General features: G+C 41.3%; 3 protein-coding genes across 11 annotated transcripts in view; 2 read left to right on the top strand and 1 right to left on the bottom strand.

Annotated features, from left to right (window-relative positions):
• The first annotated feature begins 22,941 nt into the window (after positions 1-22,941).
• LOC131221440 (uncharacterized) lies at positions 22,942-29,243 on the top strand. Of its 7 annotated transcripts, none has more exons than XM_058216700.1 (6): positions 22,982-23,089; positions 23,171-23,197; positions 23,310-23,492; positions 25,109-25,193; positions 26,835-27,033; positions 28,784-29,243. In XM_058216700.1, the coding sequence occupies exons 3-6, from the start codon at positions 23,376-23,378 to the stop codon at positions 28,863-28,865; spliced, it is 483 nt and encodes a 160-aa protein (XP_058072683.1). In that variant the 5' UTR covers positions 22,982-23,089; positions 23,171-23,197; positions 23,310-23,375; the 3' UTR covers positions 28,866-29,243. The 7 variants fall into 7 exon arrangements, with proteins under 7 accessions (XP_058072681.1, XP_058072679.1, XP_058072680.1 ...); XM_058216699.1 differs by having other exon boundaries at positions 22,995-23,089; positions 23,171-23,215; XM_058216698.1 differs by lacking the exon at positions 23,171-23,197 and having other exon boundaries at positions 22,942-23,089.
• Positions 29,244-42,268: 13,025 nt separating this feature from the next.
• On the bottom strand, positions 42,269-44,421 carry LOC131220544 (glutamyl-tRNA(Gln) amidotransferase subunit B, chloroplastic/mitochondrial-like). Its single transcript, XM_058215393.1, has 4 exons — positions 43,817-44,421; positions 43,383-43,523; positions 43,040-43,243; positions 42,269-42,568 (listed from the first exon to the last, which is right to left on the bottom strand). Exons 2-4 carry the CDS (start codon positions 43,506-43,508, stop codon positions 42,323-42,325), a joined length of 576 nt encoding a protein of 191 aa, XP_058071376.1. The 5' UTR covers positions 43,509-43,523; positions 43,817-44,421; the 3' UTR covers positions 42,269-42,322.
• A 17,575-nt stretch (positions 44,422-61,996) lies between these two features.
• Positions 61,997-72,089, top strand: part of LOC131221438 (uncharacterized) — a 19,993-nt gene continuing 9,900 nt past the window's right edge. For 2 of the 3 annotated variants that reach the window (XM_058216690.1, XM_058216689.1), the window contains exons 1-2: positions 61,997-62,417; positions 62,509-62,591. The gene's annotated coding sequence lies outside the window, so the exon portion shown is untranslated. The remainder of the gene's footprint in view (positions 62,418-62,508; positions 62,592-72,089) is intronic. The other variant, XM_058216691.1, reaches the window with a different exon arrangement.

Raw genomic sequence — 72,089 nt, 5'->3', positions numbered from 1 at the left:
GTTTCACTTATCGTTATCCGTATGTCTTCTTCTATTCTTTTTATTTTATTTGGGTTAGTGGAGTCTGAAGGGTTCTGAAAAGAGAAAAGGCTTTCGGTCCACGTGAGGACACCCCCTTTGAATGTGAGATCATTTCATCATCTGAGTTTAAAGATGCAAAGTGGGGGCACAGCTGCCAACTATGCACACGTCTGTAATGGGCTGTATATGAACATGCAATGTCCCATGAGCTATAGGCAGAGCCATCTCTCTTCATGTGCCAATTGGGTCCATACATCTAATGGACCCTAGCATGGATGCCTTATGTTTTAGAAATCACACCTTTAATGAATCATATTCATATGACGATCGGAAAACGAGATGGTGCGAAACATGGTAACTATGAAATTAAAATTTCAGTATAGATGCAAGGAATGCTCGGTGAAAGAATTGTACCAATATGCAATCATTTTATTTTATTTAATTTATACATTTTTATAATATTTTTTGGACGATAAATTTATGAGATTTTATCTGTGTGGTGGGTAGAATTTTAAAATTCTTTAGACAATAGTCACATTTTATCTTGTATTGGACAATTGCAACTTTAAATAAAGCTAATGTTTACTGGGTAGATTGTATGATTTTCTTTGTAATTCAAACAAAGGTGGAAGTGAAATTATTGTGGAAAGCATTTCTTTTACATCAGAGTGCTTATTCAAACTCACCTTAAAAGATTAATTTTTTATTTTTATTTTTATTTTTTTCTAGGAAACCAATTTTCTTAAAAAGAGATTTTTTCCATTTGTGTTAGTGTGCTAGAATGTAATTCTATGGAATTTAAAAACTATGCTTGGATATTGAGAAAGAAGAAATCAGTTTCCAAATTCCACCCTTTTACTAGAATTGATTTCTTACTGGAAACCATTTACAACCTTTTTCACAGGGTCCCAAACATAGGAAACAATTTGGTAAACGCCATCCATTGCCAAACCTATAATCTCTTAAGCTGCCACGTGGCCCTAGATTTTAATTGGATGATAGTGATATAGATAGGATTGTTTAATATATATATATATATATATATATATATATATAAACCCATCAATGCTCGGGCCTACATGAATGGACAAAGTTAATACATCACTAATGTTGCTATGGAGTGATGGATTTTCTTTTTCGGTCAAGAGAGTGATGGCTTTAGTATGTGTTCTAGTTCTTCAAATTAATTACACTTTCAATGACATTGGTGCATTGGTAATTGTTCCTCACCTAATGATTTGTTTGGATGTTATATTTTTTGTTGGACATGGCCTAGGGGGGCTTATTTGTGGACAAGTGCTAGTGGGTGGGTCCCATATAGGTACCCCTTGAAACATTCTGATTAGATATCTCTTTTACCAACTCGTTTCTATTGAAATTCAAATTTAATCAAGAGTGGATTCAGATAAAGGAGAGATCAATGTGATAGGAATAAACCTTACGGTGTCCAAACTCCTCCCAATCTTCTTGATTCCTTCATTTTATAAAGAGAGATTCATCCATGAGTCTTCTCTGTTGGGATAAACGGCAGAATCATACAGAGATGAATCTAGGATTGCAATCCAAAATCACCCAGCAAACACAAAGAAAATACAACAATTTAACGTGGAAAACCCTTTCGGGAAAAAACCACGGCACAAAGCAACAGAAATCTACAATGAAAGTATAAATTACAAAGAGAATAAACTTACACAATTTGAACAACCTCAAATCTCACATTTTGCTATACCCTTTGAAACCCTAGAACTATTTAGAAACCCTCTGGAATAGTTTAGAAAACCTTGAAATATCTTAAAATGACTCTAGGAGCACCCTATGAACTCCTATTTATAGTTGGGGAACCCCAACTTTCATACCAACTTGGAATAATTCAAAAATTGCCTCAAATTTACGCATGTGCACAATCTGCGTAACCTTTGAGTAGTCGAACCAGAGCTCAGGCTAGTCAAAGGGCACTTCGATTAGTCAAACCTGTCCTTCGACTAGTCAAATTTCTCGGAAGTTCCAAAATACATTGTTGCTGGACTTTCACCCGAACTTTCTCGGGCTAGTCAAATTTTCTCAAATTTCAGACATCTATTAACAACAATCTCTACCATGTATTCAATCTTCAAACGTGTAGCTTCTTGATATATTCTCTTATCTCTTCATCACATCATAGCTTCAATAAATACTTCTCATGCACACTCCATCTTCCTTTTACGCCATCGCCAAGCCCAAAGAAGTTACACAGAACTTAAACTTCTCTGTAGGAACGACCTTGGTGAGTACATCTGCTGGATTCATACTAGTGTGAATCTTCTCCAGAGTTACACCTCATTCTTCAAGTGCCCATCAGATAAAGTATTGACAAATATCATTGTGTTTAATACGAGAGTGATAAACGAAATTTTTAGTCAAATTTATAGCGCTTTCGCTGTCACAATTAACCAGTACGACTTCCTGCTGAAACCCCATTTGATTTATCACGCCTCTCAACTAAACATCTTCTTTAAATGCTTCTATCACTGCCTATACCCTGCTTCAGTCGTAGAAAGAGCCACTACGAACTGAAACTTCTACATCCAACTAATTGTTCAACCCGCTAGTACAAACAAGTAACCAGAAGTTGACTTCCTAGAGTCTACACTACTTGCGTAGTCTAAATCCATATAACCTACCAACTTTGTCCATCTTTCTAAAAGTTAAGACGTAATGTTTTGTACCTCGAATGTATCGAATTAGTCATTTCACCGTTTCCCAATGTTGCTTGCTAGAGTTTGATATGTATCTGCTCACAATACTGACTGTTTATGAAATATCCAGTCTTGTACAGACCATGACATACATTAAACTGCCAACTACATTTGAATAAGGTACATGAGACATAACCTATTTTTTCTAATTTGATTTAGAACATTGTTCTGAGGAAAGCTTGAAGTGAGTTGCGTGGGGAACGATCACTAGTTTTGCCTTCTCAAGATCGTATTGGACAACCAGCGCCAAGACGAATATGATGGATACTTGCTTAACCATCTACGCGAATATCTCTGTGAAGTTGATTCCTTCTCTTTGAGCATACATCTTGGCTACCAGCCTTGCTTTGTATCTATCATGTTTCCTTTTTAATAACTACTTACATCCAATCGCTTTTCAGTCCACTGGAAGTTCCACTAGCTCCCATGTGTGGTTTTTGTGCAATAAGTCCATCTCATCATCCATAACCCCCTTTCACTTTTCTGCATCAGGCTCATCAAGAGCCTCTTGAATAGTTGACGAGCCCCCTTATCTGTAATGAGGGCATATGTGAGATTAGAGTCATCCTTGTATCTTGTCGGTAACCTGCGATCACATGGTGAGTTTCTTCTCATAGGTGGCTGCTCCACCTACTCTTGTACCTCTATCTTCGCATCCATCTCTGCCTGAGTATTATCTGTGTCAATCTGGACATTTACGATCAACCTTTCTAGTTCCTCTTGCTCGTCTTCATCATTCCTTTAGAATAGAGAGCTTTCATCGAATCTGACGTCACGACTAGTGATGACATTATGTGTGACCTTGTCGAATAACTTATAACCTTTCACACTAATACCATAGCCAACAAAGATGTACTTTTTGACTCTATGGTCTAGCATATTTCTCTCAACTGATGGTACATGAGAGTAAGTCTCACAACTAAATATGCACAAATCTAAGTAGTCTAGCTTATGATCACTCCATACTTCCTCTGGGATTTTACATTCAATTGCTATAGATGGGGATCGGTTCACCAAGTATCAAGTCGTGTTAACGACCTCAGTTTATAATTCTTTGCCCAACACAGCATTACTTAACATGCATCAGGTCCTCTCCAAGAAAGTCTGATTCATCCATTGAGCAACACCGCTTTGTTCGGGCGTGTATATAAGGCCCCGGTTTTTAGAACCTGAGTATACAACTCGCTTCCTAAAAATCCGGGAGTTAATAGATCATTAAGTGGCAATCGATATAGAATCAAAGTGCAAATAGCAAAAACCAAGCGTAGTATAAGCTCCAACCAATTAATAACAATATCCTGATCCACTCAGCTAGGGATCTAAAAAATAAAACCTCAAGTTTTAAATGTACTAAATAAACAACAGCATCTATATCTACTAGTTCAGTCCAAAGTATTCTGCCACTTCCTGATGTGGCTCCTCCTTGTGCAGCTCCTCATCTGCTCCAGCTACAATAGTCCCGAGATTTGTGTCATAATCGCTCATACCTGCACCTGCATCCTCTGTATGGTTGAATATTGATGAATGAGTGACCAACTCAGTGTGAATTTCCCTCAAGATTACACACCGCCGCCTTAGACAGGTATAACATAAAGATAACAAGGCATACAAAACATAACAAGGTGAAATCTTATTATATGCATGGATGTATGAGTGCACATCAACTGGAGATGCTCATCCAGTTGGCTTTTAGGCAAAACCCATGCATGTGGCCGGTTACCAGTGAAAGTACATAGTACATGCGTAGTGCCAAACTCACCAAAAGTGGGTCGATAGTTGATGGTATGGGAGTTAGAGAAACGATACCACGACTAAGGGCACGTGCTACATCATCTAGAATTACACATTTGTCATCGCCCGAATGCTATGTATGCATGATTAATCTAACCAATATTAATCCATTTATAATCAGCAGGTTTAATGAAGCCCAAGGTCACTACGGAGAGCTCATCGCCTAGTGTAGGCCAACGGCTCGGTCATAGTGTCTCATTCCACCATCCTTGGCCCATGAGTCTACCGACTTAGGGTGTTGATAAAACCTATCAACACGGCCAATCAATTCTCAGTATATGGGAAACCACCATCGTATGCTGAGTAGGAATGAAATGTCGAAGGTATTAACACAATGATTAAAATGAGTCGGTATGTATGATCCAAATACGAATAAACAATGACGGTAAAAGTGTTGAATGGTTCATTCTATAGTCAGGTATGTGAAATCATCCGTAGATGGTAAATCTCATGAATTAACTGCCACTAACATAACCTCCATGTTGATGGTCTAATCTTATCATAATCAATCTCATTTCACCCTAAGTACGGACTCTCTTTAAATAGAGGTTTCTCTAGAGAGATTTCGATTCATATGTGTCTTGCAAACAATACAATAGTGTGAGAGGATGCCATAGAAATCAAGTAGCGAACTATCTTAAGTGACTAAGGCATGATTCAATAATCAAAGTAAAAACTTAAGTATTTATGTAAGTATAATTCAAGAGTCACTTAAGTAATCAAGTTCTAACGTTTGTATTAGATATGTATGATCATAGCTTATCAATTCTAAGACATGCATCCAAGTGATTTAATCAATTCTAGGACATGTATTCAAGTAAACTAACCAAGTGATTTAATCAATTATAAGACATATTCAAGTAACCAACCAAGTGATTTAATTAATGTATTCAAGTAAACTAACCAAGTGATTAACCAATTCTAGGATATCATTCGTAGTTATTATAAAAACTCGTCTAATTTAGAGATGGAAAGCTCGAGGAGAGAAATCATCACTTAAAGGTCATATTTCCATCCTCGATCCAAGTTCCCGTGAGTACCTTGCGGCCCAAAATCACACAAGTAATCTCCTAAGGTCATAGTTTATATTAGTCAAGTGTTTCCAAGGTTTTATCTAACTAACATATTGAAGTTGTATGGGGGTTTGAAAGGTCCCATGAATAAGGTTATTTGGGCTTGCATTAGAGTGACCAGGCCCACCAACCATGGCCCGATCAATGTGGCCTAGGTTAGGCCTGAAATGGACCAAAACTAAGGCCCAAACTGGGCCTGGTTTGGCCCAGCAACGACCATACTCAGAAACCCCAAGAGGTAGTAGGGCTGGGCCCGTCCAAGCCCAGCTGCAATACGAGTCAGGGCTCTGATTGGCTGGGCCGTTTTTGGCCCAACAGCAGTATAAATCTGAGGTGGGCTGACTGGTTGTCGGCCCGCCAGTGACGATCTTTATAGTATTTCAACGGGCTTATGCTGACTAAGGAACAGTTGCTGGGATCGGCCATCCCGGCCTAGCATCAGTACCAGCCACGAAATGGGCCGGACGAACAGCCCCTGGCATTGCATTCGCTGGCCAGAAGATCCTTATAGGCTGGGCCGTTTTCTAGCCTAGCAGCAAGTCAATTACAGGAAGGGTTGGCTAGGGCATTTCTGGCCTAACAGCACCCATCATAGGTCAGCCCAAAGGCTGGACTAGGTTTACTGGTCCAACTGTGTGGTTTAAAAGGGGGCTGGCCCACTACCCGGTTGTAAAGGGACTGGCCCACTACAAGGTTTCAAAGGGGCTTGGGTATGGTTCCTAAGGGGCTGGGCCCACTACACCCATCAGCGGGTACTTTTCACTGGCCCATATCAGGCTTTAAGTGCTGCCCACCTGCATCATGCAAGGTGCGGCTCACTTAGCCTTTGGCTCAGGCGAGGCTTAGAGTATATGTAACGTGGCCCACTGAGATATGCCTCAGGTGGGCCCACTGTGATTTACGGTGTGGCCCACTGAGTGTGTAACTTGGTGGGGCCCGCTGTGATTCATGGTGTGGCCCACCGAGGTATTCCTCAAGTGCAGCCCACTGTGATTTGTGTGGTGCAGCCCACTGAGATGTTTCTCAGGCGCGACCCACTGTGATGTTTGCGGTGTGGCCCACTGAGATGTTTCTCAGGTGCGGCCCATGTGATGTGTGTGGTGTGGCCCACAAAGATCTCGACTCAGTGAGGCCCACGGTGCTTTGAGGTGTGGCTCTGAGATTTTGACTTAGTGACGCCCATTGAGATTTGCCTCCATCATCCGGTTTCGAAGCACCAACTCCCCGCAGCGTTCCTGATCAACACAAACCATCGAATTGCAAGCAAGATAGCCTGTTCACTAGCGTCCTCACAATGTGCTCCCAGAAATGGTGTGGTCCACTGAGTTTCTGACTCAGTACGGTGGTGTGCCCAACTAAGTTGGGCGAGCATCAGGTGGGTCGGAATGGGGCTCGGCCCAGCATCACCAGTAGAGTCTGGCCCACTACATGGTTTCCGATCGTAACCGACAATAACTCCAACATCCATGTGCTATTGGATGAAAAGAAAGCAAGGAGAGATTGAGTGTTACCTAGCCTGCTTCGATGTTGGCTGAGTCGGCTCAAGCACAACACAACTACATCTATAACTACAGTAACGGACACCCGTGGACACTCCTTCCAAGCTAGTAACATTTCACGGCCGACAGGAGCTAACCGAGATATCTAGGGACCATAGCTGATGAAAGACCCTGGTCCCAGGTTGCTGAGAATGGACTGAGTCAAGGTGACTCGGAGCTTGGTGCAGCCCCCTGCTGCCTCTCTCCCACTCTCTCTTATTTCCTCTCCTTCTCTCTCTCTCTCTCTCTCTCTCTCTCTCTCCTATTCTCTCTTCTTTCCCTTCTCTGGTGTGGATCCTGAGGCAAGCTAACGACTCTTATAGCTGAGGGAAACCCACCTGCACAAGTCAGCCAACGGCTGAGAGAAAAACGCCCCTTGTCACAGCCATCCCTGACAAACCATTATGCATGGGGTCCATCTGACCCTGGGGATGGACTCCTACTAAGATGGCCCACCAGAAAAGCATTCTTTCATCCATAGTGGGGTCCATCTCGTTATCATGGGTCGAACGCTCCAATGGGGAAGATGAAAGGGTCGTTAATGACAACCTTGCATATACAGTATTTTCTTGAAATCTGGTCTGTTTGAACGGACCAGATGGAGCTTCTAATCACTGCGGGGCCCACTTTTTGGGTCATTCATGTGCATTTCGGAATATCCCACGAGATACTCCATATCTTGCCATTTTCTCGTGAGACGAGATGTCCCACGCTTCCAACTCATGTCGCCCTAGCAGGAGTGGTTGAGATCGATCCACGTGGCCTAGGGAAAGGCCCGATCGTGCCAGCACTCATTTCCCAAAAGGGAAATATCTCCTTTTCCTTTTCTTGGTGCAGGCTGCTACTCGACCATTTTTGGCAACGGAAGAGTGCGATTTCAAATGGGTAGATGGATGGCTGGGATTGCACGATCAGGCCAATCGTGGGTCACCCATGTGGCCACAGGTTGGCACACCATCCATGGTCCTAGCCAATCTCATGTGTTTGATAGGTGCTGATATGGAATTCACGTCTCTTTGCATGGGTCTGATCAGACCACTAGGTTTTGGTTGTTTGGGCCCCACAAGTCCGATGGACGGTTTGGATTGGCCAGATAGTGGCCAAGGTGGGCCACCATGGGAGCTAATGACCGTCAGTTTAAAAAATGAGCTTTGGCGGGAGGATTTTTCAATTTTTCTCATGGGGCACGGGTCAATGCTGGTCAAACCAGTTGTATTGTCCCATGCATGATTATGGTGCAATCGCACGTTGTGGGGTCCACCGTGATGTTTGTGATAAATCCACTCCGTCCATTCTTCTTAGGAGCCCCATCTAGGGGCCCTGGCCAAGTACGGGGTGGATGTGAGGCCCAGGTGGGCCGTATTGCCCATCTCAGGCCGTATTTAGCTAATGTACATTGATCCAATGACTGGATTGGTTTGATAATTGGTTTCGGTGGTTAAAAGGGGGTTTAGGAGACAAGGGTTGCTTGGTTGGCTACTTGCTAGCCCTTGAAGGTTGATCACCATTGCATTGCCCCATTATTCTTCGATCAGATGACTTGGGAACTATTCTAACTTAAGGTGTTTAGTTAGTGCTTACCCTCCTGGCTGGTGTAGAGTCTTTCTTCGCTCTTAGAGTTTCTGATGGACGACTTCAATGATGAGTGGAGGCCCCATCCTGTATTCGTTGAATTTAAGTTGTTGTTAGTCGAATCTTGAAATTCCATTGATACGAGGTTTAAATGGTAACACCCGCGTACCAGAAGTGTTGGGTGTTACAGTGTGGTACACTATGTTGTGCCTAATGATCCCTTCATCTTTGTAATATTTATTAAATTTAGTAGAAGTGAATTCTCTACCATTGTCAAACCTTAAAACCTTTATTTTTTGCCCTATCTATTTTTCCACCATTGCTTTCCATTATTTGAATATGGTGAAAATTTCATGAAGTAAACCCAAACTTTCTTGGAGTAGTCGTCAATAAATGAAACAAACCATGACAACCCCTAAATGGAAACCTCTGACGATGACTCTCATACATCAGAGTGCACATAATTAAGCACTTCCTTACATTCATGTTTTTCAGATTTAAATGATAATCTAGATTATTTACCATATATACAATGCTCACATATATATAAATCAAAATTCTTAAAAGCCGGAATCAAACAACGATCAGATAGTACCTTCATACCCCACTTGCTTATGTGGCCCAGACGCGCATGCCACATATGAACAAATGTGGAATCTACAACAATCGTTGTCGCTCCACCTGCTGAAGTGCTTCCGATCAACCTATAAAGGTTTTCATACCTTTGTGCTCTTATAACCATGAATGCCCCTTTTGAAACTTTAAGGAACCATCAATACCAGTGAACTTGCACCCTATAACTTCAAGTGCACTGAAAGAAATCAGACTTTTCTTCATATCAGGAACGTGCCTGACATAAGTTAAGGTACGCTCCATCCCATCAAACATCTTAATGCTCACCGTACCAATAACCACAATATTACAGGCATTATCATTACCCATAAAGACTTGTCCACCATCGCTTTTCTTGTAACTGGCGAACCAACTCCGATGAGGAGTCATGTGATATAATGCTCTTGTGTCAAGGATCCACTCATCTCTAAGATTGTCATGCAAGTGTCCAATCATAGACATAGATAGAACATCACCTCCACTTGTTTCTTCATCAGATGTGACAACATTGGCCTCTTTGGAAGAAGCCTCTAAGTTTTCTTTCTTTACTTTAGGATTTGTGCAATCATTCTTCATGTGTTCATTCATCCTACAGTTTGAGCACTTTAGTTTTCCTTTGCCCTTGGATTTGGATCTAGGTCTTGAAGATCCTGTAGCTCACTCAGTATTTCTTCCCCTTGCAAACAGTGCATCAAAAGATAACCCCAAGTTATCATTCATCTTTCTCATGACCTTTCCTTGAAGGGCTGAGATAACGGTGTCCACACTTAAGGTTTTATTTCTGGTGCACAATGAGTCTATGAATGACTCATACGATGGCGGTAGAGTAATTAACAATATACATGCCTGATCTTCATCTTTGACCACTTCCTCCATGTCCAACAATTTGCAAATTAGTTTATTAAAATTACTGATGTGGGCCTCCACATCTCCACTCTCTGCTAATCTGAAGGTGAACAACTGTAGCTTCAAGTGTAGGCAATTCTTAGTGAATTTTTTAGCATAAATATCCTCTAACTTCGCCCATAAACCAGCTGCAGTTTTCTCCCTTAAAACATTATAAAGGACCTCATCTGTGAGACATAAAAGGATTGAGGATAAGACTTCTTATTAAAAGTATTCCACTCATCATCAGTCATAGTAGACTTTTTCTCCTCAAGAGCACCATCCTCACTTTGCTTGGTTAAGGAACTAATCATCTTGATCTACCATAACTTAAAATTATTTTTCCCTGAGTACTTCTCAATATCATATATAGTGCAGCCCATTGATGTTAATCCTGTGGATTCAAATCTGTATCCCAACAATTGCTCTGATACCACTTGCTGGGATAAACGGTGGAATCACACTGAGATGAATCTAGGATTGCAATCCAAAAGCACCAAGTAAGTACAAAGAGAACACAACAATTTAACATGGAAAACCCTTTCGGGAAAAAACCACCGCACAAAGCAACAAAAATCTACTATGAAACCATAAATTATAAATAGAAAGGACTTACCCGATTTAAACAACCTCGAATCTCACCCTTTTTGCTATACCATTTGAAACCCTAACACTATTTAGAAACCCTTTGGAATAGTTTAGGAAGCCTTGAAATATCTTAGAATGGCTCTACGAGCACCTTAGGAACTCCTATTTATAGTTAGGGAACTCCAACTTTCGCACCGACTTGGAATAATACGAAATCGCCTCAAATTTACGCAGTCTGTACACAATCTGAGTAACCTCTGACTAGTCGAACCAAAGATCATGCTAGTCGAAGGGCACTCCTATTAGTTGAACCTGTCCTTCGACTGGTCGAAAGTTCCAAAATACATTGTTGGTGGACTTTCACCCAAACTTTCTCGGGCTAGTCAAATTTCCTCAGATTTAAGACAGCCATTAACAACAACCCTCTAAATGATTTAAACCATTGATGATGTCTGATGATCATCCTAACCATAAGATCAGAGGAGCTATAAGCTCTTTCTTGCTCCCATAGTAGTTAGGTGGATTACTTGACATGGGTTGTCCATCTTTAGCATTGTATGAAGGTCCTTAAGATCTTATATGTACCATCAGATCCTATGGACCCACTCAAAAAGTATCTTCAGGCCCCGCTCACTCATGTGGCCCAAGCCTGCATGCCATATATGTGCAGACGTGGAATCTGCTACAGTCGCTACAACTCCACCCGATGAAGTGCTCTCAATCAACCTATAAAGGTTTCTATTCCTCGGTGCCTTTATAACTATGAGTGCCCCCTTTAAAACTTTAAAGACACGATTAAATCTAGTGAACTTGTACTCAATCATCTTAAGTGCTCCAAGAGATATTAACTTCTTCCTTATATCGGGAACGTGTCTCACCTTGGTTAAAGTACGCTTCATGACATCAAACATCTTGATGCACACCGATCCAACACCCATCCTATTAAAGGCATTATCATTGGACATAAATGCCTGGCCACTATTGCATTATCTGTAACTGTTGAACCAACTCTGATGAGGAGTCATGTGATATGATACCCTAATATCTAAAATCTACTCATCCTTACGATCACTGTATAAGTGTTCGATCATGGACACCGACAACACATCACTTCCACTTGTACCTTCATAAGACTTTGCAGTGTTAGCCTCCTTGGAAGAAGCATCTGTTTACTCTTTTTTTGCCTTAAGATTTGTACAATCCTTTTTTATGTGTTTAGACTTCCCACAATTCTATCACTTCAACTTACCTTTGCCCTTGCCCTTGGATTTGGACCTCAATCAAGAAGATCCATTGTCCCGCTCAGAATTCCGTCCCCTTATAACTAGTGCGTCAGTAGAGGCGCCCCATGTCACCACTTTTCTTTCTTATCACCTTTCCACGAAGGGTTAAGATAATGATATCAACGATAATGGTTGATTTATCAGTACACAATGATTCATTGAACGACTCATATGAAGCAAGGAGAGAATTCAATATGATGCATGTCTGATCCTCATCTTTCATCGTTTCCTTCACATTCAACAATTTACAAATTATCTTGTTAAAGTTACTAATGTGAACCTCAACATCAGCTCCCCCTGCTATCTTCAGATTGAACAACTGAAGCTTCAAGTACAAGTGATTCTCAAGAGATTTCTTCACGTAAATGTCCTCTATTTTGCCCGTGTACTTGCTACAGTTTTCTTACTTATAACATTGTAGAGGACCTCATCTGTTAGATACAATTGGATAGATGTTCTCACTTTATTATCCATCTCGTTCCATTCTTTATCTGTCATAGTTTCCGACTGCTTTTTAAGGAGTAGATCATCAAATCCTTGCTGAACTAGGAGACCAGTCGTCTTGACTTTCCACAGTTCAAAATTATTTTTTTTCTTGACTTTCTACAGTTCAAAATTATTTTTTTTAAGAATATTTCTCAACATCAAACTTAGGATTAAAAGCCATTAATATTATGCTTTCAGATTCAAACTGCGTTCCCACATTAATATTTAATACACTTGTTGAGGAACCGCGGAAGCACACAGAGATAACTAAACAAAGTATTTCAATTGCACAATCAAGTATAATCACAAACACTCAGAATTTAACATGGAAAAAACCCTCATAGGAAAAACCACGACACAAAGGGACATTAATGCACTATAAAAGTAGAAAATTACAAGAGAGATATTCCGATTCGAACAAACCTCGAATCTCCCTAAGTTATGCCCTTGAAACCCTAAAATGAATTAGAAAGCTCTCTTAATTCTATGATCTCTCCCAAATCCCAATTACACCCATATAAATAGCCTCTATGAGAATCACAATCGAAATCAGAAACAAATCCTGTATTTGCACAATTGCACTTACTCACTTGAGGATACCTTCGATGGTACTTCGATGGCGTTGACAAACTGTTGATGGCATTGAACAGCTTCAATGTTATCGAGGAAACACCAAAATGTTCTAGCAAGAAAACATGAATTTTTCAAAAAATTTCGATGGCATCGACGACTCATCGATGGCATTGAGCAGGACACCACAAAGTATCCACTAACCAACATGGTATTTTTGAATTTTCTCGATGGTATCGAGCAGCTATCGATGGCATCGAATAATTGTCAATGGCATCGAATGATCTGCCGATGGCAGCGACAGACTATGTTGCTGAAAGATTTGAGACATCAACAACAGAAATAACATAATTACTCAATTGTTCTTTTATGTGATTAATGTTATGGTCCATTTAAAAACCTAGGGCATGAGAATATGAGATGAGTCATACCTCATATATGATTATCTACATATTATAGAGTCAACATATGCCCAATATTATCTACTTTATAGTGTAGATTGTAGCCATGCGCATAGACCTATTACCTACACGATGCTTTGATTCGATCTAATCATTACGTCTTGCGATTAGCCATTCCCGTAGGTAACTCTTTTTTACTTCAGTTATCCTCATCTTGTGTATAGGAAGATGTAATTGGGTGTTGCTACTTTAATAAACAATGACGGAGGTGTTTAGATTGGTTGGACTTGGTTATGTAAAAAAGTTACTTGATCAATTCTAATTTACAGACCTATTTGGAGATGATCCTTTGATAATTATATCAATTTGTAAAACTATTAACACATACTTGAAGAATTATTTACTTGGAAGTGTCGAGTTTTGATAATATTTTATAGACAATATTCTTTAAAAAAAAAAAAAAAAGTATAATGTTTGTGAAAAACTTAGTTCTCTAAATAAATTTAATAAGTTGGAAAAGTTAGCATGTTGTCCAAGTACTTTAGATTTGAATTTAACTTCATTTGATGTGGTTATATGGACTAGGACAAGCATATGAGTTATTGAGAGCTAGCTAAGTGGTCACTTAATTATTTAAATACCTATGAGAAGACAACAATGTTCAACCTAATCCTATTCCTCCAATTATTTTTATCATGGTGTTTCTAATTTAGTTGTTATCAAATGAACTAAATGGACAATTTATATTATCCCCACCCACAATGTTAAAGAATGGGAGATGTTCGACATGGGCTCATGTGGCTCATTTGTGGGTAATTACTAATGTGTGGGTTTTATACAATTAATCTTCAACAATGTTCTGGTTGAATATTCTTATTTAAAAATAAAAATAAAAATTGTTCTCTCGAAATTCAAATTCAAACAAGGGAATATTATGATAACAGACAGATATCAAATGCAATAGGCATAAGTCCTATACAATGTTATAATGTAAACTTCACTTCACCTCTTCCATATCTCAACTTCATCACGCCAAGCACCCTCTAGTTGGATGTTAATTTTGGCTAGTTACTTGATGCTCCATCCAATTCGATGGATTTTTATGCTGACCCACCTGTATTTTTTATGGGCGGCATGTGAGCATGTTAGCTACATTTCACCTCTTCCATATCTCAATTTCATCACGCCAAGCATCCTCTCATTCAATGTTAGTTACTTGATGCTTCAGCACATGATGGATATTGATGGGCCGACTCACACATAGTCCATCTTTCCGTCTATTCATCCGTGGAAACCATGATGGATGATCCATGGCCCAAAATTCTACTCCATCATATGATCTCAATGGTCTGATCAATGGCCAGTGGATGACTGGCTGGTCAACAGTCCACACAGAAAAAAGCAATGATATGATGGATGTGATTTTCCCATCAAATGAATATTATATATGGATCATAGAAAAGTGCACCCCAAATGTTACTTTGATGGGTGCATGTCTGGATCAAGTGGGCCCACTTCACACCACCAGTTTCAATCAGACGTGCGTGATTCTAGGGATTGTGATGTGTTGATGTTGGTGTCCAACACTAGCTTAGCAAAGATCAGGTGTAAAACACCAATGACAGACTGGCAGTGCATGAATCTTATAAATGCCGAACTCCAATCAGACGGTTATTGTGGTCGGACTATTCCACATTCCATCATTTCCTTTATTGACATTGGCGAATGAGAAGCACGCCTTCATGTGAGAAATAACATTCTTTTGGGAAATCTCATCCGTATGATCTTGGGAGTTTTCTCTTATTGGATAAACTATAGATATGGTTTGTTTATATATATTTAGGATCATCAGATCATTTTGATTTTTGGCCTATATTTCATCCACAGTAAGGCCCACGATTTAGGCAGTCTGGATTGATTTGCATGTATGCGGGTGTACGGTAGATGAGCTACCATATTTTATTACTTAGTGACAGAGGCACATTAGGTGTCCAACTTTGGGAGCGTGGATTTGGAACCCGCTGGATTCAGAACCCCTGGGATTGTAGATTCTCCCAGTATGTTTGGCGCCCTGGAGTGTGAATCAACTTTAATTCAAAAATAAGTGTGCATAGTATATTTACAAGGGTTTGAATTTAATTACTAAATCAACTTTAATATCCCTAATTAGTGAGATATATAATTTTTGACACTATGGTTGTGATAAGCCCGCTGAAATATGTGCTTTGCCTGAAAATGATGAAATTCCAAGTCTCGGATGGACAGCAAGCACAAGATCATGTCTGAGTAACTAACTAACGATTTTTAATCGTTGATTAATATGGACGATGTTTGGATGATGCTGGACAATGGTTGGACGGTGCTGATTTACATTGACAATGTTTAGATGGTGCTGATCATCATTAGTGGGGTATGTGCCTAATAGAATAATGGTGTACAGTGACACACATGTTACACCTGCAACTATTGAAATGATTTTAGGTGTAATCCAAGCTCTCGCCATGGATTGTAAACCCCTCACGGCCTGTTTGGCCGGCTGGATTAGAAGGGCTTAGGTGGAATGGAATTGCATCTGGTCCTGTGCCAATTCCACTCCATGTTTGGGAAGAGTGGAAAAGCTTGGAAGTAGGCTAGATGGAATCGTATTGGGTCCCATGCTAATATCACTCAATGTTAGCAAGTTGTGTAGGTCCTACCATAATGTGTGGGCTATATCCACACCGTCCACCCATTTTTCGATATCATTTTAGAGCATGGGCCAAAAAATCAGGTAGATCTAAAGCTCATGTGAACCCCACCATAGAAAGTAATGGGGATTGAATACTTACCGTTGAAAACTTCTTTGGGGCCACATAAGTTTTGGATCTGCCTCATTTTTAGGCCCATGCCATAAAATGAGGTTACAAAACAAATAAACAGTTTAGATATAACACATGTGTGTTATTGTCAATAGTTTCAAATGATGGTGGGTACATCCTTTCAATATACCATCGTATTACAAACAAAAAAAAGGGAATTACGCTTATCCCATGGTAACCGGGAACAGTCCCTGCCATGGGTAATGATTATGTTTTTTGAATCCCATCCCACCAAATACCTTGGGATCGGTCCGGCCAAACAGGCCCTCAAAGACTCCGAAACCCCCTGGATTTGCAACCTCCATTTACTTTATGCTGCCAAAGGGGATTGCCAATCCCCTCCAACCCCCTCCAATCCACGGTGCCAAACGACCCCTAAGCTTGATGAAATAATTCAGTAGAGCGGTTTCCACAAAAAGGCCCACACATCCTAAGTAACTTATACTCTATGGGTTGGACTGGGCTAGATCAGTACCGTTCATCTACTAACCTTTATTATTGGTTGCCTACAGTCTGTGTAGATGATCCAACAGATCAAAGTAATGGTCTTCAAATGTATGGTGATGAAATAAAAAGAGTAAATGGTTGAAATCCTATGACTGTGATTATTGAACTGTGGGTCATCCATGGTGGGGCCCAACAGATAAACAGAACCATCCATTCATGAGAGTGTTTCTCTGGAGACAGAAGGACCTTCATAAATCTATGCACCCTTTTCTTCTTCCTCTAACTTCGGTGATTCGGTATCATAACTTCGTAATAAATTTTTTATGCGAAGGTGTGAAGTCCAAACGGTTGGACCTCAAATTGCGGTCCACTAACTTCCAACCTGTTAAATGCATGTGAAATCCAACCCATCCAATAGCTTTTCTCCATCACAAGGATCAAATGGTGAAAAAACCATCCATATCCATTCATAGAGTAGGCCACATTTACAATTTTCTATTTATCAATGGTTAAACATTATTTTCTGTAGTGTACCCCACTTAATGAGTGGATACAGCTGATTCATGTTTGACAAAGCTATCGAATGTGTAGGATTAGGCATCAAGTTAACGGATTGGAAGTTATCCGTTTGGTGAACTTTGACTTGCAGTCCAATCCGTTGGAATTTTGCCCTGTTCTTTTTTTATTGGGAGTGGATTCCAGGCTGGAGGCAGGCACCGCATTTTCTACGGTTCTATGTCATTCTGAACATGTGCCCCACATGGATGGAATCAAAAGCATTGATTTCGTACCTTCATTGGAAGCTGGCTGTGAATAATCAATTCATGTTTATAACTAAACTGGCTTACTCGACTTGATACACTGACTGAGTCAATTTGATTGGGCTATGAAATTCACTCCTAAAATTGACCTGCCATGACCCAAACTGACTTGGGCTGAGTCAAGTGGTCAAACTGATTTTTCCAAGTAACCCGTGACCCCTACCATGAAAGCAAGTAGCTCTACTTGCACTGTGCACTTTCTTGTGAAGATTTTAGCCGCTCTATTTTATGTATCCATAAAATATTTTAAATATCTGTATATTCTTGTATTAAATAGCATTTTTTATTTTGTCAAAGTCATATTATAACTAATAGTTATATACATAAGTACTTGTTTATGGTTTGGTAACAACTTGTTTGTAGAAACCTGTATATTAATATTTGATAGTTAAATAAGGGATTATTCATTTTGGTGGACCACATGTAAATGATACTTTGTGATTTCAGTGTAAAAAGGTTACTAGCTTTCTTCTTCTTCTTTTTTATTTTTTATTTTTTTATTTTTTTATTTTTTAATTAAGGTTAGCTTGTTAGTACACACCCCACAATGTCAGTTCACACTCCACTGTTAGCCACCTCACTAGGACCCCACTAGGGAATCGACATGACGCAAGGGAGGACGTGAGGTCGAGCACCGTCTTCCTCAAGAGGATAACTATTCCGAATCTATGGAACTTCTCTAGACTCCTCACAGAGACTTCTCGAATCAACGAGGAAAGAAAGCAGAAAATAGAAATAAATTCTAATAAATTCAAATTTGATTGATGAATTAATAAAAATGAGTTCACAACCCTTTAAATAAGGGTACCAAGCAATGGGAAAGAAATTAGAATCAAACTACAACTCAAACTCCTAGAATCCGCGACTTACTATAAATAGTAAACTTACTATTTATAGATGGTCGTGATGTCTACTAGTGCGCAAGGTATTCGGCCAAAATTAGTAAGTGTCCTATTTGGCTTTACCAAATCGTTCTCCTAATTATTCTAAGCTCTTTTCACGTTGGGCACAACTCCTAACGCTCGACGGATGAAGAGTTATAATCAAACTAAAACTTACTATTTATAGTAAAAACGAAATTAAAATAGGGAAACGACCATCGATCAAGGGGTTTTTCGCAATTCCGGGCTGCGCAACCCGGCATAGCAGGATTGGTTGGCTAAAGTAGCTCATTCTACCCCAAAATCATATATTTTACGTCAGATAACTCATCCCGGATTGCAAGATACGCCCAATCTAAGGTCCGATGGTCCGGATCACTTCTGTCGTCGACCGGGCCTTTTCTGATCCATCTTGGCCATGAAACTGTCCACGACCCGCTCTACATCACGACACCAAGACCTCAGTGTTGAAACGAGGTTTTCTTCACTCAGTCTACCACTAGCTTTCATATGTATACATGTGTGACATGTTCAAATATACTGTGTATAGCTACTCAAGTTCAAGCATCTTATAAGTGCATGCGTTATACCATTAACTTGCTAACTATTAAAAATGTGACACATGTGCCGGTTCACCACAAACCAATCATTACATGTGATACTGTCTATCATGCCCTTGCTCCAAAGTGTTTGACAAATAAGAATGAAATAATTAATTTACAATGGCATATGTTTATGAGCAGCTTACTCGCATATCATGCTGTAAGGAATGATAGTTGTGGTCTTTTCTTGAATCCAAACAGGCCCTGGTCAGGCCAACCGATGAAGGTGCTGTCTCAAGCCGGCTAAGGATTGAGACAAGGCCAGAGATTTTGGGATTTTTAACTATGGATCTTACCCAACCCATAGATGGGTTAGGCCAATTAAACACTGAGGTGAGCCAACCCATTGCCACTCCCATTCAAGAGGGAGTCTCACCATGAATGGCCACAAGTATGAATTGGATTTTTATTGCCTATACATGTTGGGGCCCACCCAAAGTGGGTCTTAAACTGATCACATGGTCCAGCTGGCAGTCTACTACTTGAGTAGACTACTAGGAGTGTCTCTTCAACCGGAGCAGATTAGGTGTTAAGTGGGGTGTTATCCTTACCGTGGAGCCCACGTTGATGATCTATTGAATATCCATGCTGTCCATTGGTTTCTCCAGACCATTTTATTATGGGATCCCAAAAATTAAGCGGATCCAAATCTCAGGTGGACCACACGACAGGAAACATTAGTGATTGAGTGCCTCACCTGTAAGGTTTTCATAATGTTTATTTGCCATCCAACCTCTTGATAATATCAAGAAGAACATGATGAAGGGAAATATACAAAGATCAGCTTGATCTAAAACTCTTGTGGCCCACAAAAAGTTTTTAATGGTCATTCATGAAACATCTGAGATTTGGATCTTCTTAAGGATGGTGTTCTCTTCCTAAAATGAGATATAAAAACAGATGGACGGTGTGGATATACAATAAATACATGAATGTGGGCGTCACACGGTTAGGGTAACACCCACCAAAGGTACGTGTTACCCGGGTAAGAACTAATCCGCACCCCCTTCAACGATAGAAGTCATCTCCCACGTCACAAAATACAATAGCCCTTCTTTCTATTTGCACAAAAGTCGCATTTTCAAGGAGCAGATGGGGAGTAGTTGAAGCGTCGTTCCCTTTCACCAAAAATGTAATTGAATATTTATTAGCTTTGTTACTTTAAAAATGCGGCCAATTGACTATCTATCATGCATGCCACATGCATGTGGATGAATCAAGACCTTCAAAATCATGGGCCCTTATGAATAGATCATAGACCGGAATTGGCATGTATCATACGATAGTAGCCATCCAATTCGTGGCCATCAGAAAATTAGTCACTACCCTGAATTGAATTGGCAGGATCTGATGGCTGAGATAGCCGGATCAGTAATTATGGCCAGGATATGGGTGATCAGGATGATAGAAGTTATACAACGTGTGCTTGAATCTGGAAAGTTACGTGATCAAACAGAAAAAATCCTGTTGAGCCATTTGAAAATATCGGCGGGTCAACGTTCTTTGCTGAATTGTAAATAGTGGTGACTCATGCGCAGTATTCTTAGATCATATGATAACTGAAAACCACACCGATCAGATGATCTTGACGATTTCGTTTTGTCCGTTGAATTTATCCGCTGACCAACTTCTGATTTACTGTGTCCATCTGATGTATGGTTGAAAATGTTCAATCACTGTAATTTTAGAGTACTGGAACAAAAATAAGGATATCCACCAATGAAATCTTTTTGGGATCCACCGCGTTGTTTATTTTCCATCCACCCTGTTTATATGGTCATATACACCTGTATGAAGTGAAAAAAATAAATATCATCTTGATCCAAAACTTCTGTGGCCCCCAAGAATATTTCAACGGTGAGAATTATTTCCCCACTTGTGATCCATTTGAGCCTTTAATCTTCTCTATTTTTTGCTTTCTAATCTAAAATGATATTTAAAAATAGATGAACAGTGTAATACCTAACCCGCGTTGACAATTTAGATGGTCTAGCATTCATAAACGTGTGCCACGTGGACAGAAGAAGTTATGGCCGTTTCTTGGGGGATAAGCTGAAGGCACAAAAATCGATTTGTGAGGCCCACTAGAAAATTTTACTGAAATCCAGTACATGTATTGTGTGCTGCACTTGTTCTATCCAAAGATAGCTAATCGAAAAATCAGGTGGGCCACACCACAGTGAACAGTTGAGATGAGGACGCAAATCATTAAAAACTTTTCTGATTTTAAGTGGGGCCCACCATGTTTTGTATGCGCCATCATCCATTCAGAAAATGCATCCGACCGAGACAACAAACAAGTTAGGCCATTCAAGGCGTAGGTATGCCAGATCACGTGCTTCTCAAGGGTTTTAAGCATGATCTTACACGGTGCAGCCGTCTGAGGAGAATAGGATTTGGATCCTACCATGGATAGATTGGATGTCATTAAAACATCATAGAGCCTTTAAGGAAAAAAAATTAAAAATACCTTCCGAACAATTTCCTTCCATAAAAATGCCTTGTAAAATAATAATAACAATAATAATAAAGAAAGAGTCTTATTAAAAAAAATACTCTGAAAAAAAAAAGCCTTTCAAAAACATTTCCTTCTAAAATAATTGCCTTCCAATATGAAAAAAAAAAAAAAGAAGAAGAAGAAGAAGAAGAAGAAGAAAGACACCTCATTGTGCCCTATTCGCTCCTTTTAAGGTTATAACCTACTAGGACTCGGTTTTTTTTTAAAAAAAAAAAAAAAAAAAAAACTTTTCTTTTTGGCAATTTCGATCCTAAAATTTACTTTTAGGAGCTTTTGTATTTGGTTTGTGCTTTTTTTTCTGAGACGCGTGCGGGGTTTTCTACAGTTGTTTTGGTTTTCGCTTCTACAAAATTGCATAAAGCACTTGTAAAAATGGAAGATCTCTCTCTTATTAAAAGGTTGGTAGAGTGTATATTCAAGATGAAATGTATGCCCCAGTTGGTACGATGATATTTTCCCTAAAATTAAATTGGCATACTAATTAGGAGGAGGCCCAATATTAGAAACAGATGGGATGGGTGAGAAATGCTTTTCTGAGTGTTTTGTTGGAAAACTGGCTTAGGGTGGATCATCTTAGTTCTTAGGTCTTGCAAGGTGGGTTTTTGCTTGGAGTAAGTTCTATAGAAATATAGAATTTAACGCGCTCTTTCATGTGCACGTCTCTAAGCTCTTTTTTTTAAAATTGATATATATTAGCATCTCCAGGACCGTTTGATCAGACTGCTTCAGATTGACTGTAAGTAATAATCAAGGTCAAGAGCAGGATTTCACCTACTATTTAACGCATAATGCCCCCGTGCAAGTGTGCCAAAATGTAGATATAAATACTATTAGCTTATTGTAAAATGAGTAATAAAGGGCCTTAGTGCATGTACGTGCATGTGCACACACCACGTATATGCGAGCATGGCACATTGGTATTACGTATGACTTTTTACATGTTTTTGAAAATTTAATCTGGTCCGCTCAGTACATGGGCCACAGTATTGGAAACAGGTGGACGAGTTAGAAGGCTTCAAGCAAGATTATCAGAGCCGTACAGTTTTTTTTACAAACTGTGGCCCACCTGATAAGTGGATCAATCCGATGATTGGGTCAGGGCATCAATCAAGATAATGGTATTTTCTGATGGATGAATTAGATATTCGACCTATTTTGCCTTGCTGGCATATGTGTGAGTTTACATGAGTTTTATTGCCCACACGTGTGGGCTAAGCTAAGCTCAAAAAGGATACGGTGGCAAACTCAAGCCACAGAAATGTAAATACGCGGCGGTTTTTTGACTAACCGAAGAAGTATCATTTTCAGGTTTGCCCTTCCAATACGCAAGGAAAATAAGAAGAAAACGCGGCGTTTGAAAATTCTTCTTTAAAAGAAAGGATAGAAATGGAGGAAATCCAAAGACCGGTAAGATATCTGAGAATTCTGATTTGGGTTTGTATTATTTTGTTTATTTAATTTCATTTATTGTTTTTTTTTTTTTCTCAGAGGGAGTTGAATTTATGGCTGTAGTTGGTATTGGATTTTCCAAACGTCTGGTTCTTCAACTGTCTTTCAACTGCTTTTTTATTTTGTTTTATTTAAAATCTTGTTTGAATTGGTTTTTGTTTATATGTTGGATGATTAGGTTTGTGATTCTTCTTTGAGATTGTGTGGAGAGATTAGATTGGAAGAAGGGATCAGTAGTAAGAGAATGGGTGTTTTGGAGAAAGGAGTTTTTATGAAGAGAAGCGAGAAATTCAATGATGGTTATGTTGTGGATATGGAGAGCTTGGTGCATGTTGCTGATAAAGATTCAAATGAAAGCAATGTAAGTTTCCCCTACTTTCATCTTTCTCCATCTCCTGTCTTGAATTTTCTGTGTGTCGAGAGATCTTAGAGAAGTGCTCTCTCTCTCTCTCTCTCTCTCTCTCTCTCTCTCTCTCTCTCTCTCTCTCTCTCTCTCTCTCTCTCTCTTTGATCTTCTTGTTTTTTTTTCTCTCTCAAGAACTCAAATTCGATATCTCCTTATCTAAAAACCAATAATCCATAGTAAAGATCTCAACTAATTCCTTATCTTAATTACCCAAATTAAAATTTTAAAAATCACTTCATCTTAGAAACCTAACAACCCTAGCTCTCTCTCTCTCTCTCTCTCTCTCTCTCTCTCTCTCTCTCTCTCTCTCTCTCTCTCTCTCTCTCTCTATAACCCAAAGAGCTTGCTTTTCAATAGAGAACAATAGGCCCTTTCCCTTTTCTTTTGTTTTCTTTTTCGAAATTGTACTGAAAATCACACGGCCACAATCACTTGACCTACACGTATTCCAAATCAATGCTCTAAATCGTGGCCACACTTCAGATGGGGCATAACCACAAGATGAGATCCGTTGGGAAATCACTGATAGACAATTGTTTGTTGAATTTAGACCGTTGACCCCTTTTTACTTTAACCTTACATATTTTTCTGCTCACCAATCAAACAGCCTTCCTTTTGATTTAAGAATTAGGAGTTGCTAGATTTTCTAGCAGTGTGTGATGGATCTTATGCACGCAATGAGAAATTTAAGTCGTGGCATTTTAATTCAATTTGAATCGTTCTAATCATTAGGCCCACTTTGGACAAACTCCCAATCAGATTGATTGAATGATCCTAACCTTTAATTTAGTGGATATTTGGTATAATCATTGGATTAGTCTAATATTTGGTTTAGACCCACTAAGGTGGGGCCCATGATTTGTACGTTTAATTTTAATTAATTGTAAGCCACATGCACAATCTTCAAGTGCATGCATATGAACCATCACATCCTTCCATAATATCAAAGAATTACTCTTTTTTGTTTGTACACCGTATAGAGCAGGGCCCACTACTCGAGCTGTTTGGATATGTCTGTATGCCTAGTGTATCAAATACAGTTCATCTTCTTAAGCCTTTTGATGTTGATTAGTCCTTTCAATTGGGCCTTGTTTTTATTTGAAAATTAGTTTATCCTCCGCCATACTGTGATATATGATACACAGCTAGTTAAATATTACTGAGAAATTGCATACGTGGCATACAATTAATTCATACTTGACCATTCAAATTATTAGTAACCAGTTTAGATAAATTTAATTGTTGGACACTTCATATTTTTGGGCAGTTAAAAATGCAAAAATATCCAATGGTCTTATTTCACAAAACAAGTGTCCACCATATAGAGGTTAGGAGCCTTCAACTCACCTCATTTTTAGTCTGTTAGTCAGCAATGTTGGCAAGTGGCCCACCATATATATACCATCTAATCTTTGCATCTAACAAATATCAAATTTTAGGGTATTCCTACTCAGGTGGGCCACATCACATCACGTGAATTTAGTGGTTTTAGACATGATCTGTCATTGTTCCCTTTTGTGTGAGTAATCCCTTTTCTCCTGAATAATGATTGTTCCTTTTCTCCATTAAAGTTGCAGAGGACACTTTCTCGTAAAGGATCTCAACGAGTAGAATGGAAGGCTGCAGTTGAAAGAGATACATCAGATGCAGGTACAGGTACCACTCTGAATGGACTTATTAATTTTGAAAACAGATGGGCCGGGTCAAGCCCATAACACTTCGGTTCGGGTATGGGCTAAAATAGATAATGGTGCATCAGACCTGGGCCTGATTAAGAATCAATAGAAGAGTAATAGGCCTGGGCTCGATTCAAGCCCAACATGTTCTCACAGTAGAACCCAACTTCTTTAACTCAGTGGTCCCAGCCAAGCCCAAGCATGATTGCTTAGCTTGTGGACTTGTCTGGGCGGTTGTAGACTTTTATGTGGTCCTGTCATTGTTGGGTGTATTCGTTTGGATGTGGGGATTTTTGGACTAGTATCAACTGTCGTTTTTAGTTTTTTCCATCCCTCTTTCTCTACGCGGTTTAAAACCCTGTACGCGGTCCTGTCAACGTCGGCCTGGATATGTTCCAAGATTGTGCCTTATTGCCATGTCGTCCTATGCCAACGACGTTGATGTTACTCGTGATGTCTATGTATTGGGTTTGAAATGTCTCCTTAGGCCATGATAGTTCCACAAGAGGCCAGGCCTAGGCAAGCCTAAGCCTGCCTTGTATAAATGGGCCTAGACTCTGTCCTGAGACCAGTTTTTTATGCGACGTTCATGGTGGTTTAGGTAAGCTGTAAGCTTAAGCGTGGCCTTAATGGACCTAGTTTTCACATCTGATGCTCAGTCCTGGTTTTTAAGTCTGGCCTTTATGGGCCTAAAGAGAGGAATCAGGCCCAAGCTTTAAAATGATACTTCGTAGAGGTAGTCTACAGTTCTGGTTGACTGTTTGGGAGTTCGTTTTGGTAAAAGTGCGACCTGTCGTATAGCAATCGAAACTGTTGATATTATTGGGCCTCTGGAAGATGGTCAGTGGGCCAAAAAATCATCAATCGTATGCATTACGCGCATATGAATAAAGCCGGAAAAAAAAGAAGATGGATGGTCTTTATTCAGTAGGGAAAGAGTCGTGATACTAGGCCCAATTAGATCCCGGTCCAACTACCATGGTTTGGTCTTGGATAAAGGCCGGACCCAAACCAAGAACTCAGGCAACCATTGTGGGCTGGGTCTTGGATACGTTCAAGTCCTGCTAGCAGGGCTGGACCTAAAATACAGGCTCAAACCATAAACAAGATCTCAGATGGATGTAGACTAATCTCTGCCGTTCACATAGCCACACGGATACCATCACGCACAGGCAATAAGTGGATCTTAGTGCTACAAACACGATTAGGCCTGTATAGAAATTTTAATGACTTTCTTACAGCTTTTTATTCATAGAAATGGTCCATTTTGAATAATTATAAGTGGCCACGAATAATTGTACGCAGACAGCCCAGAAGAAAAAAGGCCCGATCACAGCCTGTATAAAATATACACGGCTGAGCCCGAGCTTGAGCCCAGCTAATTACTTCTGTGCAAGATATGGGCTGTTCATTAAGAGTGCCAACCATGATTTATATATGACAAAAATGCACTTGAAATGATTAATGGGCCAGGGCCATAAGCCTAACGGTCCAATCTGGGTCATTGTCAGCCTTATGTGGGGTCCAGCTTTTAAAACATTGGTCAGTACTCAAGTATTTGTAATTTCATTTGTGCATCCAAACGCTTATTATTGTTATGGTTGTGTGCATGAAATTTCAGGTGCTTTTGGTGGGGTTTGCATGGCAGAGAAATCCGTTGTGGTTCCGCTATTAGTAACACCAACAGCAGAACCTGTCACAACCACCCCAACAACCACAGCAGAAAACAGATGTAGGAGATTCATCGGAAGCAGCAGTGGCATTGGTATGCGATCTTCATGGCTCGATCCTCGGAAGGTCCTCTTCCTGTTTGCTACCTTGTAAGCGTCGTTATCCCATACTTCCTCTTTCTCAGTTCTGTTGCTTATGTCTTGATCCATCTCTACCGTTCATTGCACCCACTACTCCTGGCAATGGGAAACATTGGCATATGGGACGCGGATTGCGTCCTACCCCACCCGTCTCTAGCCACGAACGGGCAGCTCTGTGGGCTGGCTCACCGTTATGTATCTGTTTATCTACACCGTTCATCCCTTCTGTCAGATCATTTTAAGATATGTACACAAAAATGAGTTAGATCCAGCGCTCAAGTGGACCACACCAAAGATGACTGTTGCATTTAATGTCCACTTGAGCGTTAGATCTGACTCACGTAAAATAAATAAATAAACTTAAAATGTTGTCAGAAAATGGATGGACGGTGTGGATATACAGATACATCACTGTGGGCCCGCCCACAGAACTGCCTGTTTGTGGCTAGAGACAGCAAGGGTAGGACGCAATCCGCGTCCAGTCAGATGAGCCTTACCATGGTGGACCACAATGGGAAAATGTGGATCCAGTAGGCCCCACCAGGGTTGAGGTGACTGACGCTAGTAGTGGGCAAAGAGCCAGGTGTAGTTGCCCAGTTCAGATAGTAGACCCTGTAAAGCAGGGCCTGCGCCAATAGGATATGTCGACTTGCATTCACTACTTACCTGATCTAGATCGATGCTGAAGTTACATCTGACGTTGATGAGTCAATACCATGTTATGCATAGAGTATCTCTATTAAAATATGAATTAAAGGCTGACCTGATTGAAAAGTCATAGTCTTAGTAGATTGGGAATATCTTTCTCACCTTATACTTTTAGAGAAGAACCACGACCAAACGTGATGAAACCGATTTAAATTATCGAGGAGTTTAAAATTCATCCAAACTCCTCAGCCTAAGGCTCCACACATAATCCTTCTAACTAGAACACTATATGTATGACATAGTTGTAGTGCACTAGTCTTTACACTATTTTAGATGCATCACAATTAAGTGGGGTCCCCTGGTATTCTTGAACACATTACCCAACCCTCAGGACAATCTAGACCGTTGATCAATAAGGCCCACTTTATAGAATTCTTACAGCCAATACACACCCTATCTCAGGTTTGAGGCAACTCGAAGGCTGGGCTGACTTGTGGTGAATGGTCTGGCTCATTGGCCTGATCCAATCATCATGTCTTGCAAGGAAAGAAAAGTACAACATAAACACATTGAGCCAGCATTTGGTAGATACTGGGGCCACCTTTAGAGATCCACACCGTTCATCAGGTTAGACTACATTAGTGAGCAACAGCGAAAAAGTCTTCCCTGGGGAATTCTTTGCCTTTCAATGTTATCCGTTAACGGTCGTTTCAAATCAAAATGTTGCCAACCGTTCATATGCAATGGGAAAAGGCCCACTCAGATAACCGGTTTATTGACTAAGGCTTTCAGTTTGGCCCCCATCCACAGTGTGGCCCAGCAGATGAACTGCATGGATCATAGTAAGGTGGGGCCCACTTATACAGAATACAGGACTGAATTGGACAACTGGTAATTCGGCCCACGCGTTATGTAAAGCCTATTTGGGCCGTGTTCTAGTATTCTTACTCTCTTGACAATCTTAGCCATTTAACCGGTGGGGCATATACTAATAGACCATAAAAGATGTTAGTGAGCAATGGCTCACAGGTGGGTCCACCCCAAGTGGGCCACATTACCAATTGTGGGTCTGAATTTTCTATTTTTTAATAATGGTTTTTTTTTTTCGCAGGTCGAGCATGGGAACGATAATACTCATATATTTCACTCTCTCCATCTCCAATATCGACGCCCGTGACGCCCAAGCCCGATAGCAAGACAGTGCACAAAATACATAGAAAATAGACCCGAATGCTTTAGCAAGCTTGCCTTCAGTACAAACGGCTGCACGAGAGAGAGAGAAAGAGAGAGAGAGAGAGAGAGAGACGTAACACTTACTGTTGTGATTTAATGGCTCGTCATGTAAAGGGGGTGGAACATGTGTCAGAGATCTTGGTGGAAGTGGGCCACGCATGTAATTTTTTTCAAACTGCTCTTCTTTTTTTTTTTTTTACCTTGTATAAGTTCGGCTTGTCTGATTAGCCGATCAAAATTATTTTTCATCCTTTGTATGTTTAGTATAAGTTTATAAATGATCTGGCTCTGTAACATGCTTGCCGTCAACTGAAATCATTGAAACATGTTCCATCCTTCACACGAGTAGTGTATTTGAGCTTCTCTGCCACCTTTGTGGGAGTAAGTTATCATTTTCCTTGATTCATTCCATTTATTTCCATCTTTTTTGGTTCTTTTATTTTCTTTCTTCCTAATATTTAATTTGGATCTCTAGTTGGGTATAATGATGTGGGTTTGCGATATTAATGGGTCCAACAAAATGGACGATCTAGATCAATGATCTGGACATTTCGTGCCAGTAGTCTGCACGAGTGTTGCATTCTCACAATGAAAAAAGAGAGTAAGTGAGAAAGTGTTAGGAAAGGTTGATTTGAGACAACCAACACCCAGATCCATAGCTCAACTGGCAGACTGAGTGGAGATACCTCGTTTCAACACTGGAGGCCTTGGTATTGATCCCTAGCGGGGGTTGCTAACATGGAGTGTGTACTAACAGGCTAACCCCTAAATAAATAAATAAAAAGACAACCAAAACTTCCTAAAGAACAATATTATTATTTCTAATAATAGGAAAGAGGAGCTACATGCCCTATACATAACTATATAATAGTCACCTCAAATCTTGTGGGCGGTAATGATTGTTTTTTTGAAATCCAATATTTTCTTTATAATTTGAACACGGTTAATTATCATATTGTAGGAAAGTTGTCCAAATAGATTTCAATAGGAGCTAGATATGTTTTGAAGTATCAATTGCCAGAGTTTTGTTAATCTTACCTGTCCATGTGAAACATATGAGATATACCATAGGATGGAATTGCTTTAGGTACCCTGGCACAAAAATCAGGCCGGTCTACCTGTTAGGTGTATGAAACAAGTCGATGACTGAAGGGACCTGGTTTAGGTGTATATTTTGATGGATGCATTAGTCTAATTTTTGGGCCAGGGCATCTAAATGATGGCTACGGATCAGATGTTCTCCATGCTCAATGTATTATCAGTGTTGTTGGATGCTGTTGCGCTTTGAGGGAGATAGTATGTTGTCCATCTGCATTTGCATGGACGCAGAAGAAGGAATTGTGCTGGGTTGGGATTAAGCTCAATGATTGAGATAGGGCCTGACTCGCAGGCCCAATAATTAAATGGGCAGAAAATGCAATAGCATCCTACAGAGGCTTGATTATTCCCACGCTGATGCATTTTTTAACATTAGGATGTGAATTAGATGAGGGTCCAGCCCATTGTGCACCCAAATCTTCGGCTAAAGGGCTGGACATCAACATACTTGGTTTGGCCCAGCCCATCTTGCATCCGTGGGCCGCACATACAACTATTATTTGTTGATGTTTTTTAATATTTCGCATGTTTTTGGGTTTTACACACAAAAAGGAAACATGTAGGTTCCTCCGCAAGCATTGATGCCCCTTTTATTAGCCCAATTCAAGAGAAAAGCCTGTCTAATGGATCAGGCCCAAGCCAGAAAATCTTGCCCATTACTTCCGGCTCAACCGCATCATGATATATTGCTTTGGGATCACGTTGCTAATAGGTTTTGAAGAAAATTACGAGAAATCACCGCATATAACAGAACTTCAGATAGGTGAAGTTTACCCTGATGCCAAACTCTCAAAAAAAAGCAATAATATATATCAACCTTAGAAAGAAAACAATGTATAAGAATACCTATATATAAGCATATCCACCCAACATGGGGGCCAATGGATAAAATAGAAAAATATATTACAAGTAATAATATAAATATAATATAAATAGATGAAGGAACACACCCTTCTAGGATCAAGTCGTATGGCCCAACCATGTGTGGCATATGTGACATTGGCAATCATATATGTCTAACGTCCTTCATCAAATTGATGCATGTTATCAACCAACAATAATTTGTCAACAATAAAGGAATATCGTGTATTAGGCAACGTCTTGGTAAGAATATTGGCAATCTGATCTTAGGACGTCACATGAATAAGAGAAATTATGCCTGACTGATACTTTTCTCGAATAAAGTGGCAATCCAAATGAGACAAATATAATATAAACTGGTGAGGGGATAAACTCCTCCACTATAGTCGTCCAGCCGTACGGCCTAACCATATGTGGCACGTGTGATATATGCTATCATATACGTCTAACATCCTCCCTCAAACGGATACGTGTTATCAACGAGTAACAATTTGCCAAAAAGGAAGGAATGTCGTGTAGAAGGCAACATCTTCGTAAAATATCAACAATCCGATTTAGGGACATCACATAAGGAAGGGAAATGATACCCGACTGATACTTCTCTCGAATAAAGTGCCAATCAATCTTTATGTGCTTTGTCCTCTCATGGAAGACAAGGTTGGAAGCGATCTGAACTGCACTAATATTATCCACATAAAGTGGAGTCAAAGCTATTAAATGAACACCAAGATTTGATAGAAGGTCCCGAATCAACACAATCTCACTACATGTAACAGCCATCACATGATATTCGGCCTTTGTGTTGGACTTAGAGACTATGGGTTGTTTCTTGTACTTCCAAGAGATGGGAGAAGTGTAAAGATCTACACAATATCTAGTAGTAGAATGGCAGGTAACAAAACAACTAGCCCAATTTGCATCGAAATCTGCCAGAAGCTGTAAAGTAGTATTGGAAGAGAATTTTAGATTGGTTCACTGTCCCATGCAAGTACCGAATAATTTGAAGCACAAAAATCATATAAAGAGTCCTTAGGGCAGAAACAAATTGACTAACAACCTACACAAGATATGCAATATCGGAACGAGTCATCATCAAATACACCAAAATATCCAACAAGCGATGGTAAAGTATGGGTTTCTTAAGAAGGTTATCATTGTCATGGCCATATTGAGAATTAAACTCTATAAAAGTCTGAACAGACTTTTGATTAGTCAACTTTGTAAGAGCAATGAGATCTGTGGTATATTTATGTTGGCTAATAAGATTTTCATATTCAGATCAAGAGATCTCAAAACTCAAAAAATAAGTGAGGGTGCCCAAATTGTTCATATGTAATGAAAGAGCATAAAATCATCTATAACTCAATAAACCCAGAAAAGTCACCGCCAGTTAATAATAAGTCATCCACATAAACCAAAATGATGACAATGCCATTGGAAGTGCTGTGTAAACAAATATGAGTTGTGTCTACTCTGAAAAAGCCAGCACCAACAACCACATCATGAAAACACTAGAATCAGGCACATGTAGCCTTCTTGAGGCTATACAATGCTTTCCTCAGACAACACACCATATCTCCAGAACCATCAACAGAGCCATTGGCTATGTCATATACACCATTTCATGCAGGCCACCATGAAGAAAGACATTCTTCACATTCATCTGAAAAATTGGCCAATACGAACTGAGGTAATAGCGAAAAAAGTACAAACAATTTTCATTTTCACCACTAGAAAAAATGTCTCATAATAATTGATCACATATTATTGTTTATACCCTTGAGCAACTAGTCGTGCTTTGTACCGATCAAGAGATCAATCATATTTCAACTTCAAGGAACCCATTTGCTACCGATAAAATGCTGCCTTAGAGGACGTGGAATAAGGTCCCATGTATGGTTCTCAACCCGCAATGCTTTCAGATCATTTTTTATAGCATCCCACTAACAACTATGAAAAGTGGTTTGTGAATAGGAGGTAGGGACAGAAACCAAATCCAACGTGGAAGACACGGTGGACATAGAGTAAATCAAACGATCCGGATATTTATGGGACCAAGTAGAGTGATGTACTAGTGGGGGAACCAAATTAGTAATAAGGGAATGATGATCTACAATAAGTGAAGTAGCCAGAGGAGGAGGCAGAGGTGGTGCTATGGGTTGACACAGATAAATTTGTATGGGACGAGGAATTTCAAAAGCAATTGGAATATCTAAAAAATCAGTTAGCCCAGAGGAAAATAAACTTGATGGAGCAATAGTAGCAAATGATTGAGAATAAAAAGGTACATGTTTTAGAAAAAACTATATTATAAGAAATAAGTACCCGTATACACGTAACGTCATAATAACAAAACTTCTTTTGGGTATCACCAAAGCCCAAATACATACACCGAGTGGACTTGGGGGATCATTTCTTATGTTTCCGAGTAGGAATGTGAACATAACAAATACACCCAAATACACAAAATGGTAAATAATTAGGTAAGAAGTCAAAGAGAATAAAATAAGGAGAGACATTATGAAAAAGGGGCGTCGATATATGATTAATAAGTTATACCGAATACAAAATAACTCAGCCCATAATGCATGGGGAACCGACCTGTTAAATATTAATGTATTTACAGTTTTCAAAATATGGGGGGTTCTTCCATTCAACCACCCCATTTTGCTCAAGGGTGCCAGAACATGTGTCTTTTGATGAATAACCCCACAATCATACAGATATACATCAAATTCTCTCTCTCTCTCTCTCTCTCTCTCTCTCTCTATACATATATATATATATATATATATATATATATATATATATATATATATATATATTCCCTTGAATCAGAATGCAACACTTTAACTTTCTTAGCAAATTAAGCATCCACCATGGATGAAAATTGTCAGTAAATATAAAAACTTGCGACTTGGAATGCATGAAATAAATGCACATAAATCGAGTAAAATCATAAATGAATACAACATAATATCTCCTAATTTAGATAAAATAGGAAACAATCCTAGACATCAGTACGCACCAAATTAAATACAATAGAACTACAAGAATTACTCAAATAAAAAGAAGCAACTTTAGTATTTGATAAACAACATGAGGAACAAAGTAAATTTAAAGTACATTTATTAATGTTCAATTTATTTAATAAATGAGAGGAAAATAAATGAAAATATAAGTACCCAAACTTATAGTGGCATGTACACAAACTCACATGTAAATAAATCTACTTAATAAACACTAAGAAACTCCATCGAAAAGAGGAGCATTATCACAAGATAAGTGCATTTGAATTTTGAGGATGAAATTCTTTTAAAAGGGAGGAAGAATGTAATAACACATGGGTTTATAATCTTTCATGTACACGTGTGTGTGTGTGTGCGCGCGCGCATGCATTCATTCATGCATCCACACATCCATGCATCGTTTAGTTTGAGTAATGTGTAACCTTTAATACGTGTGATCAATCTATTTTGTGTAACTTTTGACTAATATAATTAATAGTTTTATAACTTTATGTGTGTATGTGTATATATGTGTAAGTGTATGTATATGTACACATCTATGTTCACACAAAAAAAACTAAATCCATTATTTATAAATTAGCCTAAATCCAACTCTTAAGATGATTTTAAATGAATAGTATAAGCTATCTGAATGTTGAGTTTGAATCTAGACTATAACTTTATCGTAACGTAGGCAATGCACGCGATTTAAGCCTCTTACACTCAATCATAATCAAATTTGAACCTTACATCATGAGTCTAATATACTTAAGAGTATTTCACATCGTGACGTAGGTATAAAGCCCATTACGACATTTCCAACTCATTCTCCCTCTTACCTCTCCCTTACATCACCACTCACTCTCTTTCCTTCCACTCACACACCATGCACTCTCTCCTCATGCCATCTCACCCCACATGCATGCCACCTCCCCGTATATACATGCCATCTCTCCATATATGTATGTCAACTTACTTCATGCACTTTCTCCTCATAACACCTTACCAGACACTCCAATAGAAGAGGACTTACTCACTCTCAATGATCAAGATATGTCACAAAAAGGAAGAAAAATTCACTAATTTTCTTCTACTTTAAGACTATATTTATAGAGTAGGGGGAATATTTGCATTAGAGAAGAGATAGAGGGAGGGATCAACGTTGGAGAGTAAATGGGGAGAGAGAGAGAGAGAGAGAGAGAGAGAGAGAGAGAGAGATGTTAGAGGGGAGGTGGAAATGGGTGGGGCACAAGGCAGTTGTTGGGCTCTACAATCAATGCAACTATTTAACTACTTCATTAAATTGGAAAACATTAGCCCTATGCAAATAATTTTATTTGTGTAGGTGGTGCATGATGATGGGAGAGATGTGCAAAGCTAAGAAGAATGATTGGTGATGATGTCCCCTCAGGTGATGTTTAACAAGAAGAACAAGGGAGACAACCCCATTAAGAACCACCAGTTGAGCCTCAGTTGAGAAGGTCTACTTGAGTGAGTTAACCATCCATGAGGTAACACTTCATGAGTATGTCATGCTTATAGATGGGGGTGAAAATAAGAACTATCAGGAGTCTCAAACCAATGAATATAAATGAGGGTGGATAAGAGTTATGTAAGAGAAGATGGATTCTTGAGAAACTACTTGCAACATATTTAGAGTTTTCTTTCTTAGAGAAAAGAAAAAAATAAAAGGATTGACGGAGGAAGAGGAGCTAGGTGTTTTGTTTCTTTAAGTTTCTTTCTTTCTTTCTTTCTTTTTAAATTTAAAAATAAAATTATAAGAGGGTTTTTCATCTCCAGGTTCATGAGATTTCATCTATTGTTTTTTTCCAATCGTAGGGGGGGGGGTGGTTGCACAAATCTTTGAACTCATTTCTTTCATTGTTACCTATAACCAACTTTGGGTAATGTATTTAGATGTCTAAGAAAGGTAGGTCTCTTAATGACTATACTTTTATTATTTCCAAGTAGTTTAGGGGGGTTGTCATACAAATCTTAGAATTTATTTCTTTCGTTGTTATCTATAATCCAACTTTGAGTAATGTATTTAGATGTCTAAGAGAGGTAGGTCTCTTGATGAACATACTTTTATTATTCCGATTAGAGTGTATTTTGCTAGACCAGATCTTATGGTTTTTCCCTTTACATTGAAGGATTTTCCATATAAAAAATCTTGGTGACTTCTGCATTTTGCATATTTGATGATTTGTTTGCTTATATTGGAAGTGATTATCATCCATTAATCTTTTTGTATTATTAATTCCATTTATTTGTATATGGAAGGAAAAAAAAATATGGTTTCCCAATAATCAAAAGGATAAATTAGTCATTACTACTGTTGTGGGGAAATCCAACTCGACAAGTCAAGCTAGCCAAGGACCTCAGAGCTCGGAGGGGAGAGCTCAGGAATGTATGAAGGATAAGCAGGGCCAAGTCCTCTCTCGGCACATCCCGGCTCCGAGCCGCCATCGTTTAATAACTCAACATAACGGTCAATCTACGTACCAGTCTTGGTCCGAGGCTTGGAGCCAAGGCCATCTTAGTCAGAGGCCCAGAGCCGAAGCAAAGGGCATTCGACCAGTCCCGATTACTAGTATTCGGCCTTGGGTCGGGTGAGGTCGAGGCTAAGGCCAGATGTGGATATTCTGAGTGCTGAATTAGGAAACTACCCAAACCAGAATGTACGTGACCGAATATCTCGCCAGCATATACACAACCTTAAGACACGATATGCTACACGATCCATGAATTGCAGATAATATCTCCATGATCACAATATCCCACTGATTGAGCAAATCATGCCGAGATTAACGGACATGGATCGTCCAACCCACATGTATAAATACCAGGGGACCCCATTGCTACAGGTACGCAAGATCTCGCACCCTATCTCTACATTTCTCAACTTATACTCATATTCCCTAGCCTAACTTAGGCATCGGAGGGTCCCCCGGCTAAGCCAGGGTGTCCTTTGCTCACCCCTTTTGTGCAGGTTCAGGGTTCTTTCAAGAGCCGCATTGAGTGGAGGGTGGTCTAGATTTTGACTTCAACATTTTTTGGCACCATCTGTGGGAATATTGATACAAAAAGTCAGATCGTTTTACGAATATAATGGCAAAAGGGAAGAAGAAGGTAGTGGTAGTGGAGTCCGAGCCAAGCGGGCCTAGTGGGCCACATCAATCATCTTTGATATTACACACCGAATCGGCTCCGATCGAGCCATCCCAACGGACTTGGAGCTGAGGGAAGTACAAGGTGTTGTAGAATGAAGTCCAGACGCTAAGGGAGGAGATAAGTCGGATGAAAATGCAGCGGGATCGACAACCACCTCTTAATCTGGTGGAAGCCACGCCGGCACTAGAGAAACGACCACAGCAAGCCACCTCTCGGGCCCAGGCGTCTCATGAGCAGATCACAAGGGCTCCCACTCAAAATGTGGTGTCCCAGAATCGGTCCGCCCGTATCCCGGAACCTGCTCGGGACATGAAACCGTCTTATGTATCCATTACTACGGCCCTGGCTCCCACTGACCTCCGCTATAGGTTGGAGAGAAGGTAGGGCAGAACACCAGATGTGGCAGAGGCTCCTCAAGAGGCCGTGGCTGAGAACCAAAGCCCTGGGAAGCTTAGTTGAAAGAACTCCACAACTAGATCAAGACAATGCAGAAAAACCAACAGCCATCTTCCATCCCAGACGCTGTCTAGGCAATGATGGAAGAGACCGAGCCTCCATCTCCGCCATCATGGATGAAGTGATGTCACAGAGGCTTCGGATGCCTCCCGTCATCCAATTCTCTAGGTCTGGAGACCCGTCAGAACACAGAGTCTTACTGTTCCTGGATGCAGATCTAGTCAGCCACACACTACACCAAAATCACAGATTTGTGACGGACCAAATCCGTCGTAAAACCAAATAAACGACGGATTTCGTCTGTCGCTGTTTACTAGGTCATTTTCTCCGATGGAGAATCCGTTGTTGAATCTGCGACGGATAAGGTCTGTCGCAGATTACTGACGGATAAGATCCGTCACAAAAAATTAAAAATCCGTTGCTGAAATTCCATTCGTCATTAAAATATGGGTGACGGATAAGGTCATCAAATCTGTATTCCAATGTCTTGTTCAGAAATTAGCAACGGATTTGGTTCGTCGCTAAGATATCTCCGAATTAAAAAAAAAAATTTGTCAGATTTGTTGGTAGTTTTTTTGAATCTTACACCTAATAGTCATTCAAAAAATAATTCACACGATCATAATCAATCAATGATTAAACATGTGCGTGCATGTTTCACCCATTTAACATTCATCAAGACTAATCAGCACAATACCAATAAAACAGTTAACGATCTATATTTAATGTTTTCAGACTACAAATGCACATGAATGTCATGGGCAAAACCGTACATCAGTTGGGACTGAAAGTAGCTGCAACATCTCCTCAGCAAATCACAACCATAAAACAGAAGATGAGACCAGTCGGCGATAGGGCAATCATGCTTTGATGCTCTTCGACATCTGAGAACCACAATAGAAGCCTCTGCTATCTTTAAACTTCAGCATTCCAACTACCAGAGCAAACATCAAACATGCAACAATGAGGATACCATCCAAATACACATATAAACCATACAGTAAATACATGTGAAAAGAAAAAGAAAATAAAAAAAAAAACACAACATATAAAAGTGACCATGCCAAATACACATCCAACGTAGTCCCTGTCTAAAGCTCACTTTTTAACCATGCTAATGAAATACCCACATCAACTATATTATGCAATGCCCATGGCCACATATAAAACCCATTCCAACTAATAAGTGTTGCCACATTTATGTATAGATTACTCTTATCATAGAAATAGACTCAAGTCTGAGAAAATCCATGCTCGAAAATCATGCTTACCTGAACAAACTTAAATTTCAACCAATAGACATCAATAGCCCTTGTAGCCTCTCACTCTTAACCAATGGCTAAGAACAGGCCCTTTAGCTCTACATCCTTGGTGAGGTCACCACACGCCTTCAGCTCTACATCTATGATGAGGATACATAAATATTAGATTGAAAGCAGTGGTGATTGAATTCATCATTAAAAGAATCAGGTGTTTGGTCTATCAAAATGTTCTGTTTGAAAGCAAGTAAACATTATAAACGCACCCATTTCCAATCCGCTGCCTTTCATTAAAGCTAGAAACAAAATGGATTGCCTATCCTATCCATTTTCATCAGGCCCAACCAAGCAAACGAGTCCTAAATGAATTTGGGGCTAGCCCAACTTCCCCTCACTTTGGAAGACTTTAACTCCAAATTACACAACAATCCTAATAAATTGATATGCAATTGAACTGAGCATCCAAACACGCAAAAAACTTAATAGCAAAATCCAAGCCCATATGCTCAAAACACCCAACACCAAAATTCCACCCATCCATTAATAACTAAACAACTCAACCCAAGTGAAAGTGCCAATCCCATTATTACCATTTTGCACATCATAGCATAGGAGGTTGTAGCAGCCCGTGGCTTGATAAGCAGCTTCTAATCAGTTTCCCAAACAGTAATCAGCTGTCCCAAATTAACCAGTCTGTTTACTTCTAGCCATAACCCAACCCATTCAAACTGCACCAAATTTGTCCTTATCATGTCAAGAAAAAGCTCTCAAGCCTGTCCAGAAAACTATTCTGAATTTGTCCACTTCCAGCCCTTAACTCAGACCAGTCCCTGTCCAGAAAACTGCCCCAAAATCTGTCTGCATTCAGCTCTTAACCGAGCCTGTAAACTGACCAGAAACTGTCCCAAAATTGGTTCACTTCCAACCATTGATCCTGCCCATGAAACTGTCCAACAGTTGTCAAATTGGTCCCTATTCAACTAGAAACCCTGCAGACTAATCCCATATCTCTTGAACCTAGACAACCCTAAAAGATCTGTCTCAACCCCAGCCTATTCTTCACACTGATCTGGTATTATTTTTTAAGCCAACAAATAGCGGGACTTCTTTCAGTCCTAAGATGGCAGGCAAAAATCACAACAATATGGTGGTGAAGATGCTATAGCAAATAATGGACAAGATGGATTCTATGACAAGTTGAATGGATAATTGGATAATGGGGCAACTGTTGCAGTGAAAAATAGCACAAAAGGCAACTCCAGTCAATATTGAGGATGTCGTCACCCTTTTGGACAGCATGGATCATGCTGCAGAAAAGAAAGCCAATCAGCGCAATAGATCAACTATCGTGATTGATCAATTAGAGCGGGCCAGCATGAGGTCCTTGTTTATCTATCAAATGGAAGGATGTTCAAGGACCATTTATCACACCAATTTTTCTTGCATATCCATATCTTTCTGGCCATCTATACGTGTCACCACAACAACGCGAACAGGCTGCATCAATTAGTATCGAAGCAGAGTCACACCCAATGTGACTGATCTAGGAACCTGTTCATCTATCTTGCTTCTCCATCGTTTACACCATCATCATCCATCACATCACTTCCATCTAAGCTGGTCTATTATTACTGTTTCTTATGTGCTGTCCACCCGTTTTGCTAGATCATTTTAGGATACAAGCACAAAAATGAAGAACATCCAATTCTCAGGTGGACTATACCATAAGAAATGGTGGTGATTGAACCCCCTTACCATTAAAAGCTGCCTAGGGCCCACTGTAATGTTTGTTTGCCATCCAACTTATTGATAAGGTGACGGAAGCCAAGATGAAGGGGGAAAAAATATCGGCTTGATCTAAAACTTATGTGGTCTATTAATGGTCAATCACCACTATTTCCTAATAGTATGGTCCACATGCAAACTGAATCTTCTTCAGTTTTGGGTCAGGTGCTAAAATGGTTTGGCAAAATGAATAGACTGTATGGATATAGAATATGGAGAGTAAATGTTTACCTGTAAAGACGTAAAGTTTTCCCTCCCTCCCCTCATATTAGCATACCATGATAAGCTGAGCTTGACGCACGTTCTCATCAAATAGGTATCAGGCCCACTAGAATATAATACATAAAGAAGAAACTACAGTAAACTAGAAACTGACTGCCAATATATTATTACAAGCTCTCACAACTCCCAAAAGATCAGCCTTCAACTAGCCTCAATTCCTGCTTAGTTGGCGCCTTCAACTAGCCTCAAACTACAGAAAACTCCACCATTTTCTGCAGCCCATCGCCAAAATCCCTCTTCTACAAAGAGAGCTCGTTCTCGGTTTCTACCTCTGATGCTGAAGCATACCCATTTTGTAAATTTATATTACCATCTAATTCATTCAAAGGAGTCTTCACAGCAAGATGAACCTAGTATTATCTACTATTGAACCTAATATTATCTACTACATACTAGTAACATACAACCAATATTGGGGCACCATACCATCTAATTCATTCTCGGTTTCTTTCTTTTTTTACAGATAAATGAAAAACTGCACAGGTCCACAAATTGGCAGATATCTCCTTTTGGGAAAAGTATAACCAGAAATCTAATCCATTCAGAATAATCACAGTTTTCTTCCCTAAACCATCTTAGTCTGGGAGTTTGAAGAGACATCTAACAAATATAGAATCTATTCAAATGCGTTATGTACTCTCTTTTCCAATAGCAGAGAAAATACGAGAAGAGATTAGCAGTGTTTTTGCTGCGGAGGTTCAGATCATTTACAACTTTAGGAATAAACTTTTACCTAATAATTTGCCACTGGGGAATCTAGCTACCCCATTTAACTATCATTGGATTTGACCCATGCCAAAGGGTTCAACACTCTCTTGTATAGCACAAGAAAGTGAAGTAGCAGCAGTTATTAAAGGTATGAGAGAACTAAATTTTCATCTGGTAAACTAAACAGAATGATAGGTAGAAATTCGTTGCACAACACTATCTCCAGCGAGGAGAACATACAGGTGCAAATTCAGGAAACCAAGAGATTGACATCAGAAGAGCAGAAAAAGTTCTCTAGGGTTGTCATTTCAGGAAGGAAGGAGAAACTTATGGATATTATCAACAACAGTTGGCCTTATATTCAATCAGATTACCACAGGAGCAGTTTGTTTAGTAAGCTATGGCAACCTCGACATTTACCTATTAACCAAATGACGAGAAAATAACTGAAGGACCGAGGATACAAATTGCTTCCACCAACCTCCAACATGTACAGGCTCAAAATGGCAATGATTTTGAAGTTATGAACAGAGCACTAAAATGAATATTCTTCCCAACACATTAATTTAAATCATCACTTAAAGATGCAATAGTTCAACAAGTGATCTACACATTCTATTGACCTCCAACAGCAAATGGTGACACGTAAAAATACCTCAGTTTGGAAAGGCACGAGAATAGTATCAATAAAAAGGAGGGAGTAGAAAATTAGCGAACCATAAATTAGCATTTTTCTAGTTAGTTCAGAATATAGTGGCATTTCTCAAATTCATGCAGCAATATTGGTTAAACTAAATGGACAATGAATTTGAGAAACAAACTCAGAAGATTCACCTCTTTACCAATCTTTCCACTAAAAGTTCCACCTTTTATAGAAGCTATCAGCTCAGCTAGCTCTTGAGGTGTTAGTTTTATCTCATTTATTGATAGTTTTTCATTTTTTAAATACGCAGCAATATCACCCATTATCCAATTAGCAGCTAGCTTCACATCAGCACCATTTTCAACAGCAGCATCAAAGAAATCTGCAACCTGCAGCGAAAGTTCAGAACATCAAAATAGGCTTAAAGATGCAAGAAATTATAGTCCTAGTGCATCAAGATGTGCATTCTCCCAATGCACCCAGTTTGTACTAGCAGCCCATGGTTTGGCAATCCAGACCATTGATAAGAAAGCTGCGCCATGGACGGGGAATGCTGAAATGATCTCCAGATACAAACCTTCCTCTCTTTCCAATCAGGTTTTTCTGTATTGACCATTGTTTTTTTCTACCACCTATTCATTGGACAGTGATCAAACAATTAGGATGGTCAAATCTAGGAGATTTCGAAGCAACCCATCCAAGTTTGTCCATCCGATCAGTAATCTGGACAATTAAACCATTGTCCATTTCTATGGGCTGGTCTCATGAGAAATTATACACGTCGTAACGCATCAAGACCCTATAAAGTCATAGAGATATCTTATAGAAAAGTGATCCCCATGCAATCTATGAACAATTACATTCATGTCATTGACAATAAAGAGAACATCCTGCATGCTAAGCCCCATTTTCTTGTATCGTCTGCGCTTCACCTCTGGAAGCTCCGGTAAAGAAGAATGTATACCCTCGACAAATTCATTTGAAAGGACCACTTCTGGAAGGTCCGGTTCTGGAAAATATCGATAATCAGCTAGCCCTTCCTTTTTCCTCATTGTAAACGTTTTCTAAGAAGTACACCAAATTAAAGGAACAAAACATTAGCAGGCATGACATTAACAGGAAGAGCTTGTGTAGCAAGACGTAATGACCATGAACCTCTCCAAAATGAATTTATACACTTAACATAATACATGGAGTGCGAACCTGAGAACCATCGTCCCAAAGTCGGGTTTCTTGAATAATTTGATCACCTTCGCCTTGACCGTGGAGAACAACCTGCCTTGAGACCTCAAAATCAATCGCTCTATGCATTGCGGAGAACGAATTCATATTCTTTATCTCAACCTGCCAGCACGAAAGTGAAAAGTGTGAGACACCATGTCGTTTACTGGCGGCCACTCATTAGAGTAAAAATGTGCATGGAGTGAACCAATCTTGCCAATTTAACCAAATGCATGTGTTTACGTCTGAAATGTTCACACCCCACATTGTTGATATTATTTACAATAACGATGATACCTCCTAAAAATTCCTCAGATGATATGAGCTAAAAAACTAAATGCAGTCGCTCCAATGTGATTGAAGGTAGAGAAGACACTAACCTTCCTCACAATGAACAAAATAGAAAAATGTCTTACCTAGAGGACTCTTCCATCCATGCCATCAAGAATACCTGACCAGAGGCCTTTTGCTGGTGGTAATTGTACAGAGAAGGCATTCCAAGGAGGGTAGCCAACTCCACTTCCATGAACATGACCATCCATACGTAGTGAGAGATACCTTCAAACAAAACATAAATGAGCAGAATTCTTGACATAAAACCAATTTATCAAAATTATACAACAGACATGCACACATCCACACCACACTTCCGCATTTGCAGATATAATTAACATAAAAAGTAATTAAACTCTTCAAACAATTTGAGAGAGAGAGAGAGAGAGAGAGAGCAGTAGCCACATGCATGGCACGAATTGGAATAAGAGAACACAGTGCACATCCACTTATTTGCCAAGTTAGAGAGAGAGAGAGAGAGAGAGAGTGCAGCATCCACATGCATGGAAAGAACTGGAATAAGAGAAAACAGTGCACATCCACTCATTTGTCAAGTTTTTGAGTGTCCACAAAGGTCAGAGCATCACACTTACACTGGAGCCTTGGGTGAGACATTAGCCATTCCCTTCTGTTCTTCTAACCACCTGCTAATGCAAGAGGGATTAAGAGTAAGAAAGAAAGAAATGAACATGAATAAGTTTTGTTTCTTAGTGGTCCCTTGCTTGGCCCATTCAGAGGTGTAAACAAAAAAGTTTAGCTAAGGCACCTTGCAATTCTCGTAAGGCACCAGGGGCAAACATGTGCTTAGTAGCTGCCCAGAGCAAGAGATCCTCGTTCCCCCAAAAGAATGTTAGCTAGTTTGCATAGCACTTCAGGATTAAATCAAAAGGATATAAGTCAATTCTTTAAGTCTATGCACAGATATGAACATAAAACAACTTATAAGAAAGAACAGTTGCATCATTTCCTAAAACCAATATCCAACAAAAAAAGGCACGAAAATATGCAATGTAAGGTCCAGAAATCACAATGAATCAGCAATGCTAATAATCTGATTCACCCATTGTATTTGGACTCTTCTCTATATCCATCCATTTGACAGTCGCCAATTGGACAGAGATGATCATCCAATCAATATGTTTTTGGCACTATGCTCCATAGTTCATCCACAACGGAGCCCACAATATGCATACCGAATTGATGATAAAAAAGACTTTAAGAATCCCTTCATTTACAACCCCAGCCTCTTCTCTAATCCCCAAATTTTTTGACATCGTCCCAAAAAAGATGTACCTTCAAAATCCCCGATTCGGGGTCCACATTCAAATCTGTAAACCCTAAAATCCCCAAATCCCTAAATGAGGGTCCACATCGAATCAGGAATCCACAAATTGCTAAATCCCCAAAATCCCTAAATCGGTATTGAGATTGAGAGACAGAGAGATACCTCACGGTCGTGAATGAGCTAGCCTTCAACCGAGCTTCAGAGAGAGAGAGAGAGAGAGAGAGAGAGAGGGCGTGCATGGGTAGGGCATTCAGCAACAGTAGATCTTTGGTGGAGAGATCAGAGAGAGGAGGGAGAGGGTGCGAGAGAGAGAGAGAGAGAGAGGAGAGGGTGCGAGAGATTAGGGCAGTCTCTGGAGGACGCGGATTTCCTGCGAAAGCCTTTGCAGGAACTTCCTGCGCAAGGATGCTGGGTGGGGCCCACTGAAATGTATGTGAGAAATTCATTCCGTCCATCCAATTTTCGAGCTAATTTCAGGAAGTGAGACAAAAAATGAGGTGAATACAAGACTCAAGGGGGTCACACAAGAGGGAAAATTGGGGAAATAAATTTCCACCGTTGAAACCTTCCTAGGCTCAACCTTGATGTTTACATGCTATCTAAACCGTTTATAAGGTCATTCCAAATGGGATTAAGTGAAAAAACTGAAAATATAGACTGATACAAAACTTTTATGGCCATAAGAATGCTTCAACGGTGATCACTGAATTACCACTATTTACTCTCGTGTGGCCCACTTAAGTATTATATACACCTAATTTTTGGTCGTACGTCATAAAATGAGCTCTAAAAACGTATGGAAGGGGTGGATTTCACAAAATAATCTCCATGGGCCCCACCCAGCATTCTTGCGCAGGAAGTTCCGGCTAAAGGCTTTAGCAGGAAATCCGCGTCCGTGTTTAGACGCGCGCGGTTTGGATGCTGACGTTACCAAGTTCTGTGGTCCCGCTATGATGTATGTGTTATATCTACACGGTCCATCCATTTTTAGATATCATTTTAGGGTAAGAATCAAAGAATGAGGCAAAAAAAAATCTGTAATGGACCCCACCAAAGAAAACAGTGGGGAGAGTGATCCCATCGTTGAAACTATCCTAAGGCTCATCATAATGTTTATTTGAAATCCAACCTGTTCAAAAGTTAAAAAAGACATGAAATAAGGGAAAACACAAATATCAGCTTGATTTAAAACTTTTGTGGCCTTTAAAAGTTTTTAATGGTGGGCTTTACTGTCCCACTGTTTTCTGTGCTGGGGTCCACTGGAGCTTCAGATTTAACTCGTTCTTTGGATATTGCCCTAAAATGATCTCTCCAAATGGATGGAAGGTGTTGATACGAAACATACATCATGGTGGGGCCCACAAAACTTGCTGACGTCACTACAGTAGCTAGTCTCGCTACTCCCCCTTTCACCGTTGATGCTCTGTGGGCCCCACCATGATGCATGTCTTTCATCCATTACGTTCATCCATTTTTAAAGATCATTTTAGGAATTTATTCCAAAAATGAGAGGTATATAAATATCAGGTGGACCACACCATATGAAAACGATAGTGATTGAATATCCACCATTAAAATCCACCTAAGGCCCACTGTATTGTTTATTTGACATCCAATCTATTTATTAGGTCATAAAAGCCTAGATGAAGGGAAAAAACAAAAATCATCTCGATTCAAAACTTTTATGGCCCCCAAAATGTTTTTAATGGTTGACGCTCATTTAACATTGTTTCCTATAATGTGGTCCATTTTAGATTGGGATATACCTCATTTTTGGTCTCATGCCATAAGATGATCTTTAAAAATAAATGGACGGCATGGATTAAACACATACATCATGGTGGGGCTCAGAGAGCACCGACCACCCGCATTGGCTAGTGTCAGGGGGAGTAGCCAATCTGTTCCCCTTATTTGTGGTGTGGTCCATTTAATCTTTGGATATGATTCATTTTTTGGATAATTCTCTAAAATGATCTCAAAAAATGGATGAACGGTGTGGGTTGATCTTAAATTTTCGATAAATCGAAAACTCAAGTGGACCATGCCACATGAAATGATTTCCACCATTGATACCTTCCTTGGGCCCACAATGATGTTTATTTGCCATCCAACTTGTTCATAGTATCAAAAAGAAATGAATGAAGAGAAAACACAAACATCAGCTTGATCTAAAAATTCTATAGCCTCCAAGAATTTTTCAATGGTAGAGGTTCAATCACACTATTTCCTATGGTGTGGTCCACTTGAGCTTTGGATATGCTTCATTTTTGTTCTTTAGACCTCAAATTATCTATTAACATGGATGAATGGAGTGGATAAAATAAATAAATAATGGTGGACCCCATAGAGTTTACTTTACTAAGAGTAATGAGTAACTCGCCTAAATGTAGTGGAGAGAGGTTTCCTTAAAACATTCATAATTATATATTGGGTCTGACTAAATGTGATTCACATATCCAACCCACTCATTATGTGTGTCCCACTTGGATGAGGGGTCAGACCAAGTTTCAGCCGCATCCAAAACTCATGTGGGCCCCACCAAGTGCTTTTATATTTTTTTAGGATGTCTTCACATAGTTTTAGATGGTATGGCCCACCTGAGTTTCGTATATGAATGATTTTTGAGATATCTCATAACCTAAAGGGGACACATCAAATGTACGGTGTTGATGTTCAACACACATTATGACGGGGCCCACAAAACTTACTAATATCAATTTTTAAGTTCTTGCGAGGTCAATAAGTTGGGTCACAATTTTGATGAGAATATTTGGCCCATTTTATATGTCTGGTCCATTCACTCTATTTTATTGATCAATACCCTCAATTTAACTAGTTACTCGCCCCGATCAAGTTACATATGAGAAAGATATTGGGCATAAAAGATTGATCAACAATTTGAGTGAAATTTGATTTAAACATCTAAAATTATTTACTCTTCAATCTGGACTAATTAGATTGTTCAAAAACGGTTAAAGGTTCAATTAGTGGATGTGCCTAACAATTTTTATTTTTTTTTCACATATAAATTTCAATTTTCATTTAAAAATAACATTTTTTTTTTCAAAATGTATATTTTTTTTACTTTTAATTTTTCTTTGAAAACTTTTAACAAAATATCATTTTTATTATAAAATATTTCATAAAAAAATATTTTTCAAGTCTCAAAACATTTCTCAAATTTTAATTTTGTTTTCCCAAAAATTCTAAAATGCCGATTTTTTTCTTCAAAAGCATCATTTTGCTTTCAACTTTTCAATTTTCTTTTTTAAAATGATATATATATATATATATATATATATATATATATATATATATATATATATATATATATATATATATATATATATATATTCAAAATCTCAGAGTTTTTATAAATAACATTTTCTTTTAATTTCAAATTTTGAACATTTTCAATTATTTTTCAAAATCACAAATTTTTCTAACTTCTTTATTTTTCATTTCAAAATGTTTGTTTTTTGTTAAAGTATCAATTTTTTAATATCGCTTTAATTTAAAATTTTCAATTATTTCTAACTTCTCCAATTTTTTAATGCATTTTTTTCGAACTTGTCAATTTTTATTGAACTTGTCAATTTTATTTTATTTTTCAAAATACAAACTCTCATTTTCTTTTTCAAAATATTTTCATTTTTCAACATTGTAAAAATTTTCACATTTTTTAAAATCATTTTAATTTTCTTTTTCAGGATATTATTTTTTTCTTGAAATCAAATTATTTTTTTTTATATTTAAATTATCAACTTTATTCAATATTCTTTTTTGTTCCCACAAAATAGATTTTTATTAAATCACGATTTTTATTTTTTCAAAATCTAATTTTTTTTTTCTCAAACATTGTTTAATTTTTTAAACTTCTCAATATTCTTTTTCATGTGATATTACAAATTATTTAAATATTAGTTTTAAATTTAAAAATAAAAATAAAAATTTCACTCATTTGCTATAAAAACAAAATAAATTTTCTTTTGGCTTTCAATCAGTTGTTAAAAAATAATCTTAGATACAAATATGCACAATTAAATCACTGAAATTCTATTAAAAAATAATTATTAGACTACAAAAAAACTTAATTTTCCACCATATTTTAAAAAAAAATGAAAAAAACTTTTGAAAAGTGTTGCCAACTAATCATATTCCGTCGCAAAATCAAAATTTACAACGGATTTAGTCCGTCGCCAACTTACGACTGACCAAAATCCATCATAAATCAGATTTTAGCGATGGATTTTGGTCCGTTGCGAAATACCGCGACATTTGGACCGGATTTTCAAGAAGGGCTTAGCGACAGACTTTTTCCGTTAGTGACGGATTAAATTTGTCATTAAACCAAGCGCTTTTTGTCCGTCACAAATTTACGATTTTGGCATAGTGACAAATGCTATGATGTGTAGGGCTTTTGTAATTTCTGTCTTTAAACCGGCTCGGAACTGGTATAGGCAGCTTACGCCCAAATTGATCGGCTCCTTTGCGAAGCTCAGCAGATTATTCTTTACCCAATTCATGGTTAGTAAGAAGAGTCGCAAGCCGACTACTCATCTATTCACCCTCAAGGGGACAAGGAGCCGCTGAAAGACTTCATCGCCCGCTTCAACGAAGCGACGCTGATGGTTGAAGATTACGACGACAAGATGACACTCCATCATGTTCGGCGGCCTCAAAGAAGGAAAGTTCACATTCTCCATCGGGAAAAATCCACCAACCACCCTGGCCGAGCTCATCAGCAGGGCTCAGAAGTACACCAATGTAGAAAAGTTCTCCAGCTCCTTAAGATATGTCTAGGTAGCCAAATCATCGTCTAAGGGGAAGAGGTCGAAGAACGAAGAACCTCAGTTGTCCAGCAAAAAATCGGACGACCGAGCCCCTCGTAATCACCGAGCTAGCAGGAAGCCCGAGGGCAAATTCCGTTCCTAAACTCCCCTCAACACTTCTACGGAACAGATCTTGTTGGACATCAGGGGTCAGAAACTCCTGAACTAGCTGGTTTGCATGAAGGCCGACGTAGAGAACCGAGACAAGCGCAAGTACTGCCGGTTCCATCGTGACCACGGTCACAACACGAGCGACTGCGTGAACCATAAAGATGAGATTGAGGCCCTTATCCGTAAAGGTCATTTGTGCCGATACACCAAGAGGAGAGATCGGCCTGGAGAGAAGAGAAACTGAGCAAGCCAGTAGAAGAACCAGCTGAGATCTGCACTATCTATAGCAGCTCGTCCGTTAAAGGCGACTCGAACAGGGTTTGCAAAGCCCACTCTTGGAGTTCAGACCCCGAGCACTACGTCCACCTGGCCGAGAGGCGGAGGAAAGAACTCCGAGTCTGCCCCTGCAGTCTGACTTTCACAGAGGATGATGGTGCGGAATCCTGCATTCGCACGACGATGCCCTCATGGTGACTATGACCATAGCCAACCACAAGTTTACCGCATTCTGGTCGACACATCTATTCCAAAGCATTTGAGAAAATGGGGATCGAAAGGTCATGCCTCCGACCCGTGAAAACCCATCTACACGGCTTTGCCGGAGATAGGGTGATCTCCGAGGGAGCCATCACTCTCCCCGTGACAGCAGGAGAATGACAGCATCAAGTCACACTTCTTGTGGACTTTCTTGTTGTCAATGTGTCATCGGTGCACAATGTTATTCTAGGCCAATCTTCCCTTAATGCAATGAGGGTGGTTGTGTCCACATACAATCTAATGATGAAGTTCCCCACCAAAGGTGGGGTTGGATACCTCCGAGGGGATAAGCGTGAAGCTCGAAGATGCTATGCGATAGCTGTGAGAAAAGGGTCGGTAAAGCATGCCCTCACCATCAACGTCCTCGATTCCATAACTCCTACAGAAGATCCCCCCATGGAGGACCTGGAGACCGTCCCGCTTGAGGAAGCCGACCCAAGCAAAACTGTTCAACTCAGATCTTTGCTGAATTCCGAGCAGAGGTCTCAGATGCTGACTTTCCTACAACAGCACAAAGACGTCTTCGCGTGGTCGCACGAGGATATGCTGGGTATCTCTCTCGATGTCATGGTTCATAGGTTGAACATGGATCCGGATCATAAACCAGTGAAACAGAAGAGAAGAGCGTTCGACGCCGAGAGGTACTCGACCATAGCCAATGAAGTTTCCAAGCTCCTTAGTGTCGGCTTCATCGAGGAAATACATCATCTAGATTGGATCGCCAATGTGGTCCTAATGAAGAAATCAAATGGGAAGTGGCGGGTCTGTGTAGACTACTCAGACCTGAATAAAGCTTATCCTAAGGATAACTTCCTCTTACCTCAGATCGACTAGCTGATGGACAACATGGCTGGACACGAGCGACTCTCCTTCCTAGATGCCTATTCCTGGTACAATCAGATCCCGATGCACCCCCTAGACAGACAGAAGACTACATTCGTTCACCGACAAAGGACTCTACTGTTACCAGGTCATGCCTTTTGGCCTGAAGAACGCTGGAGCAACATTTCAAAGATTGGTAAACTAGATGTTCGCCAAGCAGATCGGTCGGACAATGGAAGTTTATGTCGATGACATGCTTATCAAGAGCGTCAGAACATCCGACCACCTTGCGGATTTCGGGTCGATATTGTCGATCCTCCAGGAATACCGCATGAAGTTGAACCTAACCAAGTGTGTCTTCGGTGTCGGTTCGGGCAAGTTCCTTGGGTTTCAAGTCAACCAGAGAGGCATCGAGGCGAATCCCGAGAAGATCAAGGCACTGCTCGATATGAGCTCGCCTCGGACAACGAAGGAGATCCAGTGTTTGACTGGCCGAGTAGCAGTGCTCGGTTGGTTTATCTCCAGAGCTACAAACAAGTGTCTCCCCTTTTTCCAACAACTAAAAGGTCACAAGAAAGCTAAGTGGACCCCTGAATGTGAGCAAGCGTTCCAACAACTGAAGCAATACCTGGGTTCACCTCCCTTGCTGTCGAAACCGGAAGAGTGCAAGCCCCTAATCTTGTACCTAGAGGTCTCTGCCTCGCCCGTCAGTTTTACACTTATTAGGGAGGTAAGAGGCAAGCAGTATCCTGTCTACTACATAAACAAGGCAATGATACCCGCCGAGACCAAGTACCCAAGCATGGAGAAACTAGTACTTAGTTTGGTCTTCTTAGCACGGAGGCTACGCCCATACTTCCAAGCACACACCATCATTGTCCTGACCGACTCCCCCCCTCAGGCAAGTCCTTCAAAAGCTAGACATATCAGGTCGGCTGACAAAATGGGCGATAGAACTTGGGGAGTTCGACATCCAATATCGTCCGAGGACTACAATCAAGGGCCAGGCTGTGGCTGACTTTATAGCCAAGTTTACCATTCCGAGTGGAGACACCAAAGCAGAAGCAGCTCTTGCGATCCCACCTGTTCCCTCGCTTATCAAGGATATAGAGTTGGAGAAGAGGTGGGTTCTTTATATTGATGGGTCATCCAATGCCAAGCGCGTTGGGGCAGGAATTGTCCTGGTTGCGCCCGAGTCTACGACTATATAGTACGCTATCAGGCTCGGTTTCAGATCTTCTAATAACGAAGCATAGTACGAGGCCCTGTTGGCAGGACTCAGACTAGCAGCTAGTCTAGGGGTTCAATCCCTTGAAGTGCGGTGTTATTCTTAACTTGTGGTGAACCATATCTCCACCGAGTATGAAGCTAAGGAAACCAAGATGGTGGCCTATCTGGCCGAGACCAGGAAACTAATAGAAAGGTTCTGGAGCTGCATCATCAACTAGATTTCGAGGGCAGAGAATTCTTGAGCCGATGCCCTCGCACGGTTAGCCTCGGCCACGAAAGGAAAGATTCCTCGGATCATCCCCGTGGAATTTATGGAGAGCTCGAGCATCGATTGAACGGATCAGGAAGTGGTCAACCCGATGGAAACTATCCTAAGTTGGATGGACCCGATCTACAAGTACCTTGTATCTGGTGAGGTCCCCCAAGATAGATTGGAGGCCCGACGCCTGAAGATCAGAGCTTCCCGATATATTGTCTTGGATGGGGTCTTATACAAGAAAGGGCACTCATAGCCCTACCTTATATGCCTCCGACCCGAGAAAGCAGACTATGTGATACGTGAGATCCACAAAGGCATCTGCAAAAATCACTCAGGTGGATGAGCCTTGTCTTTGAAGATACTCCTCTAGGGGTACTTCTGGCTGACCATTCAAGATGACTCAAAAGATTACGTCCGAAGGTACGACAAGTGTCAGAGGTTCACCGCTATACCGAGGCAGCCTGCAGAAGAAATGACCCCCATGAGTGGGCCGTAACCGTTCACTAAGTGGGGGATCAACATCATTGGACCTCTGCTCACAGGGAAAGGACAAGTGAAGTTCGCTATTGTCACGGTCGACTACTTCACTAAATGGGCCAAGGCCGAACCCGTGGCCAAGATCACCGATAAGAAAGTAATCGACTTCGTTTGGAAGAACATCATCTGCTGGTTTGAAGTCCCTCACACCATCGTCTCTGACAACGGCAAGCAGTTTGACAATGATATTTTCGAGGCATGTGTAGGGGGCTCGGCATCTCGAATGCTTATTCCTCACATCAGCATCCACAATCTAACGGATAGGTGGAAGCTATGAACAAAGTCATCAAGCACCATCTTAAGACAAAGTTGGAGAAAGTGGAAGACAGTTGGGCTGAGGAGCTCTCGTTTGTCCTCTAGGCCTACAGGCTATGGCTCAGTCGTCTACTAGAGAAACTCCATTCTTCCTATCCTACGACTCGGATGCAATGTCCCAGTTGAGATTGGCCTCCCAACAGCCCAGGTCAGAATTACTAGGAGGATCAGAACACCAAGCAAATCGCAACGAATCTCGATCTACTGGAAGAAACCAGGGAGGTCTCGAGACTCCTAGTCGCCACTCGACATCAATAAGTGGCACGATTCTATAACTCTAGAGTTAAGACGAGGTAGTTCCAGCCAGGGGACCTTGTCCTTCGCTGCATCTTTCAGAATACGACCGAGCCAGGGGTTGGGACACTTGGGCCCAACTGGAAAGGGCCTTATCGTGTGGCCAAATCGACCCAGCTAGGCTCCTACCACTTGGAGGATCTCGAAGGACATCAGTTGCCCCACTCTTGGAATGCCGAGCACTTAAAGATCTACTATCCATGAGAATCTACTGGCCATTGAAGGCCTTCAATAAATGTACCGCTCGGAGCTACAAGCCTGTTAAGGCCTTTAATAAAAGTTCCTTCTTTTGTACATCGAATACTTCTGGAGTTTATCTCAGGTTATCTACAAACGAAAAAAGTTACCTCTCATAAGCAGAGGCTAACTTAATGGACCAATCCCTTAAAGAAGAGGTCAGAACGTTAAACCCATGAAAATCAACTAAGGGATCCCTTCATATGCAGGGGAAAAGCCCGCAAATGACCCGAGTCTCTGAAAAAGGGGTCGGCTCATCACACAATGATAAATTTACGAAAACGAGTAAGGGGCAGATACAATTCGTGGGGGGGTTGACTTCTCAAGGGGTCGGTCCTTAAATACTAACAGATCATCACAAAATCTACAAAATAGCTAAGGAGTGCCTCCAGTGCATGAGAGAAGGGGCTTAGACTAGCTGACCCTTTAAGGAGTCGGCTCACCACTCGACAAAGGATCAGCGTCAATCAATCATCATTCAACTACTAGCTATGCAATATTATGCTCTCAACCAAAGGTAAAAAATCATTATACAAAAAATATTCATCTAGGAAATTATAAAATATTTCAAAAAGAAAAAAAGCAATATCTCATTCCCTCCGAACGGAGGGACCAGCCTCCGAACCAAGGGGCTGAGTGGCAGTCGCTTCGACAAGAGGGGGGCGTACGGGTCCTTTGGCCATAGCAAGGGTAGCACCATCAGCTACTTCGCGGGCGAGGGAGTCAAGGTCAGCGTTTGGGCAGAGCTCTCGGACCTTGGCCAGGCAAGCATCAAAGCTAGTACGGTAGCTGAAAAAGTACACCTTATCCAGCTCCTTGGTCCTCTCAGCTAACCCTCGTACTCGGCCACGGCCATGGTAGCCTGCGAGGCCGCTCGAGCCTCGAGCTCTTCCTGTAGCTTCGCCCAGTCTGTAGATGTCGCGGCCTCAAGGATGATCCGCTGCTGGGCCAACTGGTCTGCAATTAGCCATCGCTCCGTCTCAAGAGTCTCCTTTGCCACCTCAAGCCCTGACTTGGCCTTTGTGACCCTGAACTCCAAGTTCTCGTTGGCCATGTGCAAACACTTGATTTTGGGGTTGGCGACATCCAAGCGGGCCTGAAGTCAGTTGACCTTGCCCTGAAAAATTAGCTCCCTGGTTCGACCCTCATCGACGCCCCTCCGCAGCTCGTCACGCTTTGTAGTCAAAGCCCCCAACTGCTTCTTGAGCTCGGCCCCCCGCGCATCAAGCTCAGCGCAGTGCGCTATAAGCTTGGCCCTTTCCACCTCAAGTCGGTCCACCTCCTTCACCTCCACCATCATCGGTAACGATTGGTAGCAGACCCCAGCAAAATTGTTCATAAACTGGACATAACCGCGGGAGAGTGTCGACTACCCTCCACTCGAGCGCATGTTTGGTCGCCCAAGCATTCAACAAGACCATATGATGGCCCTAAGGAAAGGTCTCTGGAATAGGCTCGGAAGCCCCTCCAACCTCACTAGCTGCAAAAGCTTGGGCCGCAGGCTCGGGCACAGCGGTGTGTCCGACCAAGGCGTCGGTTTGGCCAGCTAAGAAGTCAACCTCAGTAGCATGGCGGGTTGTAGATCGTGTGAGAGCATTGACGTTAGGAGTCTCCTTGACCACTTCTCTCCTTACCCCGACAGGCGAGGCCTCGGGGCCTGGATCCTTAGGGGTCAGTGTCAAGATGGTGATAGGCTCAACCCTGACGGTGTCTTGGGAGCCCGCGCTTAGGGGGTCGGTGTCGGAACAATGGCGGGCGTGGCATTGTTGCGGCTACGGCGGGTATTGCTTCAACTGGAACCGTAGAAGGGAGCTTCGGCTGAGAAGGTCATGGCTGCAACCGAAAAAGGTCCAGCCCCTGGCGCTGAGGAGGTCATGGCTGTAGCCAGAACAGGCTCAACCTCAGAAGTTTTCCTCTTCTTCGGCATCACCTTAGTCCTCGGCTCGAATGAGAGGAATACATCTAGAGAAGGGCACGGTACAAACGGCCTCTTCCTCTTCAAGCCACCAGTCTCCATTCCTATCTAAGAAAGAAGAATTCGCCTAAGTAAAATCTACCGGATGTCAATGGACGACCCCCAAGAACTCTCACCCTCCTTACCTAAAGCAAAAAGAGTGGGTTGAAGCCTGTAACAACCGGACGATACCAGGTTCTCTCCATTGATGAGTTCGTGCCAGACGCATTGGTCTCCAGCGAGCAATTTAGCTCGGGAGACTTGCTACTGCTGGAGAGGATTGAGACTCGGGGCCCCCTTCGGCTGAACTACAGGCAGAACCAAAGTTTAAATTAGAATGCAGGAGGACAAATCAAATGTACAGAGTGCAATGAGAAAAGAAAAGTGCTTAACATGGACTGGCAAACTTGGTGGGGACTTGGACTCGCAGCCTACTCAGCTCAAAGGTAGGGGCCTCCCATTCCCCCGAGGCCCAGAACCACTTCCCTTTTCAGTCCTTGTTGGAACTAGGAAGTTGGGTTATCAAACCTGGGATGCACGGGGACCTAGCCGAGAAGTAGTGTCAGGCTAGGTCTGACCTATCGAACTTGGCCATGTATAGAAAAATGAACTCGTCTAATGTTAGCCTTTGACTCTTTAATTGGTGTCGGAGAATAAAAGTGGAGACGAGGATCCTCTAGGAGTTCAGAACCAGTTGGCCCGGCACTATTCCCAGCTGAGCGGTGAGCTCGCACACGAACAGATGAATGAGAAATTCAAGCCCACACTGAAGGGCGCTAGTGAAAATGGCAATCTCCCCCTTTGCAGGAAGTACCTCCTGATCAGTAGAAGAAGGGGCTCAGATCTGCACCGAATCCGGGATCTGATAGTCCTCCCTGATTTGAACCATTTGGGACTCAACGTAGATTGAGTCCCCTGGGACCAAGGCCTTCTAACGACTTCCCGACGGACCCACCTTCGACCGACCCTCAGGATCTTTAAGTCTCTGCTTCGGCCTCTTGCCTAGGCTTTTGGCATTCGGATTTGCAGTTCCTCTAGCCAAGGTGTTGAGTGGAATGGCCTCGAAGGGGCCTTTGGAGTTTCCGGGCTCCGAGGCAGTGGTCTCTAGTCCGGAGTTAGAGCCATCTCCTCAAACCTCCTCTACTTCATTGGAATTGTTTGACATTATAAAAGAAGGAAAAAGTCTTAAGTGATGGAAAACTCACAAGGCTACTAGCGAAGCACTCCGGCAAGAATTTTCCCAACTCCGACGGCTTCTTCTGAGTAGAATCCCTTCTCTGATGATTGAAAACCCTTTATCCAGTAACAGAAATACTCTTTCCGACAAAAGGCGATTTGAAAGGAGCAAGGGAAATGGAGGGCGAGAGAACAAAAGAAGTACGCAAGTGAGGGCGGGAAGGGTTTATATAGCCCGCCCATGCCTCAGCATCATCATTGCAGACAGGTGTCTCCGGAGTTGAGGTGTCTCAACTCTGACACCAAAGGACACGTGGAGGGGAACGATACGTCTGAGCCCACACTTTGAGGTCAGAGTCATTTCATCATTTAATGCCATTAATGGTGTAGGCGGCTACTGGCCCCTCCGCAAACACGTGGCGTTGTGTCCTTCACTCCGCCGATTGCGAAACGTAATTGTCGCCATGTGTCGATCGCCCAAGGGACAAAAGCTGAAGGGTTACGTCCGTCTTACAACACGCGAGATCCGAGGCGTATATATCGCATTAATTACGTCTTGATCATCCCAATCGACATCATGAGCAAGGATACGAAGGCGTCGTCTCATTTCCCCATATATTTACTCTTTTAAGTCCGAGCTTAGACTACAAGAGTAGGGGGCTTCTGTTGTGGGGAAATCCAACTCGACAAGTCAAGCCAGCTATGGACCTCAAAGCTCGGAGGGGAGACCTCAGGAGTGTATGAAGGATAAGCAAGGCCGAGTCCTCTCTCAGAAGTAGGGTCGAGTCCTCTCTCGACACATCCCAGCTCCGAGCCGCCATCGTTTAATAACTCAACAAAACAGTCAATTTACGTACTAGTCTTAGTCCGAGGCTTGGAGTTGAGGCCATCTTAGTCTGAGGCCCAGAGCTGACACAAAGGGCATTCGACCAGTCCCGATTACTAGTATTCGGCCTCGGGTCAGGTGAGGCCGAGGCTGAGACCAGATGTAAATATTCCGAGTGCCGAACCAGGAAACTACCCAAATGCGGATGTGACCGAATATCTCGCTAGTAGATACACACCCTTAAGACACGATACACTACATGATCCATGAATTGCGGATAATATCTCTACGATTACAATATCCCACTGATTGAGCAAATCATGCCGAGATTAACGGACGTGGATCGTCCAACCCACAGGTATAAATACCAGGGGACTCCATCGCTACAGGTACGTAAGATCTCGCACCCTCTCTCTACATTTCTCGACTTAGACCTAAATTCCCTACCTTGACTTAGGCATCGGAGGGTCCCCTAGCTAAGCCATAGTCTCCTTTGCTCGCCCCTTTTGTGCAGGTTCAGGGTCCGTTTCGAAAGCCGCATTGAGTGAAGGGTGGTCTAGATTTTGACCTCAACAACTGCAACAACCTTATTATCTATCTATCCATTAATTTGTGAAAGTTTATTTATTTATTTATTTATTTTTATAACCTTATTGAAAATGATAGAGATTTATTTGAGAATACTAATAAGAAGGGGTTTGTATGTTTGATAACATAAAAGCACGCGTGCATTTTTTAAAACATCTCCGGAAATTGGAGATCTTTTCTTAATGACAGAACAGACCTGCAGTCTCTTACATTCCCTTAACCGCGCTTTAGCTTCTTCACCGGAATGAGTATGGATCGTCTATCGTTGGATTTCTCTCTTACTTTTTCTGAATCCCACCATAACAGTTGTGTTACATCTACACCATCCATTAATTTTTACAGATAAATACAGAGCATAAGCCCAAAATTGATGTACATCCAAAGCTCAAGTAGATCACACCATAGAAAGTAGTGGGGATTAAATAAACTACCACTGAAACTTTCCTAGAGCTAACCACGAGGCTTATTGTGTCCATCTTACCTGTTCATAAGATCACACATACCTAGATGAAGTTAAAATACAAATATCAGCTTGATCAGAACCTTCTGTGGCCCCAGGAAGTTTTCAACGGTGGCATCAATTCCTACTGTCGTCAATGGTATGGTCCACTTTAGTTTTTTGTTTTGAATTTGCATAGTTTTTGGGTTTGTATCCTATACTGATCTGAAAAAAATGGATGAACAATGTGAATCTACGAGATACATCATCGTGAACGTAAATTTCACACCTCAGGAAATCCCTGTGCTTGCTGTGCTAAGGGGAGCGGATTAGGTGAGACCCTGGCCTCACCCAAGACGGTGCAACCCTTACCGTGGTGTCCACCTTAATGTGTGTATTCTATATCCACTCCACTCCGTCCATCCGTTTTTTAAGATCACTTTAGATTATGATGCCAATACTTAAGAAGATCCAATTATCATGGTGGACAATCTCCAGGAAACAGTAGCTCTACCATTAAAAACTTCTTAGGGCTCACCTTATTAATGTTCCCATAGTTTTTAATTTTCCATCCAATCTGTTGAGAAGTTCACGTAAGCCTGAATGAAGATAAATAACAAATATCAGCTTGATACACAACTTTTGTGGCCCATTAATAGTCAATCACCACTGTTTATGGTCCACCTGATAGTTGGATCTGCTTCATTTTTTGCATAATGCTCCATAATGATATGGAGAAACAGATGGACAGGGTGGATGCAAAATACACACGTCAAGGTGAGTACCACGGTAAGGGCAGCACCGTCTTGGGTGAGGCCAGGGTCGCACCTAATCTGCTCCCCTTGTGGACCGCATTCCAGGTCGAGAGAAGGAAACCGGAAATGTTGACATGTGGAACTTCCTTGGCCACATCATGATGTATACATCATGAGATCCACACCATCCATACATTTTTCCATAAAATGATACAAAATACGAGGCAGATTCAAGGCTCAAGTGAGCCACACTATCAGATCAGTGGGAATTGGATACCTATTATTGAAACTTTATATTGGACACTTATTATTGAAACTTTATTGTAGCCGGATAAGACTTCATCAAGTTGATCTTTGTCTTTACCCTTCATCCAGGCCTGTGTGACCTCATGAAAAAAGATTTGATGGCAAATAGAAACCTCACAGTGGACCTTAGAAAGGTTTCAATGGTAGTCATTCAATCTTCGCTGCTTTCTTTGGTGTGATCTACTTGAGCTTTGGATGTGCCTCATTTTTGAGCTCATACTCTAGAATATATGATTGGTAAAAATTGACGTACGTAGATCACTGTGGGGCCGGAAGCAGATTTCCTATGAAAGCCTCCCATGGGAAGTTCCTGCAATGGGAACCCAGGTGGGGTCCACCGTGATGTTTGTATGAAATCCACCCGGTCCATCCCCTTTGTGAGCTCATTTTTAGGCTATGAGACTGAAATTGAGCAGAATACAAGACTCGAGTGAGCCGTACTAAAAGAAATGGTGGTTTGGGAAATTTCTACTGTTGAAACCTCCTTGGTTTAGACAGTGATGCTTACATGCCATCCATATCATTAATAACATCATTTCTACTCGGATGAGCTGAAAACACAAACATTACCATGATTCAAAACTTCCGTGGCCCCACTAATATTTCAATTATGGACATTCAATTCTCACGTTTTCGCCTCTTGAGCATTGGGTACGGTTCATTTTTAGTCTCATGTTTTTAAAATGAACTCACAAAATGGATAGACGGGGAGGATTTCTCACAATCATCACAGTGGCCCCACCTGGGTTCCCAGCCCAGTTACTTCCTGCGAAAGGCTTTGGCAGGGAATCCGCGTCCTAACTGGAGTCATAGGCGAGGATGTGGCCCAATGAGAAGCAACATCACTGATTCCCTGTCAAAGGCAAGTTCCTGCACTGGGATGCTAGGTGCGCCCAACATGATGTTTCTGAAAAATCTAAGCTGTCCATCCGTTTTTACATATCATTCCAGGACATGATACCAAAAATCAGGTGGATCTAATTCTCAAGTTGGCCACACGAGGTGAATCTACATGATACCAAAAATCAGGTGGATCTAATTCTCAAGTTGGCCACACGAGGGGAAACAGTGTAGATTCAGTGACCACCGTTTAAACATTTGCATCTCGTGTCAGGGTTAAATATTTTTGTGTTTTCACTTCATCCAAGTGGGAGTAACCTTATAAACGGTTTGGATGGCATATAAAAATCAAGGTAGAGCCCAGGAAGGTTTCAACAGTAGGAAACTTTTTCTCCAACTTTCCCTCTATTATGGCCGCCATAAGTTTTGGATCCAGATGGGTTTTGGTCTTATGTCCTAAATTGATCCGTAAAAAATGGATGAACGGTGTGGATTTTTCAGAAACATCACGAGTTGGTCCCACCTAGCATCCCAGAGCTGAAACTTCGTGCAAAAGGCTTTCGCAGGAAATCCGCAAGCCACGGGAATATATGCTTAGAGTCAAATCAGGGCGTGTATAAAGCCTGATAAAGTTGAAAGCTGCAACGTCTTGTTATTCTTTACTTGCGGTTTGGATGAACACCTGATAAAGTAAAGGGCTTGCACGTTTTGTTCTTCTTTACTTAAAAGGCTACGGTGAATGCCTTATAAAGTAAAAGCCTGGAACGTTTTGTTCTTCTTTACTCGACATTTTGATGAATACTATTAATCAAGCGCCTTGTGCTACACTACTCTCTCTGTTTGCTTATTAAGCCCTTGCGCGTGTATAACACATATAACGCATCCACGCATCCACGCTACCTGCCACTGCATGTGCCAACGCAGCATATGGGTAAAAAATCTCAGCCGTCCATAAAAGGGGCCCCACTATTTAGATGCGCTGGCAAAAAGATTAGCCCATATCAAGCCATCAGGTAGAAAGATAAGTGGACTTGTTCAAAAGACTAGGATGAACTTCTCATTTATTTTCATTTATTTTCTCTAATTGACGTGGATTGGATCTCAGACAAGCATGCCATGTTGGTGCATGTGGCGGCTTGCATAGGAGCTGCCTTATATGCGTGTATGGACTTTGCAAAACCATACGCTCTATATGTTTATATTACTATCTTTGGGCTGTTCTTAAGTTGTCTGATTTCATTCAAATCATTCTATTCCTTGGTTCTTCATTTGAACTCTCAACTTACTCGAATTTGGGTCCGTCCTTGACAATCTCAAAGAAGCTAATAGCTACAAGATCAGGTGCACATACCTCACTTCCCTGGCCCGTGATTTTATTCGTTCTTTCAAAATGGTTTCTAGGCTCTGAATTAATTTATTTCCAACCCAACAGGTGTGTGGCACATTCAAGTCATCCATTTGGTGGACCCCACCATGTCGATTGCCTAGACAAGGAAGGGGAGGTCCAAATACCTGGTAAGCCAAATCTATTCAAATCGGTGGATATATCTAACATTTTCTTACACGATTATTTGGTTTTTACACTGTTGGCTACCTCTCCATATCTCCAAGGAATGGCAAGGAATGCAAGCGTGATCATCTTTCCCACCAGGGAAGATGTATCCGCCAGCTTTCTTTCTTTTCAATATTATTAGTTTTTTTTTTAGTTTTTTTTTTTTTTAATTTTTTATATTTATATTTATATTTATATTTATATTTATATATTTTTTTTAAATTGAAAGGTGGGAGCATACCACTTGAATTCGCCAGATAATCATCTAAGGAGCTGGAGACAGGATGTTTAGTTACTAGGTTTTCTTAAGTTATTTCCTTGATTTTCCATTCAAGCTGATGAATAGAGCAATATTGAAACCTTGGTTCTTCACCTCGGTAAGAAAAGGAGTCTCCCATTTTGTAATTAACATCATATCAAGTAGGGATATTTATAAAAAAAATCCTCAAAAACCCAGATTTATGAGAAAAATATTGAACTATTCTTAATTTGTAGGAGATAGACTGAGGACTAATTAACCAAAATGCACTTTGTTTATTTTCTTTTAAGAAAAGTTGTAGAGCCAAGCATCATGGACCCATGTGATGTGTATATGACATCCAACCCATCAAACATGTGGACCTACCTTGGTTATCTTTTAAAAAAAATGAAAGAAAGAAAAAGGCCTGCCCAATTATCATGTGGTCCATATAAAAAGCTGTCACTCCTCCAAAACTCCAATTTAGGTGTGGCTCACATGATATTTTGATTGGCCTAATTTTGAAGCGTCTGTTCATTATAGTTGGGCGCTTTTGCACGGACTGGATTTCATACATAAACCATGTTGGATATACAATGCTTGACTTATACCACTTTTTGCAAAAAATAAAAATAAAAACGACCAAGGCTATTTTGGCCATTGCTCCTTCCATTTGCCCAATTGGATGATCGTTTTGAAAATTCAAAATAGTCAAGGCATTTTTCCAAGATTGAGGTTTTGAGGAATTTTTGTTTTTATATAAGACCATTTTAAATATTGAAAGGTAATGGGGATCGCACATAAGAAAACTCGAATTCAATCAAACAAGAAGAAATCAAACACAACACAAACAAACAGAAATCACATGATTTTTGTATGAAAAAACCACGGCACAAAGCATCAACAAATCCACTATGAAAGTGAAATTTCAAGAGATGGATGGGCTTACTGATCCATTCAACCCCAAAATCCCTTCACAAAATTCAATCTTTGCTCTCCCTTTTCCTCTATAAACTCCTTGAACATGATTCACCCCAATTCCTCCATTTACAACTCCTTATATAGAGTTACAATCGAATCAAGAAACAAAATATGCTATACAACCGAATCAAGAAATAAAATACGCACTTCCACAAAATTAGGCACGTCTATCGGTAGGATGGACAACCATCGAGGATCTATCGATGGGATCAAAGCCACCTTTGATGGAATCGAGTAGCACTCCAAAAACTATCCAACGAGTAACTAGGAATTTTTTGAATTTTCTTGATAAGATCAAGTGTATTGTCAATGACATTGATAAATGCTTGATGGGATCAAGTTGCCTATCAATGCCATCGACAGACCCTATTTCAGATAGGTTGAAGACATCTGACAACAACGTCCACCGTGAATTCAATCTTCATGCTTTATTGCTCTACCATGTACACCATCTCTAACCGCCTTCCATCATAGCTCTATTGTCACTTATTGTGCACGCTTCGTCTTCATTAAGCCTTCGTGAAGCCTAGATAAGTTACACAGAACTTAAACTTCTCTATACAAAATACTTTAATAAGCATGTCGACCGAGTTCACTGTTTCCTATAGTGTGGCCTACTTGAGTTTTGGATCTACCACTTTTTTATTATTATTTTTTATTTTACACACGCACACACACCACCACACACTCAGCTGTAGTGGGATTTCACCACCTATGGGTACTCGAACCCTCAACTAGATGTTGAAACTCCTGAGAGTCTACCACCAGAGTAAGAGCAAGGCACCACTTCAATCAGGTTCTCAGTCTACAGGTTGTCGACAGAAATTTTCCTATTGTTGTTGAATTGGAACCTTGGTCTTGGGGAACTGTCACCATACCAAAGTCAGCTCCGCAATACCCGCATGAAGAAGATGTAAACACAAAAGATCCAGCTGGCCCTGCTTATATTGAGAATCAAGACAATGAGGAATTCACAGGAGTTTGAGCATCAATTCAGGCCCTGATCGTATGTTAAACTCCCAATCCAGTGATACCAGCGAAGGATCCCCCATCTCATCCTCAACAAACGATCAGTGATACAGTGGGCTCGGTGTTGCCAACGGAGGATCCTTCACCCACTGTTCAGCAACTGATCTGTTATACACCAGTCCCGACGTGAGAAGCAGAGGAAACTCAATGTAAACCAAGGGACGCTATGGATTTGCAAGCCAAATCAGCAAAGGAGCAGAACACAGATAGTAACTTCATGATCGGTGCTATGATCCCATTCATTCCCAGCAGCGCTGATGCTCGCCTGCTCCCTCAGGATCCGACGCAGAAGGGTGATGCGCAGCATGATAACATGAGGACCCCAATGGAAAAGGAGAAGCAGAGCATTGATCAACTGAGACACCAGCTGGGCATTGAGCTCCCCATGATGTTTGCTCAACACGGAGGTGAGACGCAGTTTCGTTCACGCTTGGAAGAAAGTTCTCCTCTAAACTTCCAAGATGTCAGTATGGAAATAGATAGGTACGGTCTGCCTGAGCTATTCAGCATCCCGACTCTTCAACCCAAAAAAGGAAATCAGCACCCCAATGAAGATATGGCAGAAGGAGATGAGAGAACTTGGGACCCCGGCGAGAGCAGCTTCGAAGAAGACAAGGAGGTGGAACTCCAGCTCCACAATGCAGATGATCATCCAGCCTCAGGGGTAGTTAAGGGCTCCTCAGGGATTCAGCATTAGTGTGCTGGGACTGAGGACCAGCCGGCTAGTTACAGTTCAAAGGCAGGCGTCCAGGCAGACAATTTGGATCTATCGGCGGACCTGTCTCCTTTTTTCAAATTAACAGACACAGATTTAGTCAGAAACACCGCAGTAGGTTTGAAAGGTGAGCCAAAGATAGCAAAATTACTCGACAGAATGAAACATTATAAAAAGAGAAAGGGCACTGTTAGGGGATTACAATTGGCTAGGAGGATTAGCACAAGCAAGCTCTTCTCAACAAAAGGTGAATGGGAGTTAAGGTTGCACAGAGAAAGGCGAAGGGTTGTGAATACCAGATGTGTGTTGAATGGATAAGATCCTCATATGGAACGTTCGTGGAATCGAAAATCATCGATCCCTAAGAGCTGTTAAGAGGGTGATCAGAGATCATAACCCTTGGGTTGTTGTGCTTCTTGAACCAATGCTCCGCGACGAGAAGAGGGTGGGAGTTGGTTTGTCCCTTGGCTACCATTCATCCTGCTCTAATGGGGGTGTAGGGGGCAAAATATGGTTTTTCTGCAAATCCTCTATCCCTTTTTCAGTCATAAATATGTCTCAACAATCCCTATCTATTTTGTTTAACCTGCAGGATGTGTCGGTCCCGATCTCGTTTACCTTTGTCTATGCCAGTTGCTCAAGTATTCTCAGGAGAGCGTTGTGGGCTGAGCTGGCTTCAATGTCTACCTCGATGGAGACTTCAATGTTGTCACAGAGGCTTCTGAGAGAAGTAGGAGACAGCTGGATAGAGCAAGCTCAGCTGATTTCGTCGATGCAATAAATAATGCAGGTCTGATGGATATGCAGGATTCTCGGGAAACAGGTTCACGTGGAGTAATAATCAAGGAGGTGCCTCCAGGGTTTGGGTGAGACTAGACAGGGTCCTCACCAATGCTAATTGGGCTGCGTTCTTCCCCGCATTTCAAGTGCATCATCTGCCTAGATTCAACTCCGATCATGCCCCTCTACTTTTGGTTTTTCCCTCCACAAGTGCTCCCAGTGGCCCTAAGCCGTTCAGATTTCAGAGGATGTGGACTCACCACGAATCCTTTCAGTAGGTGGTTAGCATAGCTTGGAAAAGGATTGAATCAAGGCACCCGGTGCTTAATGTCATAGCAAAGCTCAAGGCAGTGAAGCAGGATCTCAAAAGTTGGAACAAAAACGTCTTCAGAAACATATTCGACCATGTCCGTCAGGCCGAAAGGGAGCTGGGCGATCTTGAGGCCAGCATCCAGATCGTCGATCCTTCGGATGTCCCCTCTCTTCAGCAGTTAGATGACTTTAGATCAGCTGCAGATAAGCTTAACAGGCTAGAATTAATGCAGGAAATTTATTGGAAGCAAAAGGCTCGAATTGATTGGTTAGCAGAAAGTGAACGAAAATTTTCCACGCTTCTGCAGCTGTAAAGCACAGTCGTTGCCTTATTCGCAAGGTTATATCAGAGTCAGGCCAAGAGATTGAAGAGCTTGACGGATCAAAGCAGAAGCGGTGAATTTTTTTAAGCGACAATTTACTTCCTCTCCTACTTCTGACGCCCACTAGATTCTTCAGATCATCCCGCAACTTGTTTCTTAGCAGCAGAATCACGGCCTGATGGCTCCGCCGACTCTTATGGAAGTTAAAAGGGCCATCGAGGCTATTCCCGCGGATGCCACGCCGGGGCCTGATGGCTTCTCGAGCGCTTTCTATACTGCTTGTTAGGATGTGGTGGGCCATGATATCCAGAACACCATCATATTTCTATTCCAAGGTGGTAAAATGCCCAGGTCCTTCACTACTTCGCTCATTTGCTTAATCCCTAAGATGCAATCCCCTAAGAAGTTGTCTGATTATCGTCTTATAAGTCTATGCAATTGTATTTACAAGATCTTTGCCAATATAGTGGTAGCTAGATTGAGTTCCATCCTTCCTTCGATCATCTCCTTAGAGCAAGGGGCTTTCATCCCAGGCCGTCTCATTTCAGAAAACATTGCACTCAGTCAGGAGCTTTTCAGGGACATTACCAGGAAGGTTCGAGGTGGAAACATCATTCTCAAGTTGGATATGGAGAAAGCGTATGATAGAGTCGAATGGAACTTTCTCAAGTAGGTTCTCTCCCGATTCGGCTTCAGTTTTAGATGGGTGGAATTTGTTGAAAATTGCTGGAGTAATAATTGGTTCTCAGTGTTAGTGAATGGGGAGTTGACCGGATTCTTCAAATCAACTAGAGGTCTTCGGCAAGGCGATCCTATCTCCCCGGTGCCTTTTGTTATAGTAGCGGAGGCTCTTAACCGGGGCCTTAGGTCCTTGGTGGACCAAGGCCGTTGCACCCCGTTCAAGACCCGAAGGGGCTGCCCGCAGGTGTCCCACCTCCTTTATGCCGACGACACCCTTCCGTTCCTTAATGAGGGTCTTGCTTCTCTTCAGATCATGAGAGGTTTTCTAGACAAGTATCAGGAAGCAGCGGGCCAAAGCATCAACCTCCACAAAAGTTACTTTGTTTGCACTCCCAAGATGACGTCAGCTCGGGTTAGATCGATCGAGGATGTGCTTGGAATCGCCAGGGCCTCCTCCACATTTACTTATCTGGGAGTTCCCATCTCGGCCGGAAGAGTTAAATCAAGTATGTTCCAGCCGCTTTTGGATAGGATAAACGGGCGGATCCAGAGATGGCAGGCTAGGATTCTCTCCTAGGTAGGTAGAATGGTCCTTATCAAGCATGTTTTGGGAAGTGTCCCCATCCATTCACTGGCAGCGGCGCATATTCCTCAGCAGGTTCTATTATCTTTGGAAAAGTGTTTTTGTAATTTTTTCTGGGGATGGTCTCAGGGTAAATGGAAACTTCACTGGATGAATTGGAAAAGGTTGGCGGTTCCTATTGACGAAGGTGGTTTAGGCTTTAGGAGGTTGCAGGAGGTCATGTAGGCCTTCCGTTTAAAGATGGCGTGGAGCATCGTCTATGCAAAAAATGATAGTTTATGGGCTCCTTCATGTCTGCAAAATACAAGCTTCCTTTGCAGCATCTTGTATCTCCCAGGAGAAGCGGCTTTGCATCCCCTATTTGGAGTTGCATTCAGTCCCAATTCTCTCTTCTAGACACTATTGTGCAGCGTCGGTTAGGAGAGGGTACTTATCTGCTGTGGTCGGAGAACTGGTCTGCACCATTAATCCCATACCAGAGGCTATGTTGGCGATGCAGGTCCGAGATTTTCTGGGCTCATGTAGCCCTCTGCCCCCTTCAGCTAACTTCAATTTCCTTCCCCAGTGGATAATTGACTACATATTCCATGGGGGTTTCAGCGTCTCGGTAGGTCCTGACAGTAGTTTCTAGCCGTTGAATCCGTTAGGTAAGTTCTCAGTGAGTTCAGTTAGAAATATTTGTAGATCTCCCTCCTCGCCTACAGAGTGGGCCAGAATCCTATGGAGCAAAGGGCTGCCTCCTAAAATTTCGCTGCTAGCGTGGAGGATCATGCAGAGGGCTGTCCCGGTTGATGCTATCGTTCAATCCCAGGGCATGCAGCTGGCTTCTGCTTGCGTCTGTTGTGGGTTTGAAAATCCAGACCTTATATCTGCTGAGACAATTCCGCATCTCTTTCTCCATAGCCGCATCGCAAAGGCTCTCTCGTGTCACATTGGTGAAATCTTCCACATAAATATTTTGCCGGCTCCCTCTTCGCGTCTTCGTATTGCACAAAGGAAAGAGTGCTTGCCTTGCGTCGGGGAGAAAGTCTGAGATGCGGAGAGTCGCCCCTTTCCTCCTCTGTTGGGTGGTGTGGAAAACCCACAACGCTGCTCGGTTTGACGGCAAAAAGATCTTCTTGCTGGCCATGTTTGCTCAGTTGAATTGGTGGCTTTCGTATGTTGCTTCTCGGAGTGATGGCAACTCGGTCCAGATTCTGTCCTCATCAGTTACTAGCAGGAGCTCGGACCCGGCATCCTCTAATCAGTTGCAACCTCAGTTGAAGGTGGTGTGTTGGATCAAGCCGCGCATTGGGTGGGTAAAGATTAATGTTGACGGTTCTTGTAGGGGTAACCCGGGGCCCTCAGCGATGTAGAGCGGGTCGCGGACAATTACATGGCCAAGATGGATCAGAAAAGGCCCGGTCGACGACAGAAGTGATCCAGACCATCGAACCTTAAATCGGGCGTATCTCGCAATCCGGAATGAGTTATGTGACGTAAAATATATGATTTTGGGGTAGAACGAGCTACTGAAGCCAACCAACCCCGCTACGCCGGGTTGCGCAGCTCGAAATTGTGAAAAAACCCTAGATTGACGGTCGTTTCCCTGTTTTAATTTCGTTTTTACTATAAATAGTAAGTTTTAGTTTGATTATAACTCTTCATCCGTCGGGCTTTAGGAGTTGCGCCCAACGTGAAAAGAGCTTAGAATAATTAGGAGAACGGTTTGGTGAAGCCAAATAGGACACTTACTATTTTTGGCCGAAAACCTTGCGCACTAGTAGACATCACGACCGTCTATAAATAGTAAGTTTACTATTTATAGTAAGTCGCGGATTCTAAGAGTTTGAGTTGTAGTTTGATTCTAATTTCTTTCCCATTGCTTGGTAGCCCTATTTAAAGGGCTGTAAACTCGTTTTTATTCATCAATTAATCAATTTCGAATTTATTAGAATTTATTTCTATTTTCTGCTTTCTTTCCTCGTGGATTCGAGAAGTCTCTGTGAGGAGTCCAGAGAAGCTCCGTGGATTCGGAGTAGTTATCCTCATCACGTTCATCCCTGCGTCAATTGGTATCAAAGCGAGGATTCCCCTCGGGCCGATGGCAAACAACGAAGGTATGAATCAAAATCCTGTGGACGGTGATCCAGGGATTCGTTATCTTTCGGAAAGAATGGAAGCTTTCCACCGGGAGAGTCAGTTGACCATGCAAGGGCTGCAGGCAACTCTCGACCGTCTGGCGGTGCTCCACCACCCATGGTGGCTCCACCACCCATGGTTGCTGTACGACCCAACCCCGATTTTCGTAGAGCACTACCAGTGGCAAACCGTAGGGCTACACCAGATGATTCAAGTTCTAGCAACGAGGACCTTAATGAGGGTTTTGCTCGACGACCAATCCATGGAGGTGATCATCTAGATCGTGCTGAAAGAGACTATCGAGGTAAGGCTGAACTTCCTAGTTTTAACGGTTTATTACGTATAGAAGATTTTCTCGATTGGCTAGCCGAAGTAGAGAGATATTTTGATTACATGGACGTGCCAGATCATAAAAGGGTAAAATTGGTAGCGTTTAAATTAAAATCTGGTGCTTCTGCATGGTGGGAACAATTACAACTCTCACGAGCTCGCCAGAACAAGGCACCCATCTCATCATGGCCACGGATGAGACGTCTTCTTCGATCATGATTTCTCCCCAGTGATTATGAGCAGATATTATTCCAACAATATCAAAATTGCAGACAAGGAAATTGAACTGTCACAGATTACACTGAAGAATTTCAACGGTTGGCTACACGAAACGATCTGTCAGAATCTGAGTCACAGAAGGTGGCATGATTTATAGGTGGGTTGCGACTGATAATTCAGGACCGAGTTCAGATGTACCCAGTCGGGACCGTGGATGAAGCAGTTTAATTGGCGAGTAGGGCAGAAACACAACTTGCAAGAGCTCCTGCTCGTCCATATCCATCAACTCGACCCCTCATGATGGGTCCCATGCAGGATCCAGTCCTGCCACGAGGAAAAGACCCAGTACCTCAACTTCCTACAACCGCAAACCGTGATACGAGGAGCGACTCATCCAGACCTCAACGTGCAGCACCTAGAACAGCGGGTCCGAGTAGGATTCCAAATCCTTATGCTCGGCCAAGGTCGAATAATTGTTACCGCTGTGGCCAACCAGGCCACTTATCAAACACTTGTCCTCAACGTCCCGCAGCGCACTTGACTATAAACGAAGGGGGTACTGAAGATGAGGCCGCAGAAGAAGACCATCGCTTTGATGAACATGAACAAACCACTGAAGAAATAGCAGGTGGCGATGAAGTGACGGGTGAGGATCGTGGTGAATTTCTAGTTGTGAGGCGATTACTGTATGCCCCACGAAAGGAATTACATCCACAGCGACACAATATATTTCGTACTCGGTGCACCGTCAACGGAAAGGTCTGTGATGTGATCATAGACAGTGGTGGTAGTGAAAATATCGTCTCGAGAGTAATGGTGGACAAGTTGCGGCTACCAACGATGAAACATCCTTCCCCATACTCTATTAGCTGGATAAAAAAGGTGAATGAGACCAAGGTAACTGAACAATGCACTATCTCATTTTCAATTGGCAAAAATTATAAAGATCAAATACTTTGTGACGTGGTCGATATGGAAGCTTGTCATATGTTACTCGGTCGACCCTGGCAGTCGGACCGTGATGCGACCCATCGGGGACGAGATAATGTCTACATATTCGTCAAGGATAGTCGAAAAATAATCCTTGCCCCTATGGCACCAGAGAACCACCCTGAAGCCTCTAAAGTGGAGGGGAGTTCCCTCTTGACC

The sequence above is a fragment of the Magnolia sinica genome, chromosome 12 (assembly GCF_029962835.1).
Source record: "Magnolia sinica isolate HGM2019 chromosome 12, MsV1, whole genome shotgun sequence".
Lineage (NCBI taxonomy): Eukaryota > Viridiplantae > Streptophyta > Magnoliopsida > Magnoliales > Magnoliaceae > Magnolia > Magnolia sinica.
The sequence above is the reverse complement of the archived record's forward strand: the minus strand, read 5'-3'. Positions and strand labels throughout refer to the sequence as shown.

Excerpts from the sequence above, each read along its gene's own strand:
- LOC131221440 (XM_058216693.1), top strand. The coding sequence starts at position 23,069 with ATGGAGGAAATCCAAAGACCGGTAAGATATCTGAGAATTCTGATTTGG. Across the intron at positions 23,117-23,309 it reads ATCTGAGAATTCTGATTTGG|GTTTGTGATTCTTCTTTGAG; the intron begins GTTTGTATTATT and ends TTGGATGATTAG. Across the intron at positions 25,194-26,834 it reads TACATCAGATGCAGGTACAG|GTGCTTTTGGTGGGGTTTGC; the intron begins GTACCACTCTGA and ends ATGAAATTTCAG.
- LOC131220544 (XM_058215393.1), bottom strand. The coding sequence starts at position 43,508 with ATGAATTCGTTCTCCGCAATGCATAGAGCGATTGATTTTGAGGTCTCA. Across the intron at positions 43,244-43,382 it reads TTTGGGACGATGGTTCTCAG|AAAACGTTTACAATGAGGAA; the intron begins GTTCGCACTCCA and ends TGTACTTCTTAG. Across the intron at positions 42,569-43,039 it reads TTATTGTCAATGACATGAAT|GTTGCAGATTTCTTTGATGC; the intron begins GTAATTGTTCAT and ends CTTTCGCTGCAG.